Source organism: Quercus suber, unplaced genomic scaffold (genome assembly GCF_002906115.3).
Source record: "Quercus suber isolate HL8 unplaced genomic scaffold, Cork oak 2.0 scaffold_140, whole genome shotgun sequence".
In the NCBI taxonomy this organism is placed as follows: domain Eukaryota; kingdom Viridiplantae; phylum Streptophyta; class Magnoliopsida; order Fagales; family Fagaceae; genus Quercus; species Quercus suber.
In genome coordinates this window covers 351,917-423,649 of record NW_027069601.1, presented here as the reverse complement: position 1 = coordinate 423,649, position 71,733 = coordinate 351,917, and the positions used below count along the sequence as shown (strand labels likewise).

Sequence of the window (71,733 nt, the reverse complement as noted above, 5' to 3'; positions counted from 1 at the left end):
ACTTGTTTTAAGATACAAGACAATTAACATACTTAGTACATACCCCTCAAATAGGGTTAGAATTAGAAGTATCCATTAATCAAAATTTACATGAGGAAATGGATGAACTGATTCAAGGATTACCAAACAAGAAAATGTTTTTTATTGGAGAAAACCTAAATGGTGATATTGGAAATGATAATGGGGATTTTCAAAGAGTTCATGTGAGGGAGATGGAGTAAAGAATGAATTAGTGGATGATATTTTGACTTTGCAACAACATATAATCTTATATTAGCAAATATTTGGTTCAAGAAGAGGGATCCACACATAAAAGTGGCACAAAACTTAATCAAATAGATTTCTTTTCTTTTCTTTTTTTGAAAAATTGATAGTATCAAGAGAGAGCATAATCACTCAACATAGGTGGTGAAAGTTTTTTTTTTGAGAAGAAACATAGGTGTTGAAAGTGAAACTAGATATTTGTATTAAAAGATGGATGGGCAATTAGACAAAAATACCCAAAGGCTTAGATGGTGGGGTTTGAAGGGAAAGAAACAAGACGTGTTTAAAGATAAAATGGTCGAAGAAGGCAAGTGATATTTTTTTTATTATTTTTTTTTGAGAAAGAAGAATACAAGTGAAATTTAGACAAAAATATCAACATTTTATTTGGAGAATCTAAAGTATGTGGGTGACCAACCAAAGATACCTGGCAATGAAATAAGGAGGTTCAAACTTCAAAAAACAATTAGACTAAGAGAAAGCTATAAAAGCCTATCCAAATGTATGGACAGTGCTGCTTATAAAAATTACAAAGTAACAAATAAGGAAGCAAAAAAAGTTATCCAATAAGCTAAATTTAAGACTTATAATGAATTATTTAGCAAGCTGGGAACGAAAAATAGAGAAAACTATACTTATAAACTTTGCTAAGACATGGGAAAAGAAAATAAGAGACTTGAATTGTATCAAATGCATATAATTTAGGATTGAATGATTGATTGTTATTGGCTATTTTTTTTTTAACGGATTGTTATTATAGTTTTTTTTTTTTTTTTTTTTTTTTTATGGAATTAGAAAGTGTAACACAATATACACTACAAAATTTTTGAAAATGCTTATCATTATCAGTTTTGAAATTTAGAATTTAAAATTTAAAATGATATTTAAATATATAAATATGGAGTAATGATTGAGGTTCTGTATTATTATTATTTGTATTAGTTGGCTTGTTGCAATAATTTATGCCAGGCAATTCCATTTTATAGTCCATTCAGCACGCGAAATAGCAGTTATAAACTATAAATAAAATCCACCAGAATGATATGGAAATTTGCCAGGTTTCTGTTTTCACATGTTCATTTTCTGTTTAAAAATTGGCCATTGACGGAAAGTACAAAATATGCTTTGAAAATATTTAAAATTTAAACAGAAACCATTTGAAATTAAAGAAATGATATTTCAATATAACAATAATGATTGCCTTTCTGTACAATGAGTTGTTGCAAAATTGTATGCAAGCCAAATTTTTTTTTTTTTTTTTTTTTTTTTTTTTCACGATCCATGCAGCAAATGAAACTGCATTACAATATAATGAACCAACCAACAAGACGCAACACTTGTTTAGGTAACATTGACCAAAAATGTTAAATCTTCATCTCTTGGTCCCATGAACTTCCAGCATAGTAAACCCAAAATAAATCAGTATGACAAAACATTGGTGTCTCTTACATAGCCTCCAACTCCTGTGTCTCTGAAACTTCCTTGGGAAAGTTGAGCCTAGTTTGCTTGGTTCGCTTGCAAGGAACTGGAGAATGCAAATAGATAAAATTAGTTAGGTTGGAGTCCTTGGACTACATGATGTGCAATGTGTAAGCATAAATACTGAGAAGGAAATGCTTTCAAAACCTTTTGCCTTGTTTTTGTCATTAGATTCAATGACAGAAGATTTCCACTTCTCATAATCATGCTTTTCTGTTCTTTTGCGCTTCTTGTAACTTGAAACCTGCAAATGCATCAGTGGCTTCATTTGACAGTGCACAATCTAATTTATGAGTAGACTAAATGCAGGGACGGAGGCTGTATAAAAATAAATTGGGCCCTACAAATTATTATGATTGGCCCCTCCAAAAAAATTTCACAGAACCTTCTTGCTATTAATAGAAGAAAATTAGTCTAGCATAACTAGATAGGTCATCTAATACATGAGTCTAGACTACTCTTAACTCAATTTAAATAATAATAGAAGAGAAAAGAACCAAGTGACCCACCTACTTGCACAACGTGCCAAGAACCTAAAGTTTCTAAATTATTGAATAGAAAATAGTCTCTAGTTTTAAAATTCCAATTAGCTATGAATATTCATCATTTTCACAATTCATGCTTTTTTTTTTTTACTGTTGTTTTGCTTAGTTTTCTCTTTACTTTGATTTTGGATAATGACTTTCCTTTTTAAAAAATGTCATAAAGATATGTTCATTGTTAGTTTTTATGTTATTTCCCTTTAAAATATATCAATGATTGCATTTAAAAATTTACAATTCCAATATTTAATTAGTTTCTCAAGTGGACTCCACTCAAACAATACACACTTTTACCAAAATCTTATAAGTCCCTAATCTCTAGGTGTCTTTCTTTTTATTTTTTCTAAGAATAGAAAAAGAAAGTTGTTCTTATTGTTTTCAATTTTTAAATGCAATGCGCGTTGCTCAATTTGGTGTGTTTTTCTTTTCATTTTTAGCCTTCAAATTCATTTATTTTGGTCCCATCATCATCATTTTTTTCACAAAATTTGACGCTAGAGATAAGAAACATTCTCAAGTCTTAACCCCCTCCCAACTTGAAAAATGAAAAAATTGTTAAGAATTTCACCATGAAAATGATAACAAATGGAATTTATTTTATGAATGGTCATCATCAAGCACAATTCTAATAGGAGATGCTAAGGCTTTTAAAAAAAAATCTTATATATGTTTATAGCAAATTGAACAAAAAAATTTTTTTATCTTATTTGAGTTTTAAAATATTATAAAATGTTAAATTTGACTATTTTATATAGAATATAATTATTGTATTAATTATGAGTTATGAATAGCATATAAATATATAATTCGGCCCCCCAAGTGGAAAATCTTGGCTACACCACTGACTAAATGTAAAATAATGAATACAGAACAATAGATAATTTCTGAACAGGTCACTTTAAACCGTAGTATTGAAAACTTTCATATATTTAGGCAAAACAACCATTCAAAGATAGTCATGTAAAACGGTAATCTGAAGAGTGAAAAGGGCTGGAATGGGAGAGAGGCGGTAAGATGGTTTTTAGCTGCTATTCCTTCCCCCCTTTTGGATGACTTTTAACAGTTACTATCACCTATTTGGTTTATGGGCACAGACATTGCATAAAGTGCAGAAGCAATTCGTAATTCTTTAACAGTAGAACAAAAAACCATCTAGGTCATACAGCAAAAGAGGAATTCCTTTTGAGCAAAGCACTATCAACATGGCATCAGCAAGGACAATGGCCCAATTGTTATCAAATTAATGGGAACTGATGAATGATGATTTCAATGCAATTGAAGTTAGAAAGGTCTCATTTGGATGCATTACTCGACATCAGCATGATCTAGAACCAAACAAGATTGACACATTAACCAACAAAAAATAAACAATTATTGAGGCTGTTATAGTACCTCTGGTCCATCATCCGATAAATAACCACCATCCTCAATTTTTCTTTTCTCAGGTAATACATCCAAAAGTTCTGCAATTCAAAGAAGAAAGAACAAGCTTAAAAATATTGAATGAAAAAAAGGGGGATTTCAAGTAAAACACGCTAAGTGACAACATAAACACCTAAAGAGACAAACCTCGATTTCCCTTTACATCTCTAGGGTCTTTCTTCTCCTCAATTCCCACAACATCATGGCACAAGTCCTTCATGGAAGTAGAAACCTGCAGTAGTAAACCATTATCAATGTCAAGCACATTAGAAGTAAAGAATGAAAACTATAGTTGGCAACACAAGTCAATTATGCATAATAGAAAAATGTTTTTCTTACACTAGAGAATTCAGTTTCAGATGCACCACAGAGTTCAATCAACTTAAGCTTGTCTACCTTGAGCTGTAAAACAAGCAAATCAAATCCCAATTAGTTAAAAACAAGAAGAGGTCACTAATTTCCCTGCCTGAAAGAAACACAGATAGGGATCATTGTTCATTGATGTACCCACCTTATGCTTTTTAGCACACAAATAGAATGCCACAGCAATAAACACAGGGCGAGTGAAGTCAGCACTTGCACGACGAGAAGCCGGCAAAGATGCAAGAAATCTGTTCCTGTATCTGAAAAGCAAAACACCATAAAACCATGAGTGATGCTTACAATACTACAAATTTTATTACATAAACATTACAAACTAATTCATGAATTCTAAAACATTACACTGTCATTGACATTGAAATATCAAAACACTAACATTCTAACATTTAACATAAGCTCAATTAGTGAACTGTATAGCAAAACATGTAACAAACTCAACTCTCTGAGGTATTCTGTCAAACATGTAGCAGATAAGACTGATATTTTTGCACAACAAAAGAAAAACAAAATGTGGATAACATAAAAGGAATTTGGACTTACAGAGAGAAACCCTTGTTCACAATAGGTATGAGCCTCACGCACCCAAACTGAATCGCCAATTCTCTCACATCCAAGTTGTTCCTTCAAAACCCAATTCAGTCTCAGCCACCATTACTATAACATTACAATAAAACTAACTATATAAACAATAAATAAATAAAATAACCCACTTGACACCGAGACCGTTCTGCAACAAATTGAAGGACCTGTTGTAAGCTTTCTCCGACATGCCACTCAGCTTTATAGCGCTTTGCCGATCAAACAAAGCGCCATGCCTGTTAACCAAAATGACAACACACTCAACAACAAAAACGATAACCCAAAAACCAAAAACCAAAAAACCCATTAAAGTAAACAAAGAAATGTACCTTGTAGCAACGATTTCTAAGCAGATTATAGCTTTGCAAACCTCACCCTTCAAAAAAACAAAATAAAACAAACCCAATTAATATTTTTTGTTAATTATTAATTTATTTTAACTGAATCGAAGTGAATTGTGAAACTTACGACGCCGATGATGGAAGAGTCGAACTGGACATCGCAGAGGCGGCGGAGCTCGGCGGCTTTCCGGGTCAAGTACTTGGAGTCAGAGAGGTCCAGCTTCTTTGCAATGTCTGAGAGATCCATTTCTTCCGAGTCGGGTCAGGAGGGTTGTCGGGTCGGGAATTAGAGAGTGGGGTTTGGAATTTGCATGGAAATGGGAAGAGAGAGTGAGAATGGAATGGAGAAGAAGACATTTGATAGTAATAAAGTGAGCGGGGAATGTGAATCTTGGATTTTCAATTTTTCATTATTTTGGCGGGAATTAACGGGATTTTCATTTTACCGGGATTTTTTTTTTTTTTTTGGCGGTAAAATTGAATTAATTAAAAATTATGGGATGCTTTCTCGGCGGTGAATTTGCATACTAAATTTAAATTCTAATTAATAGATTTACCATAAATTTTTGGGGGGTGCTTGGGCTAATTAAATATTCCTAGCTTATTTTTTTGTTGGAGAAATTTAATGTCATTATTTTGTGGAGCCATGATGTATGCCAAAATTAAAGAAAATATATAACATGCTAGAAATTAAATGCTTTGGTGAGAGATTCTAATTGGTATTTACCAAATGTGTTCCCATAAAAATAAAATACAAAAATGAGTGGCAAAAATCTCCGAGCATCCACATTGGTGATGTGAAATTGCTAAGATGCTATTTTTAGCACCGCAATATACAAAAAATGTGCTACATTGATGATGGTATAGGTAAACAATTTAACTCATCAACTATAGTGCACAGTTATCTATAGTTGTGCACTGTAGCTCAATCGTAAAGCAAAATAAAATATTTTATGTGGTTGTGAATCTTGTGATGATAGCTGTGATTGTCACTATTGTTTATTATAATAGATATATTATTTTATTGTATTGTTTATATTATTTTAATATACTGAATGTTAAAATAAAATCATTGATTTTGGGTGTTTTGTAAAATGAAGTGATAAAATAAATAAAAATAGTTTTTTATAGTGCCAAAAGCTAAATTTTTTGGCACCACCAATATTGATGCTCTAAATTGGCTAACTTTCTCGACAAAAAAAGAAAAGAAACAAGGATTGGCTATTGTAGCTTCTTTTTTTTTTTTTTTTGAGAATGAATTGGCTATTGTAACTAGTATACCTTTTTGGGGCTAAGACCGTAAGTGTAGTGTAACATTTTTTTTTTTTTCATTGGATTATTAATGCCTTGTTTGGGCTGAAAAATATTATCACTCATCACTCTATAACTCATTTCGTATCACTTAAAAATCCTCAAATATCACCTAAACCCAATTATGTTTTCAAATCCAAAAACTCAAAATGTGGGACCCACGCTCTGACCTAGTGATGTGGCTATGCAGATGGGTTGTAGTTGTGGAAGCATATGCTCATTAGAGTCGTCGGTGGGGAGTACGAAAAGGAGCTACGGATTTGACTATTCTCTGATTGTAGGGCTTGCTAATGTGAGGGTATTTATGAAATTGCTACCCATTACTCATCACCCACTTTGGTGAGAACTAAGTGATGGAAACAAAACCCCAAAACCCATTCAAACAAGCACCTTCTCTATGGGACCCACTTATTTTGGATGATGAGTGATGGAAAACCACAAATCCAAACAACCACTAAGCTCTTGACAATAATATATTGATGACTTTGTGGATTATTAAGCTTTTAGTCATGCCCATCAAAAACAATATTAGTCTTAGATTTTATTATATTTTTTTTAACATGTGTACGCCTTTATTGGTTTATGATTCAATATTTTGGTGCCTTAGGTGTTGAGGAACCAGACCATCTGCATTTGGTGGCTACTTGGTGGCTAAACTCTATTGCAATGAAGATATTACACAAAAATATTTCTGACACCAAGATGATAAAACACTTGATACCTCTCATTCTCATTGCTTTCAATATGAAAAAGAGGGCTAAAATGTGGAAGCAAATGCTCATTAGAGTCGTTGGTGGGGAGTACGAAAAGGAGCTGCGAATTTGACTCTTCTCTGACTGCAGGGCTCGTTGATGTGAGGGTATTTACGAAATTTCCACCCATTACTCATCACCTAATTTGGTGAGAACTAAGTGATGGAGACAAAACCCCAAAACCTATCCAAACAAGCTCCTTCTATGTGGGATCCACTTATTTTGGGTGATGAGTGATGGAAACTCACAAATCCAAACAACCACTAAGCTTTTGACAACGATATATTGATGACTTGGTGGAATATTAAGCTTTTAGTCATACCCATCAAAAACAATATTAGTCATAGATTTTTTTTTTTTTTTTTTTTTAACATGTGTACGCCTTTATTGGTTTATGATTCAATATTTTGGTGTTTTAGTTAGGTGTTGAGGAACTAGACCATCTGAATTTGGTGGCTACTTGGTGGCTAAACTCTATTGCAAAGCCGATACTGCAATGGAGGTATTACACCAAAATATTTCTGACACCAAGATGATAAAACACTTGATACCTCTCATTCTCATTGCTTTCAATATGAAAAGGAGGGCTAAAAATGTGGTTTTATTAAAAACCCCAATTAAGTATTTTTTGGAATATGGCATCCAATTTTTTATTTTTTGGTTTAATGAAATTAATGGACTCAATGGTAGTGAGGTATTAAACTTAATTATCATATTGTAATGTTTTATCTATTATCCAACTCTTTTTGTTTTTGGGTTTGGGTCATAAGAGTTTGCCAGATTGGTATGACCCATTAAGGACATGGTATGAGTAATGTTTTCAACTTTTAGTCCATCCATTTAAACAATATCAGGCAGTCATACCCGAACCCACCCAATCAGACTCACTTGCCAAGTCTAAAGACAAATGGCACACACAGCAAAAGACTAATGGAGTCTAAAATGGGCTGATTAGATGAATGATGCCTGATCCAGACCCAAATCAGTTATAATAAGGCCGTAAATATGGTCGCAATGATTCTTCTTACTAATTGGGAATGGTATGGAAGAAAAGAAACCAACTGTGGCACCAAACCAACACAAATGCCTGTGGATCAAAATCTTAGATAGTATTTAATTTAAATACCAAAAAGAAAACTGGGTTTGGTTTGAGGGGCACTACAAACCAATGTAAGGGGCAAACAAAAAGAAACTGATTAGGCAGATTTCTTCAAAAGCTAAAAAATGGCAATTGCCTCAAATATCTAAAATACATGTTGTGGACATCTTTCCTAACTATTATGCTGACACCTATATCCATAAAATGACTGACTGGTATGAGATGCATTACCCTTCAATACCAGCATTGAGTTCATGTATGAATGGACAAAAACAACTGCTAATTTGATTTCTCAGTGGATGGTTCCTCTGTGCCACTGTTATCAACCAGCTGGTAAACAATAAGAGGGCAATTGATATTAGTAGCAATATTGAAATGCATACGAAAGAAGCCATAGTAATGAAAGAAAGGAAAGAATGTGTGCGGAAAGAACTTTGCATACCAAGGAGCCAACTCGCTCGTAGGCTTCCATTACTTTCGGGTCTTGCTCGTCCTCATACCCCACTTGAAGTATTCTTGGTCCATTGACAGACCAAAAAGCTCTTCGACCTGCATCCTGAAAATATATGAAAAGAATGGATTGAGCATTACTGTTTGCCAGTAGGTTGTAACAAGCTAGAAATCAGCAAGGACAATGAAACTAGCATTTCTTGGAAAGCATCCAGAATTCTCCAAATAAGGACAATGCCTAGATTTATAATCATTCCACATAGGCTGGTCATATAGAGCTCCAAGGATTCATATTATGTATTATCTTAATAAAAATAGCACAATAGGAGAACCACTTCACTAGCAGATGCTGGGAATGAGCTTGCAACCAAAATTTTTGCCTAATCTTTTAAATTTAAAATGTCAAAATAAATATATAATAATGCATTATACTTGGGATTAAATTTTAAAAGCAAGTAATGAAAGCCATTTCAGATCTATTGATGATTTTTGTTAAAAAGCCAATAACCTGAGACTATTAAAATGTAAAACCAACTGTATATCAGCTCTAATCTCAATAGCAGTAAGAGAAAAAAGCTCCACATATTCTTGTTCGAACACTGGAAAAATAATAATAATAATTTTTTCTTATAGATGTCTGAGTTTTATAGTTGAAGTGGTGTTCTAGACAATTTTATATGCTGGTAGAATCTATATAGATAAATATACTGACAAATTTCATCTGAAAAGGAAAATTGATGGTCCTTAATTGACCTGTAATGTGATCAAGTATATAGCCTCCAGTACTTGGACTTGAATTTCAGGATCCGTAACTGGTTCACGCTCAATCGAGAGTGCACTCCCAAGCTCGAGTGGCATTTTCGATGTGTCCTTCTCATTATAAATCTGGGAACAATTCACCAGGTTGATGGAAATAAAGCAACTTATTAGTATACTCAAAAAAGCAAAAGGGAGAAAAAGAAATAGTTGAAGATTGCAAATGGAAAACACAAAGAAGAGTAAATACTGTTTTGTAATTATAAAAGAAGTTTTCAGCAAACTCTATCAATTTAAATTTGTAGAATTAGCAAATTCTAAAAGAAATCATTGCAAAAGATAAAGCAAAATAAAGTGAATAACTATATGGTTTTTATCACTTTAAAATACTGTCATTCTTATGTTTTCTCAGTACAAAATATTCCATATTGCAAGTTTGTATAGCAATCAATCATGATCATCAAGTTTTGTTTTGAGTAATTACATGCTTCAAGTCCACAAAAACAGCATTAAGATAATAGAGGGCTTCTACTTGAGCAGAAGATACTAGAGGCCTTCTTTCTGTATCCATGGAACTTAGTCATTGAAGATGAATTTATAAACAAATAAAGTAACCTGTAATTGGGTACAATTGGATATAAAGCAATACCACAACAATTTTGAAAATTAGAAAGTTTTGCCCATATTTTAGAGCAAGACTTAGGTACAGTACTTAAGTGCCGTTCCTTATATTCTCATTTGAAGATTCTGCCATGTGGATTTTTCTCATGGGAAGGAAGTGTATTTTTTAGTTAAATGGCCACATGGCTAAATCTTAAGAGGAACCTAAGGAACAGCACTTAAGATACTGTATCCAAGTTTTGTCTCATATTTTAATAGTCAACTAATTAAAGAGTTAAGTGCTTCCTAACCAATTTAATAAAATATGAATGCTTTATAAAGTCAAGAAAAGTGAAAAGATAAAAATTACCTTGTTGCCAGCAACTGGTAGAAGCAAAGCCGGCCAAAGAAACTCTGATATTAAAAGCAAATTCTGTAGCTGACTCTCAGCTTCAAAACAACAGTTGCGAATAGTTCCAGAAACCTGAAAGCCAAAAAAGGGAAAATCCTACTTCACATAAGCTGCTAAGAAGGAGACTATTAAAGCTAAATTTGTTTGAATAGGCATTGATGTTGGGTGCTCAAATGTGGCCACAGAAAACTTTGTTACAATCGCTTGCTCAAGTTCCACAAGATGAACCAAGCTCACTATTCACCCAATCTATGATCTGCCAGAAGGATAAGAAATGCCCTCTCATAACTTACTACTTACTAGTTCTCTCTCTCTCTCTCTCTCTCTCTCTATATATATATATATATATATCTGTCGCTTATTGTTTTCTTGGAAATATTATCACAAAGGAGTTTGCTGTCACACTGTATGTATAAGCTATCTCTAATTAAGCTTGGTCTTTCTAAAAAGTGGAAAAAACCTCTTAACAAGCCAAGCCAAAGTTTTTCAGAAATAGCCAGGTTCATTTGGCCATCACACTTCAAAGTCTTCAAGAATATTTAATTCAGATCATTAATCATTGCTGGTCACCTAGGTGGGGTCCTGACTCCTGAGGTGGTTTGAATACAATCTTGCACTTCATCATTTTTTCATGAAGTGATTACTGAAACCCACACTTGCACTTGGTAGACAAAGACTTTACCATTACAGCAGAAGACAGCCCCTAAAGTGTAGCATCTGTGAGATCAGCAAGTTTAGATATATCTATACATGATTTATTTTATCACCAGGAAACTTTAAAACTAAAAAAAAAAATTACCTGGTGCAGGGATAGAGCTCTTAAATAGACGTTTCCAAGGCTCTATACTATTGCTCATAGGAAGGATGCTGCAGTAGCAGATTTAATGAGGTGGAGGGTGGATCAGATTGTATGGGACATTTCCTTTTATAGAGCTTTGCATGATTGGGAGCAAGGAATGATAACAGACTTCCTTTCTCTGATTTATTCTATCTGTTGGAAGCCAATAAGAATCAAGCTCTTTTAAGTCAAGTTATTCTATAAAGTGCTGCATGGTGGGGGTGACGCTGATTTTCCTTGGAAGAGTATTTGGACGGTAAAAGCTCCTCTCAAAGTAGCTTTTTTTGCCTGGTCAGCCGCTTTAGGGAAGATTCTCACAACTGAAAATCTAAGGCAGAGAGGTGTTATTCTAGTTAATTGGTGGTGTATGTGTAAGCAAGATGGAGACTCTGTTGATCAATTATTGTTACATTGCTCTATGGCCAGAGAACTTTGGGCCCTAGCTCTTTCTTTATTTGGGGTACATTGGGATATGCCTATGAGGGTGGTGGATTTATTGACTTGTTGGAAGGGGTGATTTGCTAGACATAATGGGGATATTTGGAATGCTATCCCTCTTTGTATAACGTGGATCATTTGGAGGGAAAGAAATGGCTGGACATTTGAAGACACTGAATGAACCATGCTGGCAGTGAAGCTGATCTCTTTGCGCACTTTATATGAGTGGATGGCTACTATGAGTGGTCATTCTTTCTCTAGCTTGCTAGAATTTTTAGGTTTATGAACTTTTACGTAATTTTGATTCCAGTGTGCTGGTTGTCATTTCCTTTGTTATAATAAAATTTTACTCTAAGAAAAAACCCAGGTAACTTAAGACTATTTATTCTAAACATGCATCAAGTTTATCATGCACAAGTTCAAACTACAAGATCGTAAAAAAGACAGGTTTGCTAATACAACAAGCAAGAGTTTCGGGGGGTCATGATTTGTTGTAACTATTATCTGCTTAGAGAAACCAATGCTAATTGGCTCTTTGCAAAAAGTGAGGATCATCATTTTCTAGTTCCTGCTTCTTTCATAGTTAATTGTAACTAATCAAAAGGATTATATATACCTCCTAATATGCATGTTAAGAGTAAACAACATTCTGTTTTAAAGTTGTCAAGGAAAAAATTAGTCCTTTTGTATGGAACATACCCCTTTCTTTCTCAATGGACTACTCGAATCAAACTGTCTAATAATCTGCTTCAGAAGCCCTCGCTTAGGGTCCAGTAAAAGTTTCCTTGCTGCTTCCTGCTTTGATATGTTTACAAGTATGGAAGCAACATGTTCAAATGGATCATCTGGTAGATGTGCAATGAAAATCTCAGACCAACACTGTGGGGTAAAAAAATGAAAGTTCAAATTTGCAAACCAAGATAAACAAAAATTATAACACAAAAGAATATATTAAAGAAAATAAACTTAGAACTTTCTTAAACAGCAGTACTCTTTTTCTGTGAACTTCAATGAAGAATAATCTAATAATCATGTAATCTTCAGCTAGAAAGATAAAGTCCATAAAATGAGGTCAGAAAATTTAGAATTTTTTTATACTTTCTAAGACATTGCCAAGATTTAATTGGCTTAAAACAATAACCTAAGGTGGTCTCAGAACAACCTAGAAACCTTTTGTGGAAAAACCATGTATGATTCTATGTATAACTATGGTTATTCTCTTCCATTGTTGTGTACCAACTGGGAGTATTGCCAGTACTCAAATCTACTACCACCACAAGGAACAAAGTTTATTCATCTAAAATCATATATTCATATGAAACAACTTGAGTTGAAAAAAAAAAAAAAGAACACAAACCACTAGTTTCACTGGAAGATCTACAGAATGATCTCACAAGCTTCATAACATACAGTCCATTCATCTTCTCATCTTCAGTCTAACAACAAGCAGAATTCCCACAATCAGTAAGAGATATTTCTATATCAAGGCACAGGATGATATAATCATGCACTACTGACAAGAAAAATAAATAATTGCTATGCTTCGCCAAAAATAGCAGAAAATTCTTTGGTAGACTGCAATTGCCTCAAAAATTATGCTTTACAATTTCTATCGATACAGACTGCAAAAACAATTGGCATATCACACAATAAACTACACAAAACACACCTGAAGCAACGAAGCAATACCAGCATCCAACTGTGTGAGATTAACTAGCAGCATAACCAGCAACTTACTAATGCCAGACTCTGGCTTGTACAAAATTTCCATGGCAATTTTAACCATTCCCATCTCAACCATCTTCAGCGCTAGATCCGTGTCTTGTGAAAGATTCACAAGAGCTTCTGCTGCAGGCTCTGACACCTCCTACATTTATATATCAAACCAAAACCATATCACTCCACTTCATTACTTAACAAATACTCAAATACTAACACAAATAGTTATTCTTGGCACCAAATCAAACACTCAAATTCTATAGCCATCCATTCTATACTTTCATCATTACAATTCATAAGTTACAAACACACCCAGTTGAACTTGAACCCACAAACTTGCCCTTTATCCCATCATTATAGAAAACAGGAACTGGGAAGTGTAGTTTGAGCTCTAGCTAATTGGCTAACAGCAATGCTTGGTACAAAAACCCTTTTTTTTTTTGTGTGTCAAGTTGAGATTAAAACAACATAAACTCTTAGACCCACCACTAACATCACTTTATTTAAATAACAATCACACTTTTGCCGCGTATTTCTATAACACTCAAACTCGTATTTTCACAATATTGAAAACTGAACAATACTTAAACACCGCTACCAAACGGACCTTAATCTTATGGCATTTGCTATATGATGATTGTTCTTACCTTAGGTCCCGCTAAGAGTCGAGACAGAGACGGTAGCACGATGTTGGCATAGTGGGCAAGAGACTTCAACCCATCCTCTGAGCCTGTTAATCCCCGAACTATATCAACAGCTGCCTTCGTAATCTATACACACACAAACAAATACGAGATTGTTACAAATTTTTTTTTGTGGTCTGTTTGGTTGGTTGGAAATTATTTGGGTTTTTTTTTTTTTTTTGATGAAGGGAGCTTACTTGAGGAGATGGGGATGAGAGAAAACCGATTAATTCCTCCAATTCGTTCGCCATTTTTCTTCTGTTTTTTGCTCTCTCTGCGGCTCTGCGGAGACAAGAAGGTGTATCCAAAATTCCAAATGCTTTTGTAAAACTCTTGAGTCGACGCCGTTTTTGTTTTAAAGATCTGAAAAATTTTATGTAATAGCATAATTTTATGAAAATTTTTTGTTGAGTCGACGCCGTTTTGTATGTAAATAGCATAAACTTATATATATTATAATAACAAATGAATAAACTGCATTACAAAATTTAGATTAAAAAAAAAAAGAATGATACGTATATGCAATTAATAGTCTTAAGTTATTTTACCATAGTTTTTTAGTGAAGTTGTGGATTGATTTTGTGTTAGAAACTCTTTTACTCTCCCTTATGTATATGTGTTTGTTTGTTTGTTTGTTTTTGTTTTTTTTTTTTAAATAATATAGTGAGAACTCACCAAATCGAGTGAGATCTCCACCAAATATGGTGGAGATCTCATTGGATCTGGTGGTTTTCCACCGATTTCTCACTAGAAAACTCATATACTTCATCGTTTTCATGGTCAGGTCGATTATCTCAAGTGTTGGAGGAGCAAACCACCAACTAACCTGCCAGTTTCAGATTTTGAGGGTGGAGACCCACCACTGACCACTATAATAGTTGGTTCAAGTGGCAAGTTGGTTGAATATGGTCGAGAGTGGCAGGTGGGTTAGGTCTTCAGTTGGCTTGGACACCCTTAATGGTTTGGAAGAACCTCCTTAAACTCACACAATTAATAAGACCATATAAAATTGTTATGTGACTATAAATACATGTAAATTTTAATTGTTATGTAGTGGGTCGAAAAGATTTTCTTCAAAAATGATCCGGAGGATTTCAATTGTCAATAGTAAATTTTTCTTGTGAATGAATCATGTCATTTAATACAAGTGAATTATGTTATATATATATATATATATATTTTTTTTTTTTTTGAAGTGAATCATTAAAAAAAAAAAATGAACACAAACCGCTAGTTTCACTGGAAGATCTACAGAATGATCTCACAAGCTTCATAACATACAGTCCATTCATCTTCTCATCTTCAGTCTAACAACAAGCAGAATTCCCACAATCAGTAAGAGATATTTCTATATCAAGGCACAGGATGATATAATCATGCACTACTGACAAGAAAAATAAATAATTGCTATGCTTCGCCAAAAATAGCAGAAAATTCTTTGGTAGACTGCAATTGCCTCAAAAATTATGCTTTACAATTTCTATCGATACAGACTGCAAAAACAATTGGCATATCACATAATAAACTACACAAAACATACCTGAAGCAACGAAGCAATACCAGCATCCAACTGTGTGAGATTAACTAGCAGCATAACCAGCAACTTACTAATGCCAGACTCTGGCTTGTACAAAATTTCCATGGCAATTTTAACCGTTCCCATCTCAACCATCTTCCGCGCTAGATCCGTGTCTTGTGAAAGATTCACAAGAGCTTCTGCTGCAGGCTCTGACACCTCCTACATTTATATATCAAACCAAAACCATATCACTCCACTTCATTACTTAACAAATACTAAAATACTAACACAAATAGTTATTCTTGGCACCAAATCAAACACTCAAATTCTATAGCCATCCATTCTATACTTTCATCATTACAATTCATAAGTTACAAACACACCCAGTTGAACTTGAACCCACAAACTTGCCCTTTATCCCATCATTATAGAAAACAGGAACTGGGAAGTGTAGTTTGAGCTCTAGCTAATTGGCTAACAGCAATGCTTGGTACAAAAACCCTTTTTTTTTTTGTGTGTCAAGTTGAGATTAAAACAACATAAATTCTTAGACCCACCACTAACATCACTTTGTTTAAATAACAATCACACTTTTGCCGCATATTTCTATAACACTCAAACTCGTATTTTCACAATATTGAAAACTGAACAATACTTAAACACCGCTACCAAACGGACCTTAATCTTATGGCATTTGCTATATGATGATTGTTCTTACCTTAGGTCCCGCTAAGAGTCGAGACAGAGACGGAAGCACGATGTTGGCATAGTGGGCAAGAGACTTCAACCCATCCTCTGAGCCTGTTAATCCCCGAACTATATCAACAGCTGCCTTCGTAATCTATTCACACACAAACAACAAATACGAGGTTGTTACAAATCTTTTTGTGGGCTGTTTGGTTGGTTGGAAATTATTTGGGTTTTTTTTTTTTTTGATGAAGGGAGCTTACTTGAGGAGATGGGGATGAGAGAAAACCGATTAATTCCTCCAATTCGTTCGCCATTTTTCTTCTGTTTTTTGCTCTCTCTGCGGCTCTGCGGAGACAAGAAGGTGTATCCAAATGCTTTTGTAAAACTCTTGAGTCGACGCCGTTTTTGTTTTAAAAATCTGAAAAATTTTATGTAAATAGCATAATTTTATGAAAATTTTTTGTTGAGTCGACGCCGATTTGTATGTAAATAGCATAAACTTATATATATTATAATAACAAATGAATAAATTGCATTACAAAATTTAGATTAAAAAAAAAGAATGATACGTATATGCAATTAATAGTCTTAAGTTATTTTACCATAGTTTTTGAGTGAAATTATGGTATGATTTTTAGGAATGGCAATGGGTCGGGTTCGGGCCGGGTTTTTTCATATCCGGACCCGACCCGCGGGGCAAGATCCGTGGCCCGGACCCGGCCCGTTTAGGGTACCAGGTTTTTTCCCGGGGCCCGGACTCGCCCCAGCCGGGCTCCACGGGCCCCGCGGGCCCCGTTTAGGAATTGGGCCCAATTCGTGGCCCAACCAAAAAAAAAATTTAAGCCCAAATTTATTTTTGCCTACGTTAAGCCTGCACTGCCTATTCCGTGGCCCAATTCGACTAATCTTATTAATTTAAATAATAAATAAAAAAATACAAGCACAAACACAAACATCAACAGCAACACAAATACACGGCAACACAAATACAGCAACAGCAACAGCAACACAAATACAAATCAATAAACATTGAAGCATCAGTCTTACACTCTTACTGAAATGAGATTTTTAGACAATAAATAATAAATAAACATAAAAAATAGAGGAAACAAAACTCTATTTATGAACCGATCCTTACATGAATTCTCAAACATCAAATACCCAAAAACAAAAACTATAAGAGGAAATGAACCCAAAAAAAAAAAAGAACTCAGACAGTAGCTTCAGCAATAATCGCCTGACCAGCTGACCTCACAAAGATTGCAAAATACCAATACTCGTAAGTGTCATCGAAGTACTTGTCGGAGTACTGGATCTGACCCATTTTTCTCGCTCACTGAAGCTTTTCGCGACGATTAGATCACTGAGGATTTCCGATCTGTGAAGAAATTGACACGATTTTAACAGTTCAAATATTGGAAATGGAAATTGATTCAAAATTTTTGGAAATCAAAGGATAAAGAGAAGAGTATAACCTTGGAGAGAGTAAGTGAGAGACAGAGGAGCGCAAAAGAGGGTTAGAGAGAGATAGAGAAACGCGGAGGGATGCGAGGGAGAGGGAGGCTGAAATGATGAGGGAGGGAGGCGATGGAGAGGAAGGGAGGCTGAAGAAAATGAAATGAGGGATTGATTAGGGTTAGATATGTTTATATATATATAGGGAGGGTATTTTTGTAATTTAGGAAACCGGGTTTTTAAACGGGCCGGGTCTCGGGTTTTTTTAGAAAACCCGGACCCGACCCGGACTCGCTTCGGGTTTTTTTTTTTAAACCCATACCCGACCCTATTCCTAATCGGACCGGGTAAAACCCGGCCCATTAGGGTCGGACCGGGCCGGGTACCCGCGGGTCGGGTAAAAATTGCCATCCCTAATGATTTTGTGTTAGGATCTCTTTTACTCTCCCTTATATGTATGTGTTTGTTTGTTTGTTTTTGTTTTTTGTTTTTTTTTTTTTTTTTTAAATAATATAGTGAGAACTCACCAAATCGAGTGAGATCTCCACCAAATATGGTGGAGATCTCATTGGATCTGGTGGTTTTCCACCGCTACCAAACGGACCTTAATCTTATGGCATTCGCTATATGATGATTGTTCTTACCTTAGGTCCCGCTAAGAGTCGAGACAGAGACGGAAGCACGATGTTGGCATAGTGGGCAAGAGACTTCAACCCATCCTCTTATACCTCATCGGATTGGTTAGTTTTCATGGTCAAGTCGATTATCTCAAGTGTTGGAGGAGCAAACCACCGACTAACCTGCCAGTTTCAGATTTTGAGGGTGGAGACCCACCATTGACCACTATAATAGTTGGTTCAAGTGGCAAGTTGGTTGAATATGGTCGAGAGTGATAGGTGGGTTAGGTCTTCAGTTGGCTTGGACACCCTTAAAGGTTTGGAAGAACCTCCTTAAACTCACACAATTAATAAGACCATATAAAATTGTTACGTGACTACAAATACATGTAAATTTTAATTGTTATGTAGTGGGTCGAAAAGATTTTCTTCAAAAATGATCAAGAGGATTTCAATTGTCAATAGTAAATTTTCCTTGTGAATGAATCATGTCATTTAATACAAGTGAATTATGTTATATATATATATATATATATTTTTTTTTTTTTTGAAGTGAATCATCTTATAAACTACTATATATTGTGTCCATTTAGATAGAACTTTTCAGGTCAAAATTACATTGGTAGTATATATGAGTACGAAACTTCTTTTTGGAGACTTGAAATCCCGGACCCTTATCTTTAACACCTTACAAACACCTATATTTATGGAGTGACCATTATACTAAAAATATGATTTTCAATCTTGTAAACGTAATATATGTGCATTTTCGCGTTGGCCACTTTTTTTCAAAACCCCAAAATTGAAAAGCTGAAATATTTTTATTTTTTTTTTGGTTTGAAACAAAAATAGCTAAAACAAATTTAAATGATTCATCTATAGAGTAGAACTTCAAAAAAAAAAAAAAAGTTGTTCCCTATAAGTAGAATCGTATAAATACTTGAATGGGTTGAATCCATTATCCATACATCGATACACAGCGAAGGCAACACAGGAAAGGATACGTAAATAGTTTCCCGACGAAAGAAACAAACTCAACGCTACATTACTAACGATACACACTCGCCTCCCTTCATTTTGGGCCGTCTGATCTCCGATCAGGTAAATCCCCTCATTCCCCAAAATTTATAACCCTCAAAATTTCCCTTAATTCTTGTTCTAAATTAACGCTGTCAAGATTCAAAAATTGTCAATCAGTACTTTTGAATTTTGTTACATTCGAACCCACAAAAAGAAAAAAAAGATAAAAAAAAAAAAGAAACTACCATTTTAAGTCTCTAACTCTGTTATTATTATTGTCTAAATCCAATGTTAGAACAAAGTTTCACACAAATGAGAGTGTGCCTATAAAGAATGGGTCTGTCTAGATACACTAGTGAATTTTTACCCGAGAGACGCGGCGGCGGCGGCGGCAGTGGTGGTGGCGGTGGCGGTGGTCCTCGTCGAGGAAGAAGGTTTGGTGGTCGAATTACAAAACAAAGGTTGTCGCGTTGGGTCTTCGCGCTTGCATTGATCTTCATAGTTTATTTGGTAGTTTCCTGTGTAAGGATGTTCTTTTTTGGTGAGTTTTTAGGACTTAGGAAACTTTGTTTTTGCAATGTGCATTTTGTTTGTGTGTATAAATGTGTTGTGTTTTACTTGTTGTTTAGGTAATGTGGAAGATAAAAGAGTTTTGATATCGCAAGGAGCTGAAGAAGACGGAGTTTTGGGGACTAATTCTGAAAGACCACGACCAAAAAGCAAACGTCGTAAAAAGTGTAAGAATTGTTGGCTTTGCATAGTTTTTGTTGGTGTTATTAGGTTCTATGAGTTTAATTTTGTGTGTTCAATTGTTGAATTGAAAATGAAGCTTTAGGATGAACCCTGTTAATGGGAAATACTTGAACGAAATGAAAATTGTGCAATTATTTCAACTTGTGTTTATTATGTATGGAAATAATGTTACTTCAAGCTGTGCAACATCATTTTATTTGATCATTGTTTTTCCAATACCGGCATCTTGCATAATAGGTTTTTAAGAAAAAGAAAAAGGAAAAAAAGATAATCTTGCCATTGCAAACGAACAGCCATTTTGCCCTAACTGTCATCTAAATGCTGTCATTTTCGTATCACCCACATCCACACAGCAACAAAGCTAATAATTGGAATTCACACATATATGTGATATAAGAAATATGTGATCTTTATAAGCATTCTGTCTTTCAAGTGCCATGTGGGAGAAGATATTGAATTGTGGAGGGGCTTATCAAATGTTAAATTACTTTTAAGGCAAACTCATTTGGGAAAAAAAAATTACTAAATGCTTTTAAGTTTCTTAGAAAGATTTTTTGCGGACCAAAGTCATTAGATAGTTTTTGTTTTTTATTACATTTGAAAAAAGTGGATAATTTCAATCTACAAAGAGTGCGTGTGGGGAGAATCTTAAAAAGGATCATGAACCATAGGATCTTTACTGCCAATCACAGCTCACCTATAAATGAAAAGTTTATTGATCACACAAGAGGTTACCAAAGACAGTAGACACTAATTTGTTACTGTTGTATTATAATTATGTTACTTGTTTTCTATCAGAAAAAGAGAATCATTTAATACTTTTAGTCAAGAAATCTGTATCTCCATGTAAAAATTAAAAGAAGAGGAGGGCTTGGCCTTAACAAGGGGGGAAAAGTAAGGGAAAAGAAAAGAGAAGACACACAAACCATAACACATGCTTTTGTAGAGGTTAGGTTTGTGTCTATATCATCATTCTAAATAAGACTTTCAAATGACCCATATGGCCACAGAGCACCTGAATAAGAAGATAGTTGATACCTTCTACTGCTCTGCTCATATAGTCATATTACTAGAATTGTTCTGCTGAAAACCAATAAAATTTATTAATCTTTGCCAAGCAAGGGATATAGGTTTAAGATGAGAACCAAAAGTGATGATTGTTAGCGAATAGTTGCCTTCAAGAACTTGATGTTTCCTTCTGACAGTTCAATTGGTGTGTGTCCCTCCCCCCACCCCTTCAATTGTGTGCCTCTGTGTGTGTGCATGCAATTGTTTTCCTTCTTTTGAGTTTTTTTTTTTTTTTTTTGGGGGTGGTTGGTATTGGGAAATGCCAAAATGTTGTTGGAATGCGAGAATTAAGATGTAGTACCAGAAGGGATGGAGCTTGGTATTACACTTTTACCCATATGTTTTAGACTGTCCAGCTGCTTACAAGCTTCTGACAAATTGGCCAAATTTTGCTGCATTAATTAGATAATAGATCTAATGGTACAACCTGACACAAAGTAAATCTTATCACTTGAATTTTTAATTTCTTTAAAAATCAAAAATTTTATCAGCATTGACACATTTCCTCGTTGCAGTCATATTAATATATGCCCATATTCTTATAATGATGCAAACAATGTCAAGCGGAATTAATTCAGTTATTTCTGCATATATATTGAGTTTTAGTGCTAATGCCTCATTATTCCCTCTATTTGACTTAATCCTAGTGACTTTTCTTCCATTTATTCATCATTCAGTTTTTCCTTGCGAAGTTGCATTTGCCAAATCAGTTGATGATCTTGTTGAACCCAAGGATCTTATGAACTTCACACAGTTTTTACTAGAGTATGTTTACAGAGAGGAAATATATCAGAACCATTCTTTTGAACCCAGATTTGGAGGTCTTCAAACTCTTGCAGAAAGAGAGAAATCCTTCTATGCAAGAAATCAGACACTTCATTGTGGTTTTGTCAAAGGACCACCTGGGTACCCAAGCACTGGATTTGATATAGATGAGATGGACAAGGCATACATGTATACCTGTAAGGTTGTAGTATCTTCTTGCATTTTTGGTAGCTCCGACTTTTTGAGGAGGCCCACACGCAACCTGGTAAATGAACTATTCTTTTATTTTATTTCTATCATGATAACATGAAGTTAAAACAATTTTTAGTCAAACACTTAGTAACTTATGTTTTTCTAGTAGCTGGTTGCTGCTTAAATTGTTTTACTCCGTTTAGCTATTTCATTCAACTAAGCATCATTTTATTTTCTTCTTTCTAAATCTGTAATATCATACAAACTATGTCCACCAAAATTATACATATTTTAATGATAAATGACTACTCATAAGGAATGAGATTTGAGGCTCAACATTCATTTTTATCAATAATCATATTCCATTCAGATTTCACTCCTTTGAACCATTCTCGTTTTCAATTATAATTTGAAAAAATATATCTTAATGTACCCCTGTATACTCCCTGTGAACAAGGGTGTCCCCTTTTTGATATTAATAAATCTGATTACTTATAAAAAAAAAATCTTAATGTAAAGAGAGAAGAGTTAAACTTGAGGATGTAATCGTCTTTTTGTGTTCCACATGAGCATACCTCTACTTGGTTGGAACTGAGCTTAATTGAAACCATAATCTACATTATGTTATTGTTTGAACTTGAAAGATTATCAACATTGATGCAGTATGAAGTTGCAAGGATAAGAAAAAGAAGAAGCAAAAAACAGAACAACCCTAGGCTTCACCACCTAAGGAGGCTTGGAATCATCACTAAGCTAGAGAGAAAATATCTTAATTCCATATCATTCATTAAAATCTTATATTCTGTGGAATCTTTATTTGAGAGACAGGAGGAGAGGGGGATGAGGAGTTGAATGTGGGATTCATGAGAAATTTTAATGATTGAGAGATTGATGGGGTGGCTTCCTTCCTTCATTTGCTAGAATCTTATATTCCCACTACGAAGGGGGATGATAGGATTAGATGGAAACTAAGTTGTAATCGGAATTTTACTGTGAGATCTTTTTACAAGACCTTATGGGGGGTCATCTTCTGTGTCTTTCCCTTGGAAAGCCATATGGAGGGTTAAGGCTCCGCGAAGAGTTTCCTTTTTTGTGTGGATAACTGCTTTGGGAAAAATTCTTAATTGTGATTACCTTATTAAGAGGGGCTATGGAATGGTGAGTTGGTGTAGCATGTGAAGATGCAATGGGGAGACTGTGGACCACCTTTTGATACATTATAGTGTGGCTTTTGACTTATGGTGTTCTGTTTTTTTGATGTTTGGGATTTAGTGGATATTACTGGAGAAGGTTTTTGATTTATTATGTGGATGGTGGATTGGGGGGTCTAATCATTTGTCCGCGGTTTGGAACCTTATTCCCTTATGTGTGCTATGGACGATCTGGGAGGAAAGAAATCGATGTACTTTTGAAGAAGTGGAGTTTACATCAGCTCAATTACTAGCATCTTTCATTAGTTCTTTTTATGAATGGGCCCTTTGCTGTGGGTCTTACAGATAGTACTTTTGTTCAGATTTTCATAGAGTCAATTCATATGCAGATATTTTTCCGATTGTAAAGACTACTACATGCCTTTAATTCATGAAGTAGTCTCTTATCAATAAAATTATTCTTACCTATCTTAAAAAAAAAAAAAAATTAAAATCAACATGACAATAATGTTTCCTTAGGGGACTGTAAATAGAGTCCCAAATTACATTAGATAAGGAAGGGAAATCAAATCATAATAAGATAGAAATCAAATCCTGTAAAACTCTCAAAATAAATAAAATTCAAATTAATTCAATAATCTCGACCAGTGGAATCAATTTAACATTAATCTGGCATCTGCACCAAATGTTGTGTGGGAATCATACACACTTTTCTCTATTTCTCCATCAAACATTCAATTAGTAGCACCATCCTTAACTTTGAAACTGCATCAAAGATGGACAAAGAAAGTTTTTGTTCATACAAATTATGATAGTACATTTTTCTTCTACCAAATTTTTTTTGAGATGAGTTCCCCTCCCCAAAAATAATCCTCAAACCCACAAAAAAATCTCATTTTCCATTAAAGAAATGAGTGAATTCTACTTTCCTAATATCATGAAACTCTATTGTAAAATTTATAAAGTATTGAAATTTGGTTCTGTTGAAATTTGTCTTCTTGAAATGCTAACAACAGCCACTTTTTCATCATGTTTCAACTACAACTATTACTTCTAGCTTTCTTTTTGGGTTCTGTTTTATTGGTATGGATTACAATAGGCTTTCCTGCAGTTTTATGCTTAGGCTTGTTTAGTTTATATATCCATTCTTTTCAATTGGAGGTAATAACTAATAGGTAGAGAGTTCAACATGTCTTTACTTAATGCCATTCCAGAGAGTTGAAAAGTAGGATATACATGCTACAAGAGAGATTTCCCTTGAAGAATGGAGATGGAAAGTTCATTTAACTTGAAATTTCCATTTCTAGAAACCTTTGATCTTAATTTGAACTTTATATATATATATATATATATATGATTCTTGGATAATTGATTTCATTTTGGCTCTATACCTTCTCAGACGTTTCCGGTTGTGTGCTGGATGAAATCTTTATTTTTTTACATTTTTATCTTCTATTTAATTTTCAAAGATTTATGAGCTCTAACGGTTGATATATGCTTACTTATATGCTATAATCTTATTGTGCTGAGGATCATGAGCAAATTAATGTTTGAGTATGTCATAATCATAAATGTGGATTCTATTTGGCTACTTTGTAGTAGGTTTAGGTTAATATGCCTATCTTATATCCTTTCAGTGATGTTCAGATATTCTCTTTTGCTGCAGATCAGTGAATATTCTCAAAAAAATGTTTGTTTTGTTATGTTTGTGGATGAGCAAACGTTCAAAGAACTATCATCAGAAGGAAATACTCCTACTGATAGAGGATTTGTTGGTCTATGGAGAATTGTTATTGTGAGGAACTTACCATATGAGGACATGCGAAAAACTGGAAAGGTGCCAAAGTTTTTGTCACATCGCCTCTTCCCTTCTTCTAGGTAATTTAAACCTAATAAGTCTATGGACACAACAAATTTCACAATTGCTTTTCACAACTGTTGAGATGGCAGGTTGTGATTCCCATGTGAAAGTGATGTTGTATTAATCACAATTTGCCACTTCAACAAGTTGTGAATTTTTTGTTGTCTTTAGCATTGTTGATTTGAACCATGTTATAGCCATCTACTTTTGGTCCTTCTCTTCGTAAATCCAAGTTTTTCTTATATTTGGTGTTTGTTTGAAGGTACTCAATTTGGCTTGACAGCAAGATGCGACTTCAGATTGATCCAATGCTGATTATTGATCACTTTTTGTGGCGAACAAAATCAGAATATGCCATTTCAAACCATTATGATCGCCACTGTGTCTGGGAGGAGGTACTCCAAAATAAGCGTCTAAATAAGTACAATCACACGGCCATTGATGAACAGTTTACATTTTACCAATCTGATGGACTCACCAAATTTGACCCTTCAGACCCAAATACTCCTCTTCCAAGTTGTGCGTGTCATTGATGTTTCTATTCATTGGGAGATTGTCTTTTACCTTGATTTGCGATATAGTCACCATCAACCTGTGTGCTAATATAGTGTCCTTCACCTTGTAGATGTTCCTGAAGGTTCCTTTATAGTACGGGCACATACACCAATGTCAAATTTATTTTCTTGTCTTTGGTTCAACGAAGTTGACCGATTTACTTCACGTGATCAACTAAGCTTTGCATATACTTACTTGAAGCTGAGGAGAATGAATTTAGAAAGACCATTTTACTTAAATATGTTTAAGGTAACACATTTTCTTTTAGTGATTCATCATAGTTGTCTCTGTATTATTATAATTTCTATGTCATAGATTAAGTAATTTACTTTTTTCAGGAGCTGTGGCTAAAATGGTTCCTAGAGCTACTCTAATCATACATTTGAAATATGCTGATTTTGCTGGGATTGTAATATCTGAGCAAACGCTTAATGTGTATGAAATATGTTGATTTTGCTGGGATTGTAAGATCTGAGCAAACACATAATGATACATCTTTAATGTGATGTTTTCCCGGATGCGCTTGGAACTTGGAAGCAATTGTAAATGAAAATGACTTCTAATTAACCTCTTTAAACTTGTTGCTTTTATATCTTTGAAACTATAAGCATGCCAATATTGTAGTTGGCTTGTTATGCATTTTGTTTTTATTTTTTTAAAATGTATGCAGGATTGTGAGCGCAGATCACTAGCAAAGTTATTTCGACATAGGGCTGCACCATCTCCTCCACCTCCTTGATCAATTGAAAATTTGAAATTCTTTGAGGTTATGCCTGGTAAGATTGAGTTGATTTCTATTTTCTTTTTGTAATTCTGATTTCTTCAAGACTGTTTTATTCTGATCTTATGTGTTGTCATAACAAACCTTTATGATTGAACAATAAGATTATTTTAATAGGATTATTATGATTGGTCTTTGGTGGAGTCTCAAGCGTCATTTCAAGAATGGATTCCAACTTAGCACCACTATTTAAACTCAACTAGTAGAGTTTCTACACATATGCACTTGTTATTAGTTTAATTTTTTTGACAAAAATTTGTAACCTTTAGTATTGTATTTTATAGACAAAACTGAAAAACAATAAGAGTGTGATTTAAACATACTATTATGTTTAAAAATGTATGATATTGTGATTGATATATAGGCATGTTTAATGCTTAATCAAGAATGCAAATATCATTTTGATAAAATAAAAATGCAAATATTCCCAAACTTGAACCTGCAAATTTTCGCTTTTAGTAGAAGGCAATTGTCATCGCACCAAGACCCGACCTCTTACACCCAATTTACTAGTAATTGTATCTAACAGGAATTTATGCCTTTATTGATGCTTTTGGATCACATGGAAATCAAATCTTTGCATATCGATTCCTCTAAAATCAAAGGCAATGGGGAAGGGAAGGAATAACAAAATAAAAAAAATCAAATATTCCAGTTGTTTGCTGATGATGAGAGACTGAATATTGTCTTCACATTCTATTTATTTAATCAGCAAAAACTGACTACTGGCTATTAGAACTAAGAAAAGAAATAGAATATGAAAGAAAAGATCAGATAGTGAACTAAAGTACTAAACTGGTAGGGGTATGTACCATTATATTATCTACAATCCTTAGAAGCAACAGAAATTGTATTCCTTTGAGATGTCATGGCTGATGGATACTATTGCATGACTTATTTATTTTTTATTTTTTATTTAGGCCCAAATAGTTTCTATTTACAGATTTTATAAAAGTTCATGACAGTACTTATATCATCTATTATGCAGGGATGTGTATTGAAGGTATATAGGGCTGTACTGTGAGTGGCTTTTTCCTTTTCCCACTTCCCAGAATCAACTTCGGTGCAAGGTGGACCATAACCAAGACTATCCTATTGTATAAGAATGCAATGGGATTCAATTTTGGCCTTACAAAATAGTAATATAACTAGTCACGAATTGTAGTTTGGGAAGATAAATACAATTGTGTTTGATTCCCATGAGATTCTTCATGAGATTCTTCAAGAGTGCAGGGCAGACTGTATTAGGTTTTAATTTGCTTTGCATTATCATAATCATGGGGCCTAAAAGGATAAAGGAAGGCTAAAAAAAAGTTAGGGAGCCTTTCCCATTCTACTTTGTATTACTTTTTGTGAATATATATTTAAAAAATTACCCTATAACTGAATGAATACATGGTTTAATGCCTTCTCTTTTGTTTTTATCTATTTATTGCATAAATTTTGTTTTGATGTTTCTTGATTGTGTGTGTGTGTGAGAGAGAGAGCCTAACTAATCGTATGTTTGCAAGTCATGCTTTTTATGAAGATTTGAACTCCCATCCCATGCCTAACTATTTGTCCTTGTTTGTTACCATGAAAGTCATGCAATTTGCATCCATTTCTTTACTCGTGTGATATGCATTATTGCTCAACCACTGAGACTATCTATAAATACCAGCTTAAGCATTAGCTTGTACAGTCAATAAAGCAAATAAGCCAATTCTTTCTAGCCATCTAATATATTTGCTCCACTTTTTTCCTTGATCTCTTTTAGAGTGAGTAAACAATTGTTTGTGTCAATGTTGTATGTGAGAATTGAAGGCAAATAAATGGATTGGCATTGTTGACTGCTTTCTATTTGGTTTCGTCCAGTATCTCATGTCCAACATTAGGTTCGTATGCGTAATCTAAGTCCTGTTGAAGGAATGAATATGCAAATTGATAATGTCAAAGTTGTATGTGAAGATTGGAGAGAACTAAATAGATTGGCATTATTGGTACATTTTGTTTAGTTTTCTCCAATATTTCATGTCCAACATTACATTCGTATGTGTAATCTAAGTCCTGCTGAAGGAATGAATATGCAAATTGATAATGTCAAAGTTGTATGTGAAGATTGGAGAGAACTAAATAGATTGGCATTATTTGGTACATTCTGTTTAGTTTTCTCCAATATTTCATGTCCAATATTACATTCGTATGTGTAATCCAAGTCTTGCTTAAGGAATGAATATGCAAATTGATAATGTCAAAGTTGTATACGAAGATTGGAGAGGACTAAATAGATTAACATTATTTGGTACATTCTATTTAGTTTTCTCTAATATTTCATGTCCAACATTACATTCATATGTATCATCCAAGTCTTACTAAAGAATAAATAAGCAAATTGATAATGTCAAAGTTGTATGTGAGGATTGGAGGAAATTAAATAGATTGGCATTATTTGGTGCATTATGTTTACTTTCCTCCAATATCTTATATTCGTTAAATTGAGCCTTATTCTTATACACATGGATAAATAGACGAGGTGGATTATTTCATTAAAAACTAAATAATTCTTTCAATTTTCACATTCAAGTATTTCATTTACTTCTAAAAAAAATAAAATAATATGAAGTTAATTTCATTTAAATTTTAAAAACTAAAGAACTTGTTAAAAGTCATTATGAAACTGGGAAAAAAAAAAGGCATTATGAAAATGTGTCAAAAGCAAATTGATTTTTGGTATTGAGTGATCTATAGATGAGATTGATTTTTTTTTTTTTAAATTTAAAAATTGAGAGATTAAACTAAAGTTTTGCCAATAGTTTTTTTTTTTTTTTTTTTTTTTTTTTTTTTTTTTGGGTTAGATATGATAGGATTTGGACTTATAGTGTCACTTTATGATAGTTATTCTTTTTTACCATGTTAAGATATCAATTGATTTTTTTTTTTTGTGTGTAGTAGGTGAGATTTGAGGATAAGTCTCTTATTTGATGACATTTGAAGAATCAAGTTGCTAAATTAACCTTAACTAAAATGCTTTAATTATTTTTCTTACTTCATTCTTAGTTTGCTTAGCAAGTAAATTGAGGTACGGTAACCAAGATCTTGTAGCTTAGTGGTATTACTTGTTTGTTTTAGGAGAAAAACTAGTGTTTGAATTCCTAGCCCATGTTTGGTATAACTTTCAGTATAAGTTATACGTATCATTTAAAAAAAAGGAGAGAAAAAAAGAAAAAGAAAAAAAAGGCAAGGTACCAAGAATCAAGGTGGTGGCCATAGTCCACAAGGGCTCAGCCCAGCCTAAAATAACAGAACTTGGGCCAAGAGGAAGGGCCCATTAGGCCGTTATAGGCTCACATTCTAAGGTTTTTAGTTCACTTGGGCTGTATATATATACATAGCAGCCCAGAACATGAAGCACCTAGGAATATCCAAAATCCAACACAGAGAGCTCAGCTCCGTCAGCAATGGAAACATGTTTGATGAAATGCTCTCATGGAAGTGCTCTTTTCAGAGCCCTCAAACTCTCAGTTTGAAGCTTTCCAATTCCATTCATTGCTCTTCCATGGCCATCCACTCTGGTTAGGCTCTCTTAAATTTCTCTCTTTCACCATTAATGAATTATACTTTATTATCTTTGCCTTAGTTTTCAAGCTAAAGAATTCTTCTTCACGTACTGAATTATGCTTTAATATGAATAAATGGGACATGGGTATTTGTTAAATTGGCCTTTAGTGTGCTGAGCCTTTATGTGATTTAAGGTTTTGGGGGCACTATTTTAACATGGGGTGGTTGTATATTCTGATTCTTTTTTTTTTTTTTTTTTTTCTGGGTAGATGGGGGAAGATGGACTAAGAGAGCATATGATACATTGTTGTTGGATGCTGGAGGTACCCTTTTGCAGTTAGCAAAGCCTGTGGAAGAGATTTACGCCACCATTGGCAGTGAATACGGTTAGTTTAGTTTATATATATATATATACACACATACATACATACATATATATATATGTAGAGGATTCATAACCTTTTTTATTTATTTATTTATTTAGATTAATATTTTGAAAATTCCACCGTTGGATTAAAAATTCTCTTTGTTCTTAATGTGCACCTCAAATTTTGTGTTAGCGGATGTTAACTACTATCTCATCCATAAACTCGTGTTTTGCATATAATTTTTAAGTTAAAATACTTTTAAGTGTAATCTTTTATGATGAGATAGTTATTAATCTCCGATCATCTTGATATTTTGAAGGCATAGAGAATATAACAAGGCAATATAATCCAACTGTTGATTTTTCAAAATACTTGTTCAATAAAATATTATGGAGCAGTGTAATAACATTGCAAAGAGATAGAACAATTGTAACTTGAACCTTTGAGTTAGTATTGGAAGGGGAGATAAATATGTTTCATGAGTTGTGGTCCCTAGCTGATTGTGCTACCTCTTGGGGTTGTGAATATGATTAGTATTTTGGTTATGATTTATTGAGCTTTGTAGGAATTCTAACTGAGCAACCAAGCAAAAACTCTACCATTTAGCTTGAGTGGTGGATTTGAGTGAGTTTGTTTATGTGACTTTTGTGTAAACTGATTACCACACCTATCAAAAAAAAAAAAAAGAAGAGTGTAAACTGATTACCAGAACACTAAATTATTGTTGCAATCATCATTTTAATTGAAGTGCATAACTTATTATTAGGGACGGTTAAAGTCAAAAGAAGAGAATGCATTTAGATATACAATATGTGTGAGAGCTTGGAGTGTGTTGATTTATGCTAGTTCTACTGTCTTCTAAGTTCCAAGACTTATAGCTGATGAACTAAAAGGCATTTGTAAGTTGTAACTACTCATAGGACTTCCAAGACTCGTAATGTTTGAGCAGAATTATGTAAATATTGTCCAATTGCTATAATTCTTGAGCTTTCAGCTTTCATTCAACCACTCTGGAAGTTGTAGGTCATAGTATTAGTGGTTGGGTTATTTTTGGATTATTTACCGAGAGGGTCATCCATCGGCACTTTTGTTGGATGTTTTGCCTTGTTATAGCTTGCTTCTCTTACTTGGAGTAACCACATCCTGGTATCAATTGACTTTAATTATTTTTGTACATAATTTTCTTTAGTCTAATCATGATTCCCGTAATTTTAGTATCTTAAATTCTTGATCACAATTTTGAAACATTTCCAGGTTTGTCTGCAACATCGGCCGAAATAAAGCAAGGGTTTAGAAGAGCTTTTGCTGCTCCATGGCCTGAGAAGCTTCGTTACCAGGTCTGTATGTGTCTTGACTCTTGAGACAGTTTAAGGTGTACAATCTTTTCCTTACTTTGAATGGAGGTATTCATTTTTCTATGCTGATCCTTGATTGTGCTACACTAGTCAATGTTTTGTAGTTTCTCCATTGAGTTTTGTGTCTCAAATTAGTGCATTCTGACCATGCTGTTTCTCAAGCAACCACTTGATTGCTTTCTTGTACTTACAATACATGAATACTTTTGATGCATACCGATTTTGATGATACCCCCCTGCTGTAGTCAAGCACTTATGTATTTTTCTCTAGAGTCTCTCTATAGGATTTATTTATTTTAAATTTTAAAAAAAAGATCTTAAAGAAGAGGATGTTGATGCTTTCAAATAGGAATTTATTTGTGTCACCATGAGTATGATGCCATAAAGTATAAACCATTGAAGTACTTATATTGTAGAATACAACTGACACTTTAACAAGGAGCTTCTTTCATGGAAAGTAGCTATGTTTTTGTATAACATAAAAGGTGGACCATGTTTACTATCACAGTTCTATGTGAAGCAGAAAACAAGACCTTTACGGTCAGTAATTAGAGGCACTCTTGTAATATTTCCCCTTTTCAAGGAATGATTTTCATTTCTGTCCGACTCTGCATCTCTTTATATTTTCCTGATTGCCTTTTGATTAGATATCTGAAACATAATTCATTTCACTTGGTACTTTAATGAAGAAACCAGTTCCCTTGATATAGAAAAAGTGTTGATTGTAGTTATTTACATTATCAACAGGGAGATGGGAGACCATTTTGGAAATTGGTTGTTTCCGAAGCCACTGGTTGTGCTGATAATGATTATTTTGAAGAAGTTTATGAGGTGATATTTCTTAAGACCAATTGCTCAAAGTGCTTGTTTCCTAACCATAGTGCTGGGACTGTATATAATTTATGCAGTACTTGATATCATAACGGACACTTTTATCTGAATTTTAGTAGTTGCTCTTGTCAGTACTATGCAAAAGGTGATGCATGGCGCCTTCCAGATGGAGCTTATGAAACAATAACCCTTCTCAAGGATGCTGGAGGTCATATTCATAAAGTATTTTCCTTCTTTATCTTTTATTGCTAATACTAATGAAGTCTAGTGTTCTCAAATATATGTTTTTCTTGCTATTTTCTATTTCTAATGTGATGTGCTATGATACAGTTAAGATCGCTGTTGTCTCCAATTTTGATACCCGTCTAAGGAAGTTATTGAAAGACCTGAATGTTTTAGACCTGTAAGTATTAGCACTTCTGATTGCTGTTTCTTAATATAACCAATTAAGAATATTTTTTCCACAAATGGGTAGTTTACCAAATTTGGGTTATTGAATAAGTTTACTACAAATGTCTCCCCTTTGCTCTAAGAAAAGGTTGGAATGCTACCATGTAGGAAGGCACAGGGATATCTAGACAATTTTTAATTCTTATTAAAACGTTTTTCTTGCTTTTCTTGTCAGGTTTGATGCTGTTATCATATCTTCAGAAGTTGGATATGAAAAACCAGACATAAAGATATTTAAAGCTGCTTTAGGTACATAGAATCACCAAATTACCTTTTTAAGTGTATGTGGTACTCACCTAAATTTTGACTTAGTCATCCCTGTGTGTATCCATATCGTCTGTGCTTGGGAAACTTGAGAAATGATCAAATATTTGTTTCATTGTTGTATGGTAGTAAATCTGTTTGGGTCAAAACATCAGTGATATGGTTTTTGTATTCCCCCTGTAAATGAAATGACCCTGGTGCATCATGTAGGAAATTCCAACAAAAAATTTACTATTATAATAGAACACTGAAGCCAATCTGAGCATCTTTACCATTGGAGTTACAATTCAAGAATTCACAGGGTGCCAGCCTATCATGGCCTCATTTACTATGATGCTGTAAATCAAAGATTATATTAAAAACAGTGTGACTAATTTCACGGGCCCTTATATGCTGTTAGTGCCACCTTTTCATGAACGCATCCCCCTAACCACCCCCCCCCCCCCCCAAAAAAAAAAAACTCCCCCCAAAAAAAGAAGAAGAAGGGAACTATTTTATAGAAGTTGATTTTCTTCTTTTCTTCACAAACATTGTCAAGTGTTGGTAAAAGAGAAAATAGCTTAATTGTACTTTCATAAAGCCTAACAAGAATCAACTAGTTATGAAATATACCATTCATTAAAAATCAACCAAACTACATGCAGATGAAATGAAGCCTATGTTAGTACCCTTTTTTTTTTTTTTTTTTTTTTTTTTTTTTTTTTTTGCTTTTGCTGTATATCTTTTTGTGTCTGAGACAAGATCGTTTTATCTTGTGCAAATGCTTAAACATATCAATCCATTGTCACAATGTGCCGTTTCTGTAGATCAAGTTAATGTTGAGGCTTGCAAAGCAGTACACGTTGGAGATGATCAAAAGGCAGATAAGGAAGGGGCCAATGCCATTGGGATTGATTGCTGGTAAGCACCTTTTGTATTCGTATGCAATCACTGCTCAGGATAGAAAATCTTTTTGATGCAACAGCCCCATATTTGCTGTTAATTGGCTGCATCCCATAACATACCTTCTTGTTGTGAGTCAAAGTAATAAGATTTTATTTGTCGTCAGCATGGGAGTAGTAAATGCATGGCATTAAGAATAATATTATCTTGGTTTATACATAATGCATTCCATTGATCTTAATATGCAGGTTATGGGGAATTGATGTAAAGACATTCTCTGACATAGGAAACCGAATACTCATTTCTGAGCCGTAGCTTCCACGGATCTGAGTACCAGACTGCATATTTGCTAAAAGTAATATAAGTTTCTTTGATCCTCTTTTGCTCATAATCTTTTTGCGAATTATGAATGCGGCTTTGATGTCTTCAGTGCTTAACATTTACCATTACTTTGATAAAAATCGTGGACCTGACCTGAATGTTTAGTAATATGTTGCAGGAGTGATGGTTGGACAACTTCAATTGCTTCGAAGGACAAAAACTAAACGTATTGGATATTTTGAGGAATGATATAGAAATTTCTGCATTGAATAAGCGGGTTGTAATATCTCCCAACTATTAATAGATTTGTGGATACACAATGGATTTTTTCCTGGGTTAGGATTTGATGGATTTCATTTCTGTCATTTTCATCCAGTCTAGTGCTATTACTTGTCAACTATTCTTGAAATTTCTTCAGGAATCATCAAGAATTGAATTAATCAAGTGCAACTAATCCTCAAATTCTTTACTGGCAAGGTAAAAATAAGCCCAAATGAGATGCTGCATCTCTGAAAATGACAACGTTAAGTCTATTTTCTTAGGCTTTCTGGAAACAGAAAGTCCAGGGATGCACATATTTTCATTACTATTCGATATGCATGTTGTGATTGGTGTATAATAAAACTGTGTCAATAGTTAGTTCATGTAAAAGTGATGTTTCAATTACAATTTACTATCTTAATAAGTTATGAAAATGGCCGTAAAAAACGTTGCCCCTTGACCCTAGCTTTGCTCTTTCAAGAAAATTGCTAGATAGCATATTGCATCCACTAAGGAACCATTTTATTAGTGTTTTTATAAAAGTTGGTTAAAATATGGTTGTAATTAAAAAATGTTCATACTAATGAGTGCTCTTAGGGTACTGATTAATAATCCAGTTAAGAAAATTTTTTATGAAAAAATAAAAAAATAATTAATGTCTTGATAACTTTTTTCATTTATCATTAAAATAATGTTAAATCTTTCTTAAAATAAATTATTAATAGGTGCCATAAAAACGCTCGTTAGCATTTTTCATTAGAAATTATGAGGCTTTATAAAGTTTGGTGAATAGATTCTAGCTGTCCATTAATAAAGCCCAATGGCAGAAACGTTTTAGCATCATGCTGACAGCAACAGTGAGTTTATGGCCTTTACTTTCTGTACCTGACACCTGTAGGGGTTGGTTTCCTTTAATACCACTTTCAATAACACCAGCTCATAATTTCATACATCTGAGCACATTGACCGGTGAAATATATTTAAGTTCCTTTTCAGTTTTGATTGAATTATAATATTAGTTTAAATTGTTAAATAAATTGCTCTGGGTTGCCACCTCCCCTCCTACGCAATTTTAAATTTTAAAAAAAAAAAAAAACTGTTAAACAATGGGAAAATCATTTCTCTTTCTACACATCTCTAGATTCTCTACCTTACTGTGGGCTGAAAATAATTGCGTTGGGCGACGCGCTATTTTTGGTGAACGACGTGTAGCGGTCGATGCTGTAGTACCTTTGCTCCCACAAGGAACCCAACGAACCACTATGCCCAAATTGTCCCCAATCCCCTTCCAGATACTTCTTCAAGCCCACAAACTTGAACCTATACAGGAACGCTTAGTTTATAATAAAGGAGTGACGGAATAAGAATTTGTGATTTTCTGAAATTAGCTTACTGGCTCATTTATGACACATGGGTACACTAATTTGTGAATATTATGGATGACAAGTGTCGAAGAAAGTAGGGGCCTAGTTGGAAACAAATCTTCATCTAGGTATGTTTTTGCAAAAGTAATAAGTGATCTTGACAGGTGGAGATAAGGCTAACAAACTAATATATATATATATATATATATTTAAAAGGGTTAAAGCTATTTAGTCCCATCTATCTCTTCCTTGAAACTATTCATTCTTTGTCAATGTTAGCATCTGGGTCACGGTTTTGGCAATAGGGGTCATCGTAACCAAAAAGAGGATTAGACATTTTCTAATAATCTTCATATGGCCACTGTTGTCTACAAACTTCTAGATCAATTAGTACTATTTTAGATAAGATTCTTTTATTAAGGAATTCTGTATTTGTAAGGGCATGGTGACAAGATACCCAAAAGGTGTCTTTGTGTAAATGAAAAGTGTCGTCTAGGTTAGTGATCCAATGCATCTTTGATAGGTGGAAGATTCCTTCTGCTTAGATATCATTTTTAGAATTGACCTTAGCAATTAAACATCCATATAATGACATTCCATACTTTTGTTTAGATGAAAGTGAGTGAGGAGCTATCAAAGTAGACGTTAGGTCAGGGTTAGAGCTTTAGAGGTGCTTTCAGTACATAAGGAAAAAACATTGAAGGGAGAAACATCTTCTCAAAACCTTGGGTTAATAATATACCTACTTCTAGGTTGGACTCTTCTCAAAAAGAAAAAAAAAAACTATAGATAGGTTGGACAAGTCAGTAAAAAGAGCCAAAAGAAAAAACAAACTAGACAACGAACCAAATAAAAAGAAAAAAAGGGAGACTCAGTAAGAAACGGAAAATAATGTTCTCCATTTCATGCTTTAGCGAACACTGTTAGATACATAAAATAATCCTTCAGAGAATTGGAGAGCAGGACCTCCCAAGTAGACTTCAAAGTGTTTTGCTGTCAGCCTCTAACATATGGGATCATTAGCTGGGTGTTTTTACTAAGTGACCATTGAGGAATAGAGCCGAGACTCCTTGCAATTTAATACGAGAGACCTATGCTAACTATCGAGTATTTGAGTGTGCTTATCAAGAATTGCCAGGATGAAGTAGTACAACAAATGGGGAAAGCAGCAATGACATTTCATTAAAACCAATAGAACAGAGAAGAAATTTAAAATGAAAGTGAAGAAACAATTTCCACTTACTAAAAAAGTTACAATAGCAATCGCCATGATATTTTTCTAACATGAGATCAAGCCATGCTTCAGGCAAGATACCGATACAATTTCCTGTCACTATTATCCCTCTCCAAAAAATCCCGCTCAATTAGGGACTCAATCCGTTTCTTAATCTCTGTCGGATTTGCCAGGAACCGGGATTGCAACTGCTTTGTAACCTCGGCTATTATATTGTTATGGTCCAGCTGCCTCCTTGATTTCATGATCCTAACTATTGCGGCTTCAATCTGGGGCTTCCTGTCCTCCTCCACCCTCTGCCGCGTCTCCTGTTTTTCGGGTTCTGATTCCTTCTGTGCAACTACAGTTCCTATCTTCACCTTGTAGAATTTGCTTGTGAACTTGTCATTAACAAAGAATGCGTCATCCTCACCAATGTCTTTACTCATAGGCTCTTTTCGAAGTACGTTCTTTCCCTTCACACAAGCCATGGACTGGAGACACCTCTTCAAATCTGAAGCAGGTATCTCAGTAGCCTGCTCAATCTCCTTGTAGTTAAGCCGATCAGCATTGTTAAACAGCATTAGTACACACATCTGATAAGTGGAGACATTCAACTCATGCTTTTGACCCTTCCCAAAGGTCGCTTTTATATCTGCTGTACCCATGTTAGTTTGCCAGGACAACCTCCGACCAGTATGAGTCCCAAGATAATATGCCCGAAACTTCTCACATAGTACGGACATTTCAGCTGGCAGGTTGCATGTAGCACTAGGCTGTGTTGGCCAAGACCCTGTTGTCAGAACCTGGACTGTCAGTGTAGGGCCATCCCCAAGCTCAGGGTGGCTGGCATAAAACCCATGCATTGTATCCTGAGAGGTTTTCATGTCTGTAAACATGCCCTCTAATTTTGAAGTAAATTGGTACCCACATTCCGTCTTGAGCTTAACTATCAAGCTTCTCTCTGCATCATCTGAGACAGTTTTCCCAGATAAAAGCCGCTTTGCCAAATGCTGTTTGTAATACTTTTCAAATACATCTTTCTCCTGCAAGTAACGAAATAACATCATCACCTTGTCAAGTATAATCTCTACATCCTCCTCACTAACCCCCTTCAGACCTTTACGTAGTTTTTCGTCCACAAACAATGAAATAAACTCCGGAGAACGAGCATTCAAGTTAATAAAGTATTCGAAGGATGAATTTAGGGCATTCTGGAAAGTCTTGTCATTGTTAAATGATAACGTAATAATGTTATCATACTTGTCTTTCTCGTCCAAGAGCCGCTGGACAAATTCCACTGGATCCTTGAGCCTTTCCGGGTCAGTAACTAGCTGCTTACCGGTCTCCCTGATGTGAGAAGTCATTACTTCTCTTATTTTTAAGAGGCCATCCTGAACCCGACGGAACAAAACATACATTCTTCCCAGGTCTTCATACTTATCGTCAAGAAGCATGTTTACCAAGCCAGAATTCTCCATTTGGATTAGTCTCACCATGTGGTTAGCAATCATCTCCTTCTCCACTACATTAGTTATCTTTGTTTCACTTTGGGCATCCAAGTAATGTGTCACTCTCTCCATTTCCTCATTTAGACGCCTCTCAGCTTTCTTTAGGTAATCTCCACAATCACAACACTCGATGAACTTCTGTGATTCACCCCTGTAAAACTCAGCTGAAACCTCAAGAAAAGGCCTCTCGAAGTCTCCTTGGTAAACAGAAGAACCTAAATCCATTAGCATCTTAATTATATTCCTCATCAGCCCCCTGTTAATAACTTCACCAGTCCGTTCTTTAAGTACTAGTTCAAGAAGTGTGTTCAACAGTCTAGTCTGAATCTTGCTGGAGTGGATTATGTTATCTCTCCACAGGTTCATCCCAAGCTCATGAACAGGGGTCTTCTGGGTACTTGGAATGTAAGTTCTGTCCATGTACATAAGTATATCCCGGATCATCTGCAATGCCTTGTTATGATCATCCCATTTCCTGTGCAGTTCTTCCAGAAACAAACCTCCCTGCGCATCTTCAATCGATTTTGATATTTCTTTGAGATGTGAAGTCATAGTTGTAACCAATCCTGAGTACAGCTTATCGCCAAATTTGTGAAGCACCATGTTGTACGCATTTCTAAACCCAGGAAAATTAAAAAAATAACATCAAAACACAGGTCCAATTTCTCTGACAAAAAAAAGAAAAAAAAAATACCAAGCCAGAATTCTCCATTTGGATTAGTCTCACCATGTGGTTAGCAATCATCTCCTTCTCCACTACATTAGTTATCTTTGTTTCACTTTGGGCATCCAAGTAATGTGTCACTCTCTCCATTTCCTCATTTAGACGCCTCTCAGCTTTCTTTAGGTAATCTCCACAATCACAACACTCGATGAACTTCTGTGATTCACCCCTGTAAAACTCAGCTGAAACCTCAAGAAAAGGCCTCTCGAAGTCTCCTTGGTAAACAGAAGAACCTAAATCCATTAGCATCTTAATTATATTCCTCATCAGCCCCCTGTTAATAACTTCACCAGTCCGTTCTTTAAGTACTAGTTCAAGAAGTGTGTTCAACAGTCTAGTCTGAATCTTGCTGGAGTGGATTATGTTATCTCTCCACAGGTTCATCCCAAGCTCATGAACAGGGGTCTTCTGGGTACTTGGAATGTAAGTTCTGTCCATGTACATAAGTATATCCCGGATCATCTGCAATGCCTTGTTATGATCATCCCATTTCCTGTGCAGTTCTTCCAGAAACAAACCTCCCTGCGCATCTTCAATCGATTTTGATATTTCTTTGAGATGTGAAGTCATAGTTGTAACCAATCCTGAGTACAGCTTATCGCCAAATTTGTGAAGCACCATGTTGTACGCATTTCTAAACCCAGGAAAATTAAAAAAATAACATCAAAACACAGGTCCAATTTCTCTGACAAAAAAAAGAAAAAAAAAAGAAACACAAAATCCCAGAACTGTGCCTCTTTTTGTGTGTTTGGGGGGGGGGGGTTTGCAAACTTAAAGGCTGTCAACATCATATAATCACTGTGTTTCATTCATAATCGTCAGTCCAATGATATAGACATATCCTAAACTTCCACATTATTGAACTGCTTATAGGGCCCTGAGGGCTCTTGGCATGGCCAACACTCCACTAATACAAAAATTACACTAAAAACATAATTTCAAGACCAGACCAATGCACCTCTGTTATGTTTTCCTGCTTGCCTTAATTAAAAAAGGAAAAAAAGAAAAAGAAAAAAGAAGAAGAAGATAAACAAACAATACGAACGCTAGGGGAATGCCTTTCAGGCAGTTGGCTTGTTAAAAGAAAAAAGTAACAAAATTGCCTAACAGATATTAAAAAAATTGTTTGTAATTGCAAATTCTATTCAGTTTACTTGTAGAGAGAAAGTGGACTAAAGAAAAGATGATAAGGAAAGATTTGTGAGACTTCAAGTTGTGTACAAAATCCCAAACACTCATGCACCCGGGAGATTTGAACCCCCACCATACCCACCATCCCATACTTATGGGGGGTGGATGAGCCACTTGCACAATATCTCAGACATTCATTCTAGCAAGAAACTCTTGAAAAAATGATAAGTACGCAACTCCATAGAGAAACTTTATGGCAATCAAAAATCATTTTTGCTTTGAAAATTACCTTTAAGCATCAGGAAAAATAATGCTATTTTTTATTATTCTCTTTCTAACCATACACCCTGTGCCCTTAGTAATCTTGCAGCCTGGACATTCTACCACTATATATAAAGATTTTTTTTACCAAAGCATGCCACTCTGGACAAGAAGAGGTTACGTTGCCATTACCACTTCAGCAAAAGAACCAAGAAACTTAGGGAGAAGGATAGACATGGCTCTGAAATTGCCAGAACAACACCATGGAACCAGGTACCAACCAGGGAAATATAATAAAAGTAATTTGGCTACGATGCTGCGACTGACAGATTATGGCAGCAGCACATCATCTAAAGATATCTTCTAATCACTTCAGCAACGTTTTCTCTCTCCACAATGCTCACATGCTATTGAAATCATTTTGCAACTGAATTCAGTTCAGAGGGTTTTGAAAAGAAACGTTATTATCAACTTACTGCTATCCATGTACACTTCCGGTGTACCTGGATATTTTGATTAATGATCTTTCGTTATTTATCCAAGAAGATATATATCAATTCAAAACCGAATCATCATTCAATTAGATTTCACACTTCTTATTTATTTATAAAGCCAAAGTTGAGAGAAAATCCAATTAGATTTTTCAATTGAAGTCCAATTTTGCTCCACTTGTCTCATCTAAATTTTTTTTTAACTTTTTGTGCCAATTGAGTTAATACGGTGCTAAAATCAAGGAGCCCAATATTAATCAACCATTGAAAAACCAATCAACCTACAACTAAACTAATAAGAAAAAACCCTCAGTCCTCTCTCTCTCTCTCTCTCTCTCTCTCTCTCTTCCAGCAACATTTGCGTTTGTTTAATTGCCACAGTTTTTTGGCCATGGAAAATGCAGAATTTCAAAAGCTTCCAACTTCTTCTAAAGAGTGTTAAGGAACCAAAAAATTATGAAACATAACAAAGAAATCACCTTCCTCAATGAAGACAGACAACCTGAAATCAGTTGCTTTCAACACTGCCCCTTCATCCTTAGTAGACATCGTGGAAAATTCTTAGGCTTAAGATCTCGATGCATCACACCCATGAAATGGAAAATATTGACAACATTCACAATGGCCCTACAAATACCTGAGGCAGCCCTCTAAGAATACTGGCCTTGTGCTATTATTCTATCAAAAAAGCTCATCCCGCAGCACAAAGTTCCATCACAAGGTGCACAACCTATCCTCATAAGCACCCCCGAATTCCACGATGTTTGGCTGACCAGATGTGTTGCAAAATCTGAACCTCTCTCTTTATATCATCCCTATCATTCTTGGACACGAGCTTACGTTGCAGAATGGATTTGCAGACATATGTTTGACCAGTTGATGCCAAATTGATATCAACCCAATTCTTTTCCAAGAGATCACAAGATTGAAAAACATCCTATGTGATGCTGTCCTTTTCTTCTTCTTATTTCGAGATTTGAATATAAGCTATTTTTTCTTTAGCTTCATAATCTTGGCATATCGGATTGTGCTCCACTTATTTATTTGGGTGAATTGAAGTGTCCTCTACATGCTGCATTTGGTCTTGCTAAAGATGTATTGATTTCATAGAGTGGTTATAACCTCCTGGCCCACAAGTTTTTTTTTTTTTTTTTTTTTTTTTTTTTTTTTCAAATTAACTTTCATACTTGGTCATATTATGGGCGTAGTTCAATTCAGTCATATCATATGAAATATGAGGCTTTAGTCTCAATTATTTATCAAGTTCTCTAATGTTATATCTGTTGATAGGTGTTTCTTTCGTGTCAACATTTTTGTGATAATAGTGGCTGAAGGGACCAAGAATGGACATCCCAGAAAAAAATTCCCGACCTTGCTATCATAAAGACAGACTCTATCTATTTGTTGTGTTTTGAATTATAAGGCTTTCTCTGATACTGATGAAGCTGTTCTAAAGGATGCTTTTGGACAGCCTAGTGAGATAATTGAAGGTAATGTGGTAGATTGTTTAGGTTGTAACTTATACTTTCAGGTTTAGATGACCTTAGATTTACCTGAGGGTATTGTGCTGTCATATTTGGCAATCAAAACTGTATGTGACCACATTAATAGGAGATCAAAAGGGCATGGGCTTGTGCAGTTTGCTTCTAAAACAATGGTCTCCACAGCTCTAAAAGAAATGGATGGACAGGTAAATTTAGTTTGGCATGATATTATTATTTTTGCCTTACAAATAGCCCTGTTAAGCGCCTAATCTTAAATAAAAAAAATAAAGTGAATAACTAAAATTATGTTTGATGACCCTCTTCAGGGGTTGGATGGCAGAAATATTCGTGTGTATTATGCACACAAGGATAACAACTTGGATCTTGGGTACAGTCAATTTCAGTCATAGAGGAATTTGATGTTAGGACCAAGTTTCACCTTCTAGGACACTATACTGAATCAGTTCCTCTAAAATTTCTTGGCTCTTACCATGAGATCATTTGATGAAGCTCTTAGCTATAAGCTATCTGGTAGAGTTTATATATCTTAACTCCAAGAGGTGACCTAACCTTACTTCTATGGCCATTCTTTTGATGTTATGCTGGAACCTAGAGATTTAGATCATGCTATCTTGAGTGCACACCACCACCCCCCCCCCCCCCCCAAAAAAAAAAAAAAAAAAAAAATGCATGCATTCAGACATAAACACGCAAAATTGCAATTAATCTATGGTTTAAGATTGCAGGAGGTGGAAACTTATTATAAATTCCTTTAATTTGAGCTTATGTTTCCTATATGTTTAATAACCCATGTTTAACATCAATAGTACCACTACAACTAAAAGTTTTGTACGTAAGCACGAGTTACAAGCTAGTAATATTAATAGAAGTAGTAAAAAAAAAAAAAAGACACGTCAATTAAGAAAGGAACAAAGAGTATGCTTTAGGATAGAATTATAATGGTGGAAAAGTATACTTGTGGCCAACCCTAGAATAATTTGTTGTAGATCCATAGCTGACCCAAATCTTGAGACTATGGCTCGGTTGTTGTTGCTTTAAGACACATGGCATTTAAAAATTTAATGGTCTTGGAAAACCACACAAAATCAAATAAATGTCACATGTCTCACATCTAGTTAAAAATGAGAGGGGATCTCTTAGGACTTAGCGAAACATTGAAATTTTAATTTCTTAAGCATTCAAAATCCCAGTCGGGGAATCCTAAATCCTCAAGAATAAAAAAAAAATCTATTTAAAAAATATAACCAACCGAACAACCCTAAGCACAATATTAACAACAACAACAACAAACCCTTACTACTAAATTTTTGTGTACGTCGGCTACAAATACTCAACAGATTAGTCAGAGTTAGCCACACGTATTCTTTTCCTCCATTCCATTCAATCCAACGTCATATTCTCTGTTACTTTCTTAATTGAAAACATTTCCTCATTTACACTACACTCAATTTGAAAATGGCCAAAATTCTTTTTCAACTAGTTTTACCTAAGTTCAAAATTAAGTCTCATTTAAACAATATTTAATCATTTGGGCTTAAAAATTAGTACAAATTTAATTAAAACACAGTCACATTAAATGGTATTTATTAACCTCAACTAATTTTTCCTCTATCAGAAATCAATCTAACAAGCTAACCTAAAATCAAATTATTCAATTCCCAAACGAAAATTGAAATCAAACTAATCTCAAATAAACCAAACATTAAAAAAAAAAAAGCATAGAATTGAATTGAATCGAAAATTTTGAGAAACCTGTAAAGCTCTTCGAAGCTAAGGCCACTAGCATTGTGATTGTAAATCTCGTGGATTGCATGTTCTAGAATGTTCCACGTCTTCTCTGCGTATTTCGGATCCACCACAACCCGATGTTTGAACGCCTCTATCTGAAAATTCCTCTTCTTCTGATTACTCATCTTTCAAAATCCCCAAAAAAAAAAAAAATCCGAAACAAGAAAAGAAAAAAAATGAAAACTCCGATTTTTCCCTTTTTTTTTTTAACTCTATATATTATGAATCGGAACCGGAATTCGAATTCATGGAATCCAAAATCCGCGAATTCCTTTTCCTTTTCCTTTTCCTTTTCCTGGGTTTAAAATTTTTTTTGTCAGATCGATGAGAAGCGGGATTTGTGGGGAAACTGGAAACCGGGAATTTACCGGGAGAGTTTTTTTTTTTTTAATTGTTGGAGGGAAATGAAATAAATTATGGAATTCGGGTTTTATAAAATTTGGAGGTGAAAGGAGGTTGTGGGAAGCAAAGCAGGAGAGTTGGGTATTTGGTTTATAACTTTATATAATAGAGAGAATGAAGGTGGATTTGTTCACAAATTTCGGTTTGTTTTATATATATATAGAAACGTTTCTTTTGAGACTTTTATTACACGTTTCGAAGTTAAAATTCTTTTTTTTTTTTTTTTTTTTTTTTTTTTTTTTTTTTTTTTTAAGTCATGTATGTTTGTGTGATAAGATATTGAGAATGCTTGGTTGGTTGAATGAATGGACTTGAAGAAGTTGCCGTAAATTCGGAGATTTCAAGATATTCATTATACTACCGGTTTTATAAGTTTGTGCAGTTTGATTCTTTTTGAGTTATGTGTGTGTGATGCATCATCGATGACGTCTGATTGGTTGATTTAATAGATTTGAAGAATTTGCCATAAATTCAAAGATTCCAAGTTATTCATTATACTGTAGGTTCATAAGGTTTAGCAATTTAATCCTTTTTAAATTATGTGTGTGTGTGTGTGTGATGTGTCATCGAGGACGCTTGATTGGTTGATTCAAATGGACTTAAAAAACTTGCTATAAATTTGAAGATTCCAAGTTTTCTATTATACTACTGGTTTCGCAAGGTTTTGCAGTTTAATCCTTTTTAAGTTATGTGTGATGTGTCATCGAGGACGCCTGATTGGTCGACTCAATGGATTTGAAGAACCTGTCATAAATTTGAAGATTTCAAGTTTTCTACTATACTAGAGGTTCATAAGGTTTTGTAGTTTAATTCTTTTGAAGTTTTATGTGTGTAATGTGTCATCGAAGACGCTCAATTAATTGATTCAATGGACTCAAAGAACTTAAAGTAAATTCGAAGATTTGAAGTTATCAATTTATAAGGTATTCACGGTGTCTCGTAAGTAGGGAGTTGAATAATTGACCAAAATACCGAGATACCATTTTAAGTCTATATATTTCAATGAGTTTATGTACACAATGAATTTCACACTTTTTTTTTTTCCTTTCACAAATGACTTGGTAATATGGGATTGGTGGACATTAAAAATGGTGTTAATTGTAGTTCCTTAATTAGTAAAAAAATATATACTTGTATAAATTGTCTCATATACTCCAAAAGAGAATCAATGTGTGTTTTGATTAAATTTCTACTGAATGCTCAAGGTTTACAAAGATCTAATTGTACCAATAACAAAACAAGATTTTAAAATATTGAACATAAAAACAAGTTAATAGAAGAAAAGAGTTAACTCAAACACATGTTATATTCAAGGGATAATTACAGTAAACCTACCTGTGGTATGACTCCTTTTTACTTTGCCTACCCGTGGTTCAATCATTTACACTTTGCCCACCTGAACTTCAATCCGTTACTTCCGTTACTCATCCGTTACCCACCTCTGTTAAAATCAAGGGTAAAAATGTATTTTATCTTCACTTTTATGTCTCTCTCCTCTAAAAACAAAAAATAACAGAAAAAACTCAAACAAACAAGATCAAAGAGGGGGGTTTTGTAGCTTGGGTTCAAGAACACACTTGCTCTTGGTATGAACAGTCTTGAGCCAATCAATCCAAATAAAATTTTCATATTCACACAAATCCTAAAAAACATTTAAAAAAATCCTACACTTGAAAGTGCTCTATTCTAATTTCACAAAAATCCTTTCAGACACTTTCAGTTATTCACAAAAATCATACATGACTTCACCTTAGTTCTCTCTCAAATCTCAAACCAAAACCAAAGCAAACCCCTCTTCAAAACCTAGACCCACCACACTTAGAAACACAAACACAGGCCCACTACACCCACAACAAAGAAAATAAGATAGCAGAGAGAGAGAGAGGCAGATTGAAGTCACAGTCGGAGCCAAATTCAACGCAAAGGAACCCACTGTTGCAATATTCATTTGTCATTGCTCCGTTCACCACCACCATTGCTCTATTCACTACTGCTACATTGGTTCGATTCATTCGTCTTCCTCAACTAGCCGCTCATGCTCACCTAAGCTCTCTATTTGGTTAGCCATCTTTGTTCCTTCTCGCTAACCCATCTCTCTCCCAGTCACCCTCTCGCCAAGCCATCTTACCCACAATGCAATCTTCAAACTCGACGGAGAGGAACAAAATTGAAATTGAAATTTTTGCTGCAGCCACTGACTACAACGTCATCGTTTTTGGTTGATTGTGGATTATGGGTGATGTCGTGAGTGGGTTGGGTTTGAAGAGAGGGAGAAGTCAGAGAGATAGAGATGAAGAGGGAGAAAAAATAATAAATAAATGAAGGAGATGGGCCTGGAAGCTATTGGATTTTTTTATTATTTATATTTGATTTGTATTCCTCCAATTTATTCTCATAGAAGTTCTTCAGCAATAAAAAATCCTAATTTTTTTATTTTTGTTATGTTTGTTTTTTCTTAAAAAAATGTTTTTCTAACGGTAAAGAGAAATGTGGGTAACAGAGCCCTAACGGAAGTTACCATAGGTGGACAAAGTATAAATGATTGAACCACAGGTAGACAAAGTGAAAACGGATTATACCACTGGTGAGATTACTGTAATTATCCCTGCATTCAATGATAATAGTAGGATACTCATATGAAAGTAATGTTGCTTTGATGGTCCAACCACAATTTGTTAGCTAAAAGAAGATATATAAAAGATTCTGAAAATTTAGTGGTTTTTACTTTTTAGTATTTCTTAAAGAAAATGGCTAATTTTCATTTTTTTTAAATAATTTTAAATCTAGATTTAAATTATTTACAATTACACTGTTAACACACTTTTCAATAGTTTACAAAAAATGATAGATTGTGTGATTGATCTATTAAAACTTTCACCTGAATTAATTATTGCTATACATTTGTACATCATTCATAACTTAACACATCAATGAACTGTGAAATGCCAAAAATATGTGTCATAGACTTTCATTTTTTTTTTTTTTGATGGGAAGACTGTGAAAATTAATATTTCTCATGAAAGGCTACAAATACATCATATAGAAGAGCTTGTTCAATAAAACAAGGGTTGTCCTCTATCCAAGTAGAAAAATTCGCAATACCTAAGGCATGCTTTGCTAAGAAATGGGCTGGCCTATTGCCAAGCCTACGTACATGAGACAACTCCACGCTCCAAAAATCATGAAGGGAAGAAAGGACACCAATGGTGTCACACCATACATTATAGCAGCAACAGAGCAGGGGGAGGGACCAATTCCTTTAAAGCATTGATCAAGTTCAGTGAGTCGCTCTCAAGGAGAATGTCATGGATAAGTAAGTCTTTTGCAAACTGTACCCCTGCCTCCAAAGCTTTGGCTTCCACCACCACAGCTCCAAGGGGAGCTTTAATTTTTTTACTACAAGCTCCAACCACACTGCCCTCAGCATCACGGATCAATATCCCAATCCCAGCAGCTTTTTGTGCCCCAAAAACCTTATTTTGTAAATAATATGTTTTGGATTTTAGTCACTTGTAGCATGGTGTTACTAGAGTCTAGAACCCTCACCAGATATCGACATGTTTCGTATAAGTTGGTTAATTTTTAAGCTCGATTTATGTAAAATTTTAAGACCTTATTTATCTTAAATACAATTATGCTTTTATCTATAAATAAATAAATAAATAAATAAACAAACCCACTTAAAAAAAAATCATATGTCAAGGACCGGGGCCCAGTAGTTTTGGGCTCCATTGGGTGAATTTTGGCCCAATGATTTTGGGTACTTGGTGAGTTCTTACATGTATCCCACCTTTTTTTTTTTTTTTTTACATTTTTTTTTTCTTGAGATAGTTTAAACTTATAACGTTCATTTTTTATGATAACTCTTTATCATCAAACCAAAACGCCAATTAGCTTTTGGTGTAGGCGGGGATTGAATTCCAAATCTCTTATTCAACTATAAAAAATTTTACCAGTTAAGTTAAGTGAAATATACTTTCAAAACAATATTTAAGTTAAGTAAAATAATGCAATATATTGTCAAATTAATAGTAAGTTGAATTGACATATTTAAGCTCAATTATCTCATCAATGGAGACTAGCCTAATAAGTTACAGTTACTCCTACATCAATTCAGTGGCCGCGGTATATCCCATCAAGAACTATGGCAATTATTAGCCCAAGTACTCGATGGGTTGTCACTCTCAAGATTATTAAATGCCATACCTTGGAGATAGCCTGCAATCATGCTGTTTATGCTCATAATGTCAAACATGTCACGGCTTTTTTTTTATTATATTAACATGCTACTAACCCTGTTGAATCTCACAAAGTATTGCCTGAACTTGATTTGAAAACATTCTAAAAAAAAAAAAAAAAAGATTTGAAAATGTCATTATTAACATGCTACTAACCCTGTTGAATCTCACAAAGCTTTGCCTCAACTGTTACCTATTGGCTATTGCAGGTTTCTTATTATGATGCGATGTGATCTCTCTTCTCAAACTTAGATATTCCTTTTGTGATTTGACCTTTTTGGTACAGCAAAGGATGCAACAAATTATTTGACTTTCTTGTCTATGATAGCCAGTCTAAATGGGCATCCAAGCGTTTTGTTAAACTTTATCTGAACAGGAATTAATCCTTTTTACATTAAGGATTAGTGCCTATTTGGTAAGATGATTTAAAACCATATATATATATATATATATTTAAGAAAATCACTTTAAAACCTCACTTTTGATTATTATATATAACATTTTTCACATCAATGAAGTAACAAGTTACTGATTTTCATATTGTAGACAAGCCAACAATGGAAGGGTGTAGCTTTTGATAAAGTGTACCTATTTAGACTTTAGAGTATTTGGCTTCAGTTTGAGGGCATGTATGCTTCGGATGAAAGTTTCCAAGTTGATGTCTTCCTTCAACATTCAATACTTGCTTACATGAAAATGATGAAAATAATACATAAATTCTTAAATCGCCATTCCCATGTTTGTCAAGTTTTGCAGGAATCGCTTTTCAAGGAGGCAATTGGGATGAGTTAGGAGCTGAGATTTTCGATTCAAATTTAAGAATTGGATTCTTTAATTAAAGTTTTGGCAATGTGGTGGATGGCAAAAAGGAAAGTGGTGATTCCATGTTGTGGATCTTTTTGTATTGTTGCATATTTAGCATAAATGATTTATTACAAGCATATATTCCTTCACGTGCTGTCCATGACAAAAATAATGAGAATTAGTTCACATCACCTCCTCCGAACTAAGCACAAGGCACAACTTCCTCAACTCTCTTTTTGTCAAAATGTGTTTCGACCAAACAATTGGGATTAATGCTTATCTAATTCTGAGTCTACAAAAAGTAATTAAGTGGAAATCAATTTTATCTAGGAGGAGATTTTTTTTTTTTTGGTTGAATCTAGGAAACTCTAAAACAAGCTCTTTCAAGAATTTTGCTGACATATATATATGCATATTGGGAAAGACTTCTGCAATAGCAGAAATTTCTTTAGAAATGAAAACAAAAAATTGAAGATCATAGATTAAAAAAAAGTAACAAAAATCAAACCTCTCAAACATCGTTAAGAAAAGCATCATTGGATCCGTCACAGGCCTCATCAGCCAATTTCATAAAGAATTCTGAAGTCTAGAAGGACTAATAATATTGAAGGAGATTGAAGAAGCCTCTCATCATCATCATCAGTAGCATGAAGTGATCCTTCCTATCTGCAGCTACAGTAAGGTAAGGCACATTTTTCAGCATTGTTCCCTAATCACATTAGATACGGTGTTAAAACACATGTTTTCCTCTTTCTATTAGGTTTCATTGCACACCTCCGCCAGTGATGAGTACACTGCCTTCTGTAATCAACCAACAATAACAAGCATTAGTATAAATGTCTTTAGCTTAAATATTTTATAATCATTTAAATTTTAGACTGAATTTCTTTAGGAGTAGCTTTGTAGACTTGTGTGTATTTGAGGTTTCTCCTCATATCAAACACGTAATGTGGAGAGCAGATGACTCTAGAAGATTGCCTAATAAACTCTAGTTATACAACAACAACGGCAAAAACACATATCATTCCTGCAGTTGTAGTTTAGTGATTCAAACATTGTGCCACATTTGCAATAAGAGTTGAACATTTTGACTTGCTATATGGCATATACATGTAGAATGCAGAAATAGTAGTGCTAGACACAATAGAAACATCAACTCTCCATCATAATTTATTACATAAAATTTTTAAATCACATTTACAGAATTTTCTCATGGAAATATAGGGGTAGTAAGAAACTTGGTAGGCTCTGAAGCAGTTACTTTGTAAACTTCCTTATTGAATGCTCCAGTACCGTTTATGCCCATTGCAGTGGATCATTCTCCAAAGCTCTAACCTTAATGAGAAACTTTCTAACATGTTCCAGTGCTTGTGCCCACTAAAGACTTACCATTATTCACCTTATCTGTTTTGCAACCACCAGTTGCATCAGATTGGTTGTGTCCCAAGTTCAACAATTAGAAACTTTTTTGATACACCGTGCTAAACCAAAGATTTGCTTTGGAGCCTCTGCACACAATTGAGAATCACAGAAATTAGAGCACCACTATCAAATAAACTTCTTAGACTAAATAAAGTATATTTAATATCATGAAGCAGATACCAAACCCAGATTTTACCAGAATGAAAGACGTACAGACATTGTGTATATTAATAACAATAAAAAAGAATGGAAGAAGAATTTATAAATTTGCCATCAGGAAAAAGAAATAGAGAGAAAAAAAGAGGGAAACAAACCAAATAAATAACTAACTAATTTGTGTGGCCATCAAGAACCTTTAGTCATCCAAGTTCAACCAAATCAAAGCTAATCATTCATTTTCAAATTTAGAATTCCAATTCAATAGCTAATACTTTTATAGTTAGATTTGACCCAACTGCACAATAGTTTTATAAAGCAGATTGCTTATCCACAATCTTAATCACAAATCACAGAATGAGATATTCTCGTGATGAGATTGCAAAAAATTATTAGGGGAAATAAGCATCGAAAGTTTATTGAATCAAATATTCTAAAAATTGATAAATAAAACACTCATGCAAATAAGTTACAAAACAAAAGGCAAGCCTTTTATCAGTATATTTGCTTCTGTTCCAGCCACTTTCACATTAGAGCCACAAAGAAATACATCATCGCCTCGCAGACACTACAAAACTTTGCAACTTTGCAATTCTCAAGGCCAATGATCTCTGCAGAGTTAAGGTTATCACACATGAATGAAAAACTTAGAATGTACACCTCTCAGCAAGTTCCTGCCATGTAAGTTCATCAATATCAGAGCATGTCAAGCATGGTTTTCTAAACATAAATCAAGATGTCTGTGTCTTTCTTCCACCCCTATCTGAACATAGAACTTAGATTCTGCAACATCAAAATTAGGTTCTACAAATGCTGCCACCTAGTAGCACTTCTTGCAGTTAGCAGTTAAACCCGGTCAAAGTTCTCATAGTAATAAAGGAATAGCCATTTATAAGTTCCCCCTCAAGTTTCTTAAATGATAAAGATTCCTCCAGGCTGCAACTTCAAGAAATGACATGATAACTCCCAAGGTGAACAAGTAGAACAGAATAAGTTGAGTATATGACACAAAAAACCCTTTACTTTTCTTCTTCATGCTAACATTAGCATCAACCCATATCACCAGTTGAATTTGAAGGAAGCTTTAAGCTAACTGGCTAGCCAGTAGGACAGCAATAATTCATGACAGATTTCTCAACTACCTTCCTATATATTCTTACAACCTTTGAGCAAACCATCTGAATCTTTCTCAATTTGTATGCCAGTGTTGCCGTTGACCAGAAGAAAACCACTTCCAACAATCCATGGTTTTGAAATGTCACATCTATTCTTTAAGAAGTTATATTCTGAACAGGCATGGGTACCAAGAACATGTTCTATAATCTATTGCACAAATTATGCATCTTGTCCAAATTTGTCTTGGTCCAACCACTTCACAAGTATTTAGATTTAAGAATTCATTAATACTATCTATTGTCGAGAAGTTGTCAACTGTACAAAGATAAGTTAGTCTAATACTAAAAGTAAATGAAGTTTCCCAACACCATTTTCCTCTAATGTAGCATGTATGGTTCTTGAATTACCTTCAGCTTGCAAACCTGAGTAACTCCATTCTCAATGCCTAATGGGAACTTCTCAAACTTTCTTAGCAGCTTTCAAAATTTTTGGCTCCATTATGGAATAACTATACTCTAGTCTCCTGCATAAATTCAATCTCTGCACACGAAAGCTAACCTATCACTTGTGCCCCCAGATTATATGGAGTAGCAGTCCAACACCAACCCAAGATGACAAGTAACATCAAACACTAAACCACTTTTGGATTCTGACATGGTATCTTATGTGGTTTAGTATTGCTACCTAAAGCCTTTTATTTAGTTTGGAGACTGTCTCTTTCAGTAAAATTTCCAGCAAATTTCAATGTTTACGGCACCAAATGTTTAATATTTGATCTAGCAATATGTCTCACTCAGAAGACAGAAGATCAAATTTATTCCCCACATAATGGACCGGAAAGGACCAAAGTGGACCTAAAAGGACTGAATGTTTAATATTTGATCTAACAGTATGTCTTACTCAGAAGATCGAATTTGCTCCCCACATAATGGACCGGAATGGGCCGAAGTCGACGACTAGACCGATGTGGGCTGAATGGACTAAACTAGACCGAAATGGACCAAGTAGATCAAATAGACTGAACTGGACCAAAGTGGATGGAATGGACCAAACTGAACCAAATGGTCTGTAAAGCTCACTTTTGATTATCCTACACCACTGTCTTGTAGGATTTCTAATTATTTGGTTGAAATGAGATATGCGTAAAGGAATTTGTAGGTTTAGATGATGAGAATTTGGTTATTGCTCTATGGAAAAATAGGGATTATTATTATTATTTGTGTTATTGTTATCAAAGTTAATGAATTTTAATAGTAGGCTAATCACAAGGAAGTTGTGATTATGACAATGGACACAAGATGGACGTGTAATGTGGTGTTCATCAAATGAATTGGATTTGGATGGGGTCCAATGCCTTTGCACATTTTTGTGAGACTAAGGGCTCGTTTGGTAAGAGATTTCTAGTAACATTGTTTAAGTGTTGTGGAAATACATGTGTGTGAAAAAATATTGTGAAAATACGTGTTGTGGTATTTAAACAACGAAAACTGTTGTTTAAACAACGTTGCCAAACAAACTCTAATTATTTTACCTTTTTGGTACAACAAAAGATGCAATCAATTATAATTGACTTTCTTGTCTATGATTGCTAGTCTAAATGGGCATCCAAGTGCTTTATTAAACTTCTTTTTTTTTTGGTGAAACTTGTTAAACTTTATTCGAACAAAAATCAATTAATCCTTTTACATTAAGGATTAGTGCCTATTTGGTAAGATGATTTAAAACCATATATTTTGTTTTAAGTGATGGAGAACAGACTCCACGTCACCACTGGCGGCTCTACATTCAAGCTAAGGTGGTCACAGGACCACCCTGACTTGTAAAAAATGGCATATATACACTTGCCAAAAAAAAAAAAAAAAATGTTAAACTAACCTATTGTGACCACCTTAATAAAAATGTTAAACACTTTAACTTGAGCATTACAAAAAATTGGGTTCAACAAAAATAAGAATAATGCTATATTCACAATATTTTCATAATAATTTTACAATAAATCCAATGTAGTAAGTTGTTATTGATCCTAATTTGGGCTCAATACTGATATTATTTTTTACTACCAACATAAGATTTATTGTAAAAATATTGTGAACGTAGCATTAATCCAAAATTAGTTTTGCCCCCAAATATAACCCTTAATCCCTTTTATATATAAAAAAAAAAAAACTTAAATAACAACAATTAATATTAGCCCAAATAACAACAAACCTAAACCAAACAAAAACAAGATAAGATCAAACAACAACAAGTGATCTAATTATTCAACAAAAAGCCTACTATAAAACAAAAAGATAAAAATTGCTAAACATTCAAATTTGTAGTTTGTTTAACCTATTCAATAAAAATAATCTATAATTTCATTTTTCCCTAAAAAATGGTATCAGGAAAAGTATTGTGGTTGTCAGTTCTCCTTGGTGGTGAAGACAGTTATATTCTTTTTGGCTTGGAAGTCGTAATAATTTTACTCTCTTTAGTAACTTGACTCACAATTGTAACAAATATTGCTATTGCATCTTGTGCAATACCTAATATATTGTATAGGATTCGAATCTAGCTGCTACATTATTCATAATAAAAATAGAGACACATCAATAATTAATTAAAAAAGATAATTTAATTTGTTTGCATAATTAATTACAAAGGCATTAGGACTAATGGACTATATTACATGCCTTCCCTATCTAGATTTAACAACAAAGAGTCCTTTAAGGGGGTTTCAAAAGTGAAATAAAGTTGAAATTTCATTTTGTTGGTACGAAGGATAACAAAAGTCAAAATGAGAAACTTGTTTCTAAATTTTTTTTTTTTTTTTTTGGGTTGGGGGTGGGGGGGGTGGGGGGGGGGAGCAATAAAAAATAAAAGAGTTTTTTTTTTTTTGGTAAACAGGAAAAAACAAACAACTAACAAACAGGGAACAAATCAGGACAAAGCCTGTTACAAGGGATGCCATGAAAGTCAGCCTCAACAAAGGAGACCAAATCCACAGGAGGAGCAGAATGAATAATAAACTCTAAAGCTTGAGCATGGCCGGAATACGCTAAACGATCCGCGCATTTATTAGCCTCTCGAAAAATATGCCTGATACGAACGTGGGGGATTTTGGAAATCAAATCTTTGCAATCATCAAATAAAGGAGAGATTACTGAATTGTTGTAGTGGGGATTATTCAGAGCCTCCACAAGAGCCTTTGCGTCGAGCTCGACAATAATAGAAGGGAGTTTCATTTGGTGGCAAATCATTAGCCCATCACGAAGAGCCCAAACCTCCGCCGAGAAACTGTTCACGTTGCCCAGCTTCCTAAAAAACCAATCACCCAGTTTCCCTCTTCATCTCTGATCAAACCTCCCCCTGCTACCTTTCCCAAAGTTTCGCTCCAAGACCCGTCAGTATTCAACTTCAACCAACCCAACTCCAGTCTCTCCCACTTCACTTGTCTGAGAAACATTCGCTTGTTCCGACTTGGATGAGAGGCACAAAAGAAAAACTCCGAAGCTTGCAAAGCAATAATCTTACAAAGATTTGGGTTAACACTCTTGCTATTGAAAACAACTTGGTTGCGTTGTTTCCAAATCAACCAAAGAGCAAAGGAAAATAGAACATTCCAAGGAATACCCAATGCACTTTGAGAGAACTTGAGGCCCCCATTAGTGGTTAACCAATCCCTGATGTCCTGGGAGAAAAAAGAGGAGTGCAAACCGTGGTTACCCAACTGATGCCAAACGGATTTGACCAAGCTACAATCTCTGAGGGCATGCATGATTGATTCGGCTTCTAAATGGCACAATGGACAGGTAGTATCAAGAGGGAGTCCTCTTCTGGCTAGGCACTCCTTAACACCAATGCTTTGCTGCATACACTTTCAAATAAACATTTGAATCCTAGGCAAGGAGGGAAGCTTCCAAATCCAAGAACCAGAGAATGAACCAGTACCTGAGGAGTTTCTGGCAAGGAGATAGGCACTACTCATATCAAAATTTCCTTTTGAAGAAAACTTCCAGGCTAATTTATCGCTACACCTCGCCACACGGGGGATAGGGACAGCTTGGATGTCAGCTTTTACCTCAGAGGGGAGATCAAAAGGAATAGAATTCCAATCCCAACCAGTAGGAGAAAGCACATTTTTAATTTGCAAATCTTTCGATGCTTGAGGAAGCGGGCCTTGTATAACAGACCTGATGGGACCAAGTTTAGACCAAGTATCAGACCAAAAATTAAGACTGTTATCATGACCTGGTATCCATATGACCCCTTTTTTGAAAACTTCTTCACCTTTCTTGAGCCCTTTCTAGACAGGGGAGCTTGGAAGTCTTGCTTCGTTCCTAGCATTGATTCTTTGTCTATTGCAGTACTTGAATTTAAGAACCTTAGCCCAAGGGGCATTCCCCTTTTTGTGAAACCTCCAATTAAGCTTTGCCAGAAGCGCCGTGTTCCTTCCTTTAGCAGTTTGTAACCCCAAACCACCTGCCTCTTTTGGTTTAGCCACTTCGTCCCAATTAACCCAATGCATCTTTTTGGCATGCTCTGTCGTCCCCTATAGGAAATTTCTATTGACCCTATCAATGCCATTAAGGATTTTATTAGGAAGGGAAGCATATTGCTTCACATAATTCGGAATAGTTGAGGAGGACGCTTGAATAAGAACTACATGGCCAGCCATAGAGAGTAAGTTAGCTTTTCACCCTGCCAGCTTCTTCTTGACTTTATCTAACACAAAATCAAAATCAGGCTTGCGGTCACCTGAATGTTTTAAAGGAAACCCCAGGTACTTGCCAAGGTTTGGAGTCGAGTTGAACCCAAGAATACCAGAGAGGTGCTCTCTATGATCCGGATCCACATTGGGAGAGAAAAAAACACGAGATTTGGCTTCACTCACCCTCTGCCCGGATCTTTGGCAAAAATTATGCAGCACAACCTTAATGGTATTACAGTTATCCTGATCCGCACTTGCAAACAGCACCAAGTCATGCGCAAAGAATAAATGCGAGAAAAATGGGCCACTCCTAGAAGCTTTCACAGGAGTCCAGAGCTTAGTTTCACACTTCTCTTCAATCAAATGACCCAAGTATTCCATGCAAAGGATGAAAAGATAAGGAGAAAGGGGGTCTCCTTGTCTAATGCCTCTAGAAGGACAAAAGGAATCAAGGCATCCCCCATTGAAAAGCAGAGACAGCTCATAATAAGCTCAATAATAGCAGTAGGAAAATTGAAAAATAACAGCATTTCCCTAATTTTAAAAATAAAAGAGTTAGGAACTAGCCATGGCCATCTTACTTCCATCTTGAGGAATAAATGCTAAAGGGTCTCAAACTCAACGGTTTGAGTTCAATAAGGTGGATTAAGCCATAATCTAACATCATGTTCATCAAAGTAATGGTGGTTTTAGACTATAAAAGACAATAATTATTAAGTTAAAATTAATATTGTATTTATCAAGAACTTTGTTACTAAATTAGCATATTATGGTATTTCTAATGGAGATTTTCAAGATTCAAACCTCCCCCTCCCCATTATAGCTATCGAATTATCAAAAACATTAACATAATGTCTTTCCTCTGAAAGTTGGAACTCAGGACTTGTCTCATATGAAAATCCTAAGAACTACGTTATAAAACTGCACTTTGGGTCATGAAACTTTGCCCAAAATTTTTGTGGCATTGAGTCAACCAACCTAAGCCCATGGACACGAAGCAGTAAAGGGTCCTTATAGGCTCGCACTGGTTTCCCTCAAAATGGAATAAACAAAATGGTGAAAAAGGCATTGATATGGGCCCTAACTGGACTCAAACCCAGAATAAGCAAGTTGAATCAATAGCTTGCATAGTACAAGGCCAGCCCTGATTTCACTCATTTTTCACATATAATTATTGCATGTTAAAATTATTAGCTATCAAACTACAAGTGTACAAATTCATGTGCTAATGAATGTGGTTTTTTTTTTTTTTTTTTTTTTTTTTTTTTTTTTTTAAATTTCATTTTAAGAGAGAGTTTCAACTTATCAGAGATTTTACAGTTAACTAGTACCCATAATGAATGTAATTAGTATAATATCAATAGATTTAACACTATAATAAATAAATAAATAATATTTTCTTAATGTTTTAAAAGTTAACACATCAATTTATAAGAACTATATAGTAAAATTTGTATAACTTATAACACTCTTTTTTTTAATGTTTACAAGGGTGAGTACATTAAATTTGATTTAACTCGATCGTTGAGACAATGCCCTCTTTTGTTTTGCATCTATATATATATATATATATAAAAGCTGAAGCGTAGCATTTATTGTTGCTACGCTTCTGTTGAGCGACATCAACAGCCACATTATCGATCCTACTAACTTTATTTTTTTTCTTTTTCTTTTTCTTTTCCTTCCTTTTGAAAATTAACACTTTATCTCTTAATTAACGTTTCCTAACTTTTCAACTTTCCATTTATTATTCCATCAAGCCCAATTTGATAATAATTCAAACTTCCTTCAACTTTATGACTCTCTCTCCCTCTAATCAAGCAGTTATGAAAACTGTTTAATTTCCACTCTATTAGAATTCAAAAAAAAAAAACTTACTGATTTTTTGTCTATATATACTAATATGTAACCCGGTGCTACCTCACGGGACTGGTTAATTGTAATGATGCTATTGACCAATTTTTTTTTTTTTTTTTGGGTTTATCACACAAATGATAGAATTAAATCAAACAATGAAAAATATATATTGAATTTTATTATTTACGTAATGCTATTGGTCTTTTTTTTTTGGTTTATCATACATAGGATAGCATTAGATAAAACAATGAATAAAAAAAGAGAATATTGCATTTTATTATTTAAAATATATAAATGGACATTAATGGAACTTTCTTCAAAAGTTTCTAATAAAATTGGACATGAATAGCGTATTGGAATCAGAAGTGTGTTGCAATTCACAGTTTTTAATGGAGATGCCATCAGATAGCACTTTTCCCCTATAGACATGTCTAATACGCTGTCCTTGAGTTTATTTTGAGTACGTTTCAAGTCGAAGTCAATATTGTTGTCTCTTTTAACACTTTAAATTGCCATTAATCAGTTTCACAAAATTAAAATTTACAGAACATTTTACCTTCTTGTTTTTTCAACATCCGAAGTTAAATGTTTCTATTAAAATCTAAAAGTTCACCTAACTAAAAATCATATATACATATCTTTCATCAATTGTTAATAGCTCTACAATCTATTTATGCACCAAAAGCAATGACTAACTTGAAAGAAGAGAAAGATTACGTGTTAGCATAAACTATCACTTCCAAAAGCATCATTAATCAAAGATTAAAATGAAACTATAATTCAAAATAATTCCAGCAGTTGCCTTTGTTCTGAATTGTAAGCTTCAATCTTCTCCCACCAATTGTGAGCAACTTAATCTCAAAATCCACACCTGAAAATGATTAAAACAATAATCTTGCAAAATTGTGATGATAAGATGTTTATCTTGTTAGATTCAGCCACATTGAGCATTATGAATGGAGGTAACTTAACACCAACATTTAAAAATCAAATTGGACACATAGCACAAAATTAAACTACAATTAGAAATTAATTTGATTCGATTTGAATTCTAAAATTAAACTTCAACTTAATATAATATATATGATTATATTTTTGTCCATTTTTAACAAATTAACAAAATCTTAATCCAGACACACTAAAAACTATTAAAAAATAAGAACTGATCATTGAGCTTGGAATCTTCTTGGAGGCGCCAATGAAGCGCTAATGTATGAGAGTGTGAAGCAAGGAAGAGTGAGATTGAATATTGTGTTTGAACCCGGCCTTGCTCTGAGAAATCCGTAAGGAGGAGAGGGTAGTGTGTGGATCTAGTTGGTAGAGGTTGAGAGAGGAGGAGACATGGGATGACGATATGGAATTAGGAGGAGATAATGTTTTATTTTTATAGTCTTTCTCGTTGGACTCCTTGGTTCTAGTTGTGGGATTAGAAGAGCTCAGACTCTATTGAGATTACCCATAAAAGTGTGCAGGCGAGATGTTCTTGCTTAGACCAATGAGTATTATCATTGTGGTTTTCTTGGCTTCCATGTTAAATATTAATGCATCATTTATTTGGGCACAAAAATTATAAAATTTAAATAAGATACATGACACAAAATTGGAGTCCAATTTATAATCTCCAAAAAAATGTGCAGGTGAGATGTTCTTGCTTAGGCTAATGAACATTATCATTGTGGTTTTCTTGGCTTCCGTATTAAATGTTAATGCATCATTTATTTGGGCACAAAAATTAGAAAATTTAGATAAGATACATGACACAAAATTGGAGTCAAATTTATAGTCTAATTAGATTTTTTTTTGAGTTTTGGTTAGGACAAGTGGCACAAAATTGAGAATCCAATTAAAATCTAATTGGATTTTTTCTCTGCTTCACTGATTATTATATATATATATATTTGCAATTGCTTTACCTCACTCTTGCACATTTGGAAAGTCCCTCTAAAGGGATTTTTTTTTTCTTTTGTTTTCCCCATATTCTTCAAGTTTTCTAAATTTATTTTGTTAGTGATGTACCATCGTAGATCTTAGGTGCCAACAGTATTGGTTTCCATAAACCAACCAAAAAAATCTTAAAGCCATGGTGAATAATACATTAAAAGAATCGCAACGGGGTCTTACTACTATAGTTTATGTGGTTGTTAATCATGGATGAGTTTTTTTTTTTTTTTTTTCATTGATGTTATACCTCTTATGTGAATTTGTGTGATGCGTTCTCCATATGGATAAATGATTCTCTTTGTATATATGTAGCATAAATTAGATTTATTGTACATACATGTTAGTTGTGACATGAATGTAGATGCATAACTTATGGTATGTTTGATAGACTGTAATAGATATTGTAATGTAATAGTTATTCATATGGTTTAATTATTCTTTAGTTTGGTTATATTTTTATTATAAAGAATAGTCATTCCTTATAAATAGCTATTCTTCAAAATGAGAAATAACTATTCCTCTTTAAAAGGTGATATTAGTTATTCCTTAGTAAGTGCAATAATTTCAAAACATAATATATTTCTAAATAAAAAAACTTTTCATATACATTTACAATTATAAAAATAAAAAATCATAAAAAATAACACATATCTCTCTTAAATTTAAAGATAACAATTTTTAAGGAGATATAATTATATGAGTAAGATATTTCCTAAAATAAATGTTAAGTTTCATTTTAATGTTATAACTCACAACCAAACTAATGAATATGTTTAGTTATTACATTACAACACACTTTATTACTAGTAATAAAGACTATAATTCTTGTCGTAATCCTCATTCAGTGTACCAAACGTACCCTTAATACAAGATATGTTACTTTTCTTTTTTTGTATTGCGACGAACGTCACGACGAAATAACATCATCACCTTGTCAAGTATAATCTCTCCATCCACCTCGCTAACCCCCTTCAGACCTTTGCGTAGTTTGTCGTCCACAGCATTCGAGTTAATAAAGTATTTGAAGGATGAATTTAGGGCATTCTGGAAAGTCTTGTCATTGTTAAATTATGACGTAATAATGCTATCATATTTGTCTTTCTCGTCGAAGAGCCGCTGGACAAATTCGATTGGATCCTCAAGCCTTTCCGGGTCAGTAAATAGCTTCTTGCTAGTCTCCCTGATGTGAGAAGTCATTTTTAAGTGGCCATCTTGAACCCAATCAAACAAAACATACATTCTTCCCAGGTCTTCACACTTATTGTTAAGAAGCATGTTCACCAAGCCAGAATTCTCCATTTGGATTAGTCTCACCATGTGGTTAGCAATCATCTCCTTCTCCACTACATTAGTTATCTTTGTTTCACTTTGGGCATCCAAGTAATGTGTCACTCTCTCCATTTTCTCATTTAGACGCCTCTCAGCTTTCTTTAGGTAATCTCCACAATCACAACACTTGATAAACTTCTGTGATTCACCCCTGTAAAACTCAGCTAAAACCTCAAGAAAAGGCCTCTTGAAGTCTCCTTGGTAAACAGAAGAACCTAAATCCATTAGCATCTTAATTATATTGCTCATCAACCCCCTGTTAATAACTTTACCAGTCCGTTCTTTAAGTACTAGTTCAAGAAGTGTGTTCAACAGTCTAGTCTGAATCTTGCCGGAGTGGATTATGTTATCTCTCCACAGGTTCATCCCAAGCTCATGAACAGGGGTCTTGTGGGTACTTGGAATGTAAGTTCTATCCAAGTACATAAGCATCTACCGGATCATCTGTAATGAAGTTGCCACGTGCTTGTACCAACCCTACCTCATGTGCTCCACTCCCTTCCTTTGCTTCATCACATTGATTCTAAGGAGTAATTTCAACATTGCTTGCCTCTTTTGCCTTTATTTCCCCATCCGTTTGTTTTCCAAACTTGATTAAGGCCTCATTGATTTCTTTTATTTGGATATCAAATAGCTTAGCAGACGAGATTGATTTGGGAAGTAATATCTCTGAATTAATATTTTCCTCACTTGGAATTTGGTTCGAATTTGGTCCGGATTCATTTGAGACTGACGTCCCGTTTGGAGTAAATACAGCCTCAGTTTGTAATGTCTTCCCCATACTCACGGTTTCAGCATTTAATGGCTCTCTACATTTACTGCTTCCTTCCTCCATCGTTACCTTGTTGAGGTACAAAATTGGTCATAAACTAAGGCCCAAAAAAATAACACGTTGGGCTCATTTCACAAAAATATAAATAAATAAACTAAGAGAAAATAAGAGGGTTGGGCTTACATAATGAAGGAAAAAGAGAAAAGAAAGAAGAAAAGGGGAAGAGGCCTAAAGGATTGGGATGCATAGACCCACGAAAGAACAAAAAGGGCCTAGGCTAGGCAGAACCAGCAAATCAAAGAAAGCTCAGTAAGAAGGGCTGGGCCGGGATCCCAGAAGTCCCCAGAATCTGGGGATCCCTGGACGCGAAGTAAGGTTGAAGCAAATTCAAAAAGGGACAAAAGATAAAGAGCATGCGGGTCTTATCCTCCAGACATGCAGTGGAGCCAGGAGGTACAAAGCAAAAACGTAGGAGCCGTGATTCCGACCATTTGGAGAAAGTGACAAGGAAGAGCACAACTGAAAAAGCTGGAGTGCTGAGAAGAAAAAGCCAAATAGCTGAAGATTAGCCAACGGAGAAGTCTGGAAATAGAAAACTAGCTAAGGGACTTTCGTTTGGTCGCACCAAAAGCAAGAAACTATGAGAGAAAAAGGAAACGACATAACCCTGAGCAACCTGGCATGGCACGAACTCTAAGGGGCAAAAGGGAGAAATCAACTAGTACCTCGGAGCCCGAGCTGTGCTATAAAAGGAGGAGGGGGTCCATGCTGAAGGGGCATTCAAATTCAAATAGAGATTCATCTTTGATTAGCTCATTCAGGCATTCATGGCCATTTTCTGGAGTCTCATAGAACTATAGAAAGAGCTCTGTAAAATCAAAAGAAAATAGAGGAACCGTTCCCGGTATCTTAGAGACAGCCACTATAGCACAAACTTGGATTCAACAAATTTAAACTTTGCAAGTCTTGGAAGCTTAAATAGCTATCAAAGTCTGTAATTTTTGAACTTAGTTAAACCTTGCATCATGTCTTAGTGAGCACTGTAATTATAACTAAAGAAAATTAATAAAATGTACCTTACTAATTCGAGGATCCCTAACCTTTTCTTACATTGTATTTGTGCACCACTCAGTTCTTAAACAGTCCTTTTAGTTGTGGTGAACTGAGCCCAGTCAACCAAGAATATTTATTTGGCCTAGGATCTTTGGGCCACTGTGCTGAGAAGAAAAAGGCACTCTCACATTTTGGCGACTTCACTGGGGACTGGGTAAATAAAAGGGAAGAAGCAATCCCTTCGCAGAATATGCCTCAAAGACCAAGGAACAGTAAAGGTGCTAATGTGCCACCCATGGCCTCTGAGCCCGTGGGAGAAAATGAAGTGGCCTTCAGACAAAGAGGTGAGGTGCCCCTAACAGAACAGGAGGCTGTGTCAGAACAAAGAAACGCAAGGCAGGAGCTAGACCCCATGGCTCAGATGACTGCAATGTTGAAAGACTTGCAACAAGAAGTTCGCCTTCTCAAAGAAGGCAAGACATAGGAAGTCAGAGACAATGCCCCCCATGTGGGCAACCAAGATAGAACCCAGTCAGAGGGAGGGTCAGCAGTGGAAGGAGGAACTAACCCCCAGTACCTAACATTGGCAGATGTCAGTGCCCTCCTGGACCAAGAAAGGGAAAAACTTTTCGGGATCCCCAAGCAATTTTCTTGGGATCCCCCATTCCCACCAAAACTCTTTGGCAAGCCATATCCCAAGGGATATGAGCCACCAACGTTTCATCCTTTTGATGGAAGCGCAGTAGAACACGTGAGTAGGTTCGTCTACACTATGGGCCTTTACGAAGGAAACCGAGAGCTGTGCCTAAGAGAGTTTGCTAAGTCCTTAGTGGATAGGGCATACACTTGGTACACCACACTGAGACCTGGGTCCATTAAGACCTGGGATGAGATGATGGAGAGATTTTGTGCAAAATATTACCCTAGTGAGGACAATGTCACTTTCCAAAGCCTTCAGATGGTACGGCAGAGGCCTAGAGATGATCCCGTCCAGTTCATCAAAAGATTTGAAGATGTGTCCCTAGATTGTTATGGGGACCATGAAGAAAAAGAGCTCGTGGAGACTTGCATATCTAACATGCTTTTCGATTACAGACTCAACCTCGAAAATTTATGTATCACACAGTTCGCTGACCTGTTACAGAGAACTAGAAGGATAGCACAAATTATGAGGGCAAGGAGGATGCTAGCGTCCCAAGCCATGACAGCATCGGTGGGAGAAAAGAGGAAGAGGCCTGATGGAAAAATGTTTGAAGAACCACCAGTGATCCTATGTACCGCAAAAGAATTAAACCATGTTCTGGACAAATGGATCAGGGATGGAGTGTTTAGGCCATTCACTGTGTCCAGACCACCAACCGAGGAAGAAAGGAAAAATCTTTTATTTTGTAGGATTCATAATTATGTTAAGTATTCCACCAAGGATTGTTGGACCCTCCGCAGGCTCTTTCACAGGAAGCTAAGAGAAGGAACCCTGGAGCTCACCCAGAAGGAGCCAGAAGTACAAAGGAACCTCTTGCCCAACCACAAAGGAAAGGAGGTGGTGGCTGTAGCAATCCATGGGAACCCGGCAGAAGCAGAAGAGCTAGAAGGATCTTTCCACCTAAACACAGTCAGGACCCTCCAGAAGGATTCCAAGTTCAGATCACTATTCAACCAGCTGGGATTTGGACTAGAAGTAAGAAGGGTGGCCATAGAGTCTTTCATGACTATAGCAGCAGATTCAGGAATGGGGTGTTTCACTGTAGAATCACATGCTAGTCGAGCTTTCCTAGAGACAGCCAATGCCATAACTTTTACTGATGAAGACATGGAGGTTGAGCATTCAAACCACTGCAGACCTCTTTATCTAATGGCCACTATAAACGGTGTCCAAATCAGAAGAGCACTAGTGGACACAGGGGCATCACTCAACCTCATAGCCCTAAGCACCTTGGAAGCCGTAGGCCTAGCAGGAAGGAGGATCTTGGGGGCTCCCATGGAAATAACCGGATTTGGAGGATCAGCAGAATCAACCTAGGGATATATACAGCTGGCCCTAAGAGTGGGGCCAATAGTAGCCTTGACCAGATTTCATGTAATCAACTCAGAGGTGTCCTATCATTAACTGTTGGGACGGCCATGATTTCATAAGCATTGCCTTATACCATCCACATACCATTAGTGTGTCAAGGGGAGATTGAACGGGAGGCTTGTAAGCATCCCTGCCAACCATAACCCTTTTAGCCAAGGAGAAGTAAAATTTGTAGAAATAATGTTCTATGATGAGTTAGAACCTGACAATGAGAGTCCCATGCCAGGGACCCCAGGAACACCTATCTTGGAAAAAGAAGAAGGAGGAGGTACCCATGACTTAAGAAACCTCTTGAAGAGAAAAAGGCAAAAGAAAGAGCCCAGCACCTCAAGATCCCGAGAATGTGTAGTAGTGCGGGAACCCGGGGGAAGATTAATTTACCGTTTGTGAAGGTGCGCAGGGCCTGAGTGCATTGTGCAGGAAGGTCTCGGACCACCAGAATGTATGGTAGCTCAAGAGGAAGTCCCAGAGGAACCAATTAAAGAAACACAGATCCAGCCTGAGGAAGAATTGGAAGAAATAAACTTGGGAGCTGAGCTAGGATCCCAGAAGCCTGTTTCCATCAGTAGCCAGTTGATAGCACAAGAAAGGGAGCCACTGGTAGCCTTACTCAAAGAATACATGAATGTGTTTGCATGGACCTACGATGAGATGCCTGGCCTAGATCCTGGGCTCGTGGCTCATGCTCTCAACGTAGACCCAGGAGTCAAACCAGTAGTCAAACCAGCTAGGGTTTTTCACATTGATGTAGAAGCCCAGATAACCCAGGAGGTCAAAAAGCTGTTGGTAGCTGGTTTTATCAAGCCCATTCAACATCCCATATGGCTTTCTAACATAGTACCTATGAAGAAAAAGAACGGCCAGATCTGTTGCTGTGTGAACTTCCGTAACCTGAATAAGGCATGTCTAAAGGATAAGTTCCTTTTGCCTAATATTGACCTCCTTGTGGATTCAGCTGTGGGAAGTTCTATGTTCTCATTCATGGATGGGTATAGTGGGTATAACCAGATTCGTATGGCTGCCAAGGATGCTGAGAAAACAGCATTCAGGACACTAGTCAAAAATTTTTATTACACTGTGATGCCTTTTGGCTTGAAAAATGCAGGAGCCACATACCAGCGAACCATGATAGCCATCTTCCACAACATGATGCATAAAGAAATGGAAAACTATGTGGATGATATTGTGGTCAAGTCAAAAACTAGGACAGGACAGGACACCTCCAGGTACTTGAGCAAGTTTTCAAAAGATGCAGAGAATACAAACTACGCATGAACCCCATGAAATGTGCCTTTGGAGTATCTGTAGGAAAGTTCCTCGGGTTCCTGGTACATCATAGAGGCATAAGTGTGGATCCAGCCAAAGCTGCAGCCATTGCCACTATGAAAAGACTAACAACAGTGAGGGAGCTCAAAAGCTTCCTAGGAAGAGTCTCCTACATCAGGAGATTTGTGTCAGGGCTGGCTTCAGTCACAGGAGGCTTATCCAAGCTATTAAAGAAAGGAACTGAGTTCACCTGGGGAGCAGAGCAACAGGAAGCCTTCCAAAGGATCCAACAGATTATGAATCATCTGCTCACTCTCCAGGCACCAGTACGTGGGCAACCCCTATTATTGTACTTGGCATCGAATGTCCAAGCAATAGGAGCCCTGCTGGTGCAAGAAGATAATGATGGGAATGAGCAATCTGTTTACTGTGTAAGCAGGACACTCAAGGATGCCGAGACCAGGTATCCTAGGATAGAAAAGGCTTGCCTAGTGGTCATTTACGCATCCCAGAGACTGAAGAGGTATTTCTCAGCTCACCAAATCCTTTTAGTGACTAAGTCACACCTTATAAAAGCACTCCTACATCAACCCCTCCTAACAGGAAGAATAGTACAGTGGCTGGTCCTGTTTTCTCAATTTGATATAGGTCTCAGGACCCCCAAGGTTGTTAAAAGTCAAGTCATAGTTGACCTCCTGACATAGTTCCCAGGGAAGGAGGAAACCTCACTAAGTGAAGAGATCCCAAGTGAGGTAGTAGTAGCAGAAACCCCGGGAAAGAAATGGACAATGAGATTTGATGGGTCAGCTACAGCAACCTCAAATGGGGTGGGAATTGTACTGAGCTGTGAGAATGGGGACACCATACCTTTATCTTTCAAGCTTGGTTTCTCCTATTCCAATAATGCAACTGAGTATAAGGCGTACTTGACCGGGTTAATTATAGCACTCAGTATTGGGGTGAAACATATGAGAGTACTGGGAGATTCCAATCTTGTAGTCTCTTAGGTGAAAGGTGACTTTGCACTAAGGGACCAAAGTTTGGCAGCCTACAGGACTTGGGCGCAGAGGCTGGAGCAGAAATTCCTGACCTTTAGCATATAGTACACGCAGAGAAGTGAAAACAGGTTCGCGGATGCGCTTGCCACCTTGGGGTCCCAGGTACCATTTAAGGAAAAAGACACTCTGGTCAGAATAGGAAGACATGAGCATTCCATCTTAAAAATCCTCCAAAGGATATCCCTCAGAGAGTCCAAGCAATGGGACTGGAGGAGCGAAGTGAAAGAAAAAAAAATGAAATAAACAGGATCCAGAGGGAGCATCAAGGAGCTGAGGGACTACGCTCTAATAGAAGGAGAACTATACAGAAGACTGCTCGGAGGGATCCTATCCAGATGTATCAATGAGAAGGAGGGGAAACTAAGGTTGGAAGAGCTACATACCCAAGTCTGAGGGACCTCAGAAAAGATCAGCCTATATAGGAGGATACAGTGCATGGGATACTACTGGCTAAATATGAACAAAGAGTCAGCAACTATACAGGAGAAATGTCAAGAATGTTGATCCTCGGTGGATAAGGAAGAAAGCTACGCAGTATTCATTACAGAAGATTGGAGGGACTCCCTTCATGGAATATTTGGCTCAAGGGATCCTACTAACTGATAGGGCACTGGCCCACTAGCTCAAAAAACTCGCAGTCAAGTACTTCTTGTAGAGTGGGATCCTGTTCAAAAAGTGATACAGTGGGGATCCCCTAAGATGCCTGGGGCCAAGGGAAGCTAGGGAAGTAGTCAGGGAAGTCTATTCTGGTGATTGTGGAAGTCACCCAGGAAAAAGGAGGCTCTATAAGTAGTTACTACTGTTAGGGTACTACTGGCCAACAATGAAAAGGGACTCTGAGGAGTTAGTCAAAACCTGCCACGCGTGCCAAGTCCTCGGGGATGCAATCCATACTCACCCAAATATGTTGCAAGATATGACAACCCTATGGCCTTTCCACACTTGAGGGCTTGATCTCATAGGGCCTATAAATCCCCCATCCAGTGGTTACATATGGATCTTGGCAGTTATTGAATACTTTACAAAATGGGTAGAGGCCATCCCCTTGAAAAAGGACACTGGAGTAGTTGTAGCAAACTTCATCCGAGAACATATCATTAAAAGGTTTGGGATCCCCAAGAGGTTGATCAGTGACAATGGAACCCCATTCATAAATAAAGACATGAAGGGGCTAATTGAGGCTTACTACATCAAGCATGGAAGATCTACACCATACTACCTACAAGGAAATGGCTAGGCAGAGGCCACTAATAGGGTGATATTGAAGATCCTAAAAAAAATGAAGCAGGAGTATGGAGGAAAATGGAGTGATCACTTGGCAGATGTACTGATGACTTGCATAATTTGGCATAATTTATCACTTCTCAACTTTAAGCTTTAGTCTAATTTTATTTATTTTTTTTGTTGATTTTAGACTTCATTATTGTTATTTAAATTTTATTTCAGATTTGAAGGAAATAAAGATTTAACCAAATGAAAGAGAACTGAAATAGAGGGCTGAAGAAAGCAAGGTTTTGGGCTGAAAAAGTGCAACATGTTTGAGAAAGAAGAGTGGGCTGATTAAGTGAAACAGGGGCTGAAAGGAGCAACGTTTTTGGGCTGAAAAGAGCACCACGTCTAAAGCAGAAAAGGGCACCGCGTTTGAGAAATAAAAGAGGCGGAACTGAAAGAAAAGAAGGCAGAAAAACGCTGAAACAGAGCAACGTTTTGGGCTGAAACAGAGGCTGAAACAGAGGAACGTTTTGGGTTGAAACAGGGGCTGAAAGGAGCAACGTTTTTGGGCTGAAAGGAGGACGTTTTTGGGCTGAAGAAAGCAAGGTATAGGGCTGAAACAGTGAGCTGAAAAAGACAAACGTTTTGGGTTGAAAAGGGCACCACATCTGAAAGGAAAAAAGGGGGCTGAAGCAGAAGAAAAAAGGCGCGCCGAAACAGAAAAGAAAAAAAAGCTGAAACAGAAAAAAAGAGAGGGTTGAAGCAGAAAGGAGGCAAAAGCAGATTTTTGTGTTCCTTTTTTCCTTCAAATCTTCTCAGAAACATTATGGTGAATTCGTTTTTGTTGAGTTTAATTTTTAGCATGAACTAAATTTCTTTATTCTAGGAAAACGATGTAATCTAATTCCGAACTATGCTTGCTTTTCCATATTAATTTGAATTAATTCTCTTCATGTTTGTCTGATTTATTCTGAGTTTATTGCTTCTAATTAACTGGCCATTAATTAGATGATTTTGATCTTGTGATTTTCTCTTGTGTAAATTGATGAACAAGAATGTTTCCAATTGACTGTCGAAAGAGGCTTTTGGATGTTTTTGTTGAGATTGCTAACAAATAGAGAGAATTAAATTAAATTAGCTAGATGAGTAAAGCATAGTGAGGGATTAGGTGAAATCGATTTCCTAGAAGTTTTCTTCCCATTAATTTGATCTTTGAACAACATATTTTTTTCCTCTGCTTATTTTCTTTAATTTGATTTTATTTTAAATTCCAATTACAACAATCTTAGTGACTTCTCTAGATAAAATCAAGATTAGAATAACTTTGGTATTTGTCAAAAGTAAGTTACCAATTCCTGAGGACGATACTCTTCTCATCACTTTACTATAAAACTACGATACTGTGCACTTGCAGTTTTGCACCGATCATGTACTTTGGGCATGCAGGAGCTCTGTAAAGATAGCCACGAGATTCTCACCATTCTTCTTGGTCTATGGGACAGAAGCCATCAGCTCAGTAGAATTAATTGTTCCCACACCAAGAGTAGTACTTGAAGAAAGTCAGGAGGACACCAAAGACACAAACAATGAAAG

At 35.4% G+C, this 71,733-nt stretch overlaps 6 protein-coding genes across 7 annotated transcripts; 2 read left to right on the top strand and 4 right to left on the bottom strand.

Moving 5' to 3' along the window:
• Positions 1-1,398: 1,398 nt before the first annotated feature.
• On the bottom strand, positions 1,399-5,405 carry LOC112031619 (origin of replication complex subunit 6). Its single transcript, XM_065776700.1, has 10 exons — positions 5,136-5,405; positions 4,997-5,043; positions 4,799-4,903; positions 4,629-4,709; positions 4,219-4,330; positions 4,047-4,109; positions 3,855-3,939; positions 3,678-3,748; positions 1,891-1,987; positions 1,399-1,789 (listed from the first exon to the last, which is right to left on the bottom strand). The coding sequence occupies exons 1-10, from the start codon at positions 5,253-5,255 to the stop codon at positions 1,710-1,712; spliced, it is 861 nt and encodes a 286-aa protein (XP_065632772.1). The 5' UTR covers positions 5,256-5,405; the 3' UTR covers positions 1,399-1,709.
• Positions 5,406-8,161: 2,756 nt separating this feature from the next.
• On the bottom strand, positions 8,162-16,699 carry LOC112013075 (uncharacterized). 2 transcript variants are annotated; one of them, XM_065776699.1, is made up of 9 exons: positions 16,536-16,699; positions 16,304-16,426; positions 15,607-15,804; positions 15,295-15,373; positions 12,364-12,509; positions 10,347-10,460; positions 9,374-9,505; positions 8,613-8,726; positions 8,162-8,500 (listed from the first exon to the last, which is right to left on the bottom strand). In XM_065776699.1, the coding sequence occupies exons 1-9, from the start codon at positions 16,587-16,589 to the stop codon at positions 8,450-8,452; spliced, it is 1,011 nt and encodes a 336-aa protein (XP_065632771.1). In that variant the 5' UTR covers positions 16,590-16,699; the 3' UTR covers positions 8,162-8,449. The 2 variants fall into 2 exon arrangements, with proteins under 2 accessions (XP_065632771.1, XP_023901237.1); XM_024045469.2 differs by lacking the exons at positions 15,295-15,373; positions 15,607-15,804; positions 16,304-16,426; positions 16,536-16,699 and adding exons at positions 13,022-13,100; positions 13,334-13,531; positions 14,031-14,153; positions 14,264-14,436.
• A 2,582-nt stretch (positions 16,700-19,281) lies between these two features.
• Positions 19,282-27,909, top strand: LOC112001533 (probable hexosyltransferase MUCI70). Its single transcript, XM_065776697.1, has 9 exons — positions 19,282-19,448; positions 19,663-19,908; positions 19,997-20,104; positions 21,866-22,218; positions 24,963-25,174; positions 25,420-25,676; positions 25,783-25,961; positions 26,383-26,488; positions 27,482-27,909. The coding sequence occupies exons 2-8, from the start codon at positions 19,701-19,703 to the stop codon at positions 26,449-26,451; spliced, it is 1,386 nt and encodes a 461-aa protein (XP_065632769.1). The 5' UTR covers positions 19,282-19,448; positions 19,663-19,700; the 3' UTR covers positions 26,452-26,488; positions 27,482-27,909.
• A 1,967-nt stretch (positions 27,910-29,876) lies between these two features.
• On the top strand, positions 29,877-34,970 carry LOC112001506 (uncharacterized). The gene is given in 11 exon segments (XM_024033671.2): positions 29,877-29,985; positions 29,988-30,044; positions 30,300-30,416; positions 31,653-31,735; positions 32,501-32,584; positions 32,717-32,792; positions 32,915-32,987; positions 33,210-33,283; positions 34,105-34,198; positions 34,429-34,535; positions 34,667-34,970. Coding segments are annotated over 10 exon segments (780 nt in total). The 5' UTR covers positions 29,877-29,930; the 3' UTR covers positions 34,496-34,535; positions 34,667-34,970.
• A 2,313-nt stretch (positions 34,971-37,283) lies between these two features.
• On the bottom strand, positions 37,284-45,285 carry LOC111998727 (cullin-3A). Its single transcript, XM_065776696.1, has 2 exons — positions 44,715-45,285; positions 37,284-39,466 (listed from the first exon to the last, which is right to left on the bottom strand). The coding sequence occupies exons 1-2, from the start codon at positions 44,873-44,875 to the stop codon at positions 37,429-37,431; spliced, it is 2,199 nt and encodes a 732-aa protein (XP_065632768.1). The 5' UTR covers positions 44,876-45,285; the 3' UTR covers positions 37,284-37,428.
• Positions 45,286-62,444: 17,159 nt separating this feature from the next.
• LOC111998730 (cullin-3A) lies at positions 62,445-63,137 on the bottom strand. Its single transcript, XM_024030819.1, has one exon. It carries the CDS (start codon positions 63,135-63,137, stop codon positions 62,445-62,447), a length of 693 nt encoding a protein of 230 aa, XP_023886587.1.
• Positions 63,138-71,733: the final 8,596 nt, after the last annotated feature.

Bases quoted from the DNA above. Each gene is read 5' to 3' on its own strand.
- LOC111998730 (XM_024030819.1), bottom strand. From the start codon at position 63,137: ATGCTTATGTACTTGGATAGAACTTACATTCCAAGTACCCACAAGACC.
- LOC112031619 (XM_065776700.1), bottom strand. From the start codon at position 5,255: ATGGATCTCTCAGACATTGCAAAGAAGCTGGACCTCTCTGACTCCAAG. The intron at 4,110-4,218 runs GTGGGTACATCA...CTTGTTTTACAG, and splicing joins TGTGTGCTAAAAAGCATAAG to CTCAAGGTAGACAAGCTTAA. The intron at 1,790-1,890 runs GTTTTGAAAGCA...TGCATTCTCCAG, and splicing joins TGACAAAAACAAGGCAAAAG to TTCCTTGCAAGCGAACCAAG.
- LOC112001533 (XM_065776697.1), top strand. From the start codon at position 19,701: ATGGGTCTGTCTAGATACACTAGTGAATTTTTACCCGAGAGACGCGGC. The intron at 20,105-21,865 runs GTAAGAATTGTT...TTCATCATTCAG, and splicing joins AAGCAAACGTCGTAAAAAGT to TTTTTCCTTGCGAAGTTGCA. The intron at 25,175-25,419 runs GTAATTTAAACC...GTTTGTTTGAAG, and splicing joins CGCCTCTTCCCTTCTTCTAG to GTACTCAATTTGGCTTGACA.
- LOC111998727 (XM_065776696.1), bottom strand. From the start codon at position 44,875: ATGAGTAATCAGAAGAAGAGGAATTTTCAGATAGAGGCGTTCAAACAT. The intron at 39,467-44,714 runs GTTTCTCAAAAT...TCCTGGGTTTAG, and splicing joins AGCTTCGAAGAGCTTTACAG to AAATGCGTACAACATGGTGC.
- LOC112013075 (XM_065776699.1), bottom strand. From the start codon at position 16,589: ATGGCGAACGAATTGGAGGAATTAATCGGTTTTCTCTCATCCCCATCT. The intron at 15,805-16,303 runs GTAAGAACAATC...ATATAAATGTAG, and splicing joins GACTCTTAGCGGGACCTAAG to GAGGTGTCAGAGCCTGCAGC. The intron at 8,501-8,612 runs GTATGCAAAGTT...ATTGTTTACCAG, and splicing joins ACGAGCGAGTTGGCTCCTTG to CTGGTTGATAACAGTGGCAC.